Genomic DNA, 72089 nt, shown 5'->3' on the forward strand with positions numbered 1-72089 from the left:
AAAATATATATACCTAAGAAAAAAAATATAAATACTTACTCAATACTTTTTATCTATAGAAAATATAAATAATAAATATAAATAAACATACATCTGTATCTAGTTTTTATTTATTTTATATATACTCGTTTTGTTTTGGGATTATGAGGTTCATGTATCTTTCCTTATCATTATTATTGAATGCATTGAACGTAAGAACTTGAAACACTATAATAATTAAGAAATATATATTCAAGATAGTTTACTATTATTTTTATTTATAAAAATTTATGATTTACTAATTATTGAAGAGATTTATTTTATTTAAAAAATATACAAAGTGATTATTATAATATGAGTTTCTTGAAAAATATATAAAGTAGTTATTATAATATATGCAAGTTATGTTTTTTAAGAATTATTAAAAAAATATAAGATTTATTACGTGGATGATTTTCGTTCTATATAATTTTTTTTTAAGAAAAAAAATAAAAAGATAAGAAAAGATAATATGATATTTTTATGGTTATCATAAGGATCACCAAAATCTCTTAAGAGTATGAAGGGAGTTTAAAGTGAGGTTGAGACCCATAAATATATACTAAACTGAGTGAGTGAGTGTTACATTTGTGTGAAAAATAATGCAATTGAGTAGTTTTGAAGGAAAAGTAAGAGTAAGATTCAAACATAGAAAGAAAAAAAAAAGTTTTAAAGGTTGAGTTTCGAAGAGGGTGAAGGAAGAATTGAACACAAAGAGGTAAGGGAACTTACATTCTTATATGTTTTTTTCTTGCCTTCTTGTTTGTATGTGATATATTATTTTATAAAAGTCTAAATTGTGAAGTAGATGTTATTTAGAATGATTGTGATGAAATGTAATTGTATGTTTGTGTGTGGTGACTAGATGAAAGGTAGTGAGGGATAACTTCGCGTAGTTGTAAAGAAGGTGTACTTTGTCGGGCTTCTAAGGAGAGTAATGGGAGGTGACACTTGTATTGGTAAGCTACGTGCGAGAGATACATCTCAGTTTTGTAGCACATAGATCACTAATGGTTGTACTATAGTGTGAAAAAATAGGTGTAATTGTATTGTCTTGAGACACATGACTATGTAAAGCTTGGTGAATTGTTATATTATGATTGATGTGTATTCATGTTTTGATATTTGTTTAGGTTAACTCATTCTTTCTATTTGGTAGTTTTCGTTTGTGATGATATTTTTAATAGAAACAAATGATGATGTAATTATTAAAAAAGATACATAGCTTTAGAGAGAATGATCAATATTAGAAAGGTTTGAGATCGCCTTTTAATTTAGGCTTTTTTCTTTTTAATAAAATATATTTGTAAGTAAGATTTCAATAAAGTAGAAATAAACTTTTATTTTAATTATATAATTTGTTGCTAATTATATATTTTAAAAAACGAAAAAATGTTACCTTTATAATAAACTTTTCTTGAGTGATTCTTGTCCTTGTAAAATGTCCCAAAGTAATTGGAATCCACGGTGTCAGAAAATTAACCTAAGATATTTTGACCTAAAGAGGGTTCAATATAAACATTTTTGATGATGCAATTGCAGATCACCCTTTATAAAGTTTTACAACATTATGGATTACATTAATTGTTTTTAATTTTTCAAATATTTTGACATGAAGAGATTCACTGTTGAAAATTACATAGAATTTGTAGTCTTATTATACTAAGTGGAGACTGACTGAGTTTAAACTTGTTATATATAAACCTCAATTGACTCAGATCCAGGCATGTAACATTTCCCAACTTTGGTGCTGTGAAATTGTCTTTTTAATGTACCTACCCAACACTTTTTGGCCAAATACCACTGTTCATGGAGGAACATGTCCTAAAGAGGTTTAGAACCAAAAACAATATATGTGGTGTTATTGGATCAATCATTCTGAAAAAGTGGAATTTGTACAATAGGTCTCTGACACTACTTAGAAAATCTATGCACCTTTCATGTCCCTAAATTTCTTAACAAAAGATCTAGGTGTCGTTTATTGGCTTTGTTTTAAGTGCAGTGTAGAGTCATATCCAATACTAAGTTCATATTTATTTAAAAATCAATAAAGTGGTGGATGAGATTGGAAAGAAAAACAGCGTGTGGTCATTTTAAAATTAGATTTTGAGGAAGCAAATATTTGAGTAAACAGAAAATTTGTATATTATGAAAATATTAGACTTTAATTCCCAATGAATTAGGTGGATAAAGGACTGATGGAATTTGGTTCAATCTTTGTGCTAGTTAACGGAAGTTTGTTAGAAAAATTTACACTAACTACAAGTTAAGACAAAGAGATCCATTAACTACTTCTATTTTTATATTTGACAAAAGGTTTAATTATATTAGTCATGCAAGTCGTGAAAAAAAATGAAAGAGTTAAAGGTTGGAAAGAATGAAATAAAGGTAAAATATATTACAATTCATTGATGATAATTTTTTTGTGTTTAGGTTTCGTATATTGACTTTTAAGAGTATCCTTTGTTTCTTTGAAATAACATTAGGACTAAAGGTTAACTTTTACAAAACTAAACGGGGGAGTTGGGATATATCTAGGCATATTAGTAGGGTAAATTTAGGAAAAGTTATTTTGTTTTGTCAATTTCTTTTCTTTTATTTCCTTTTTTTCTTAACTTTCTCTTTTTCATTTTTTTTTAATCCTTTATCTTTCATTTCTTTTTCTCTCTATTCATTCTCTTTTACTATGCCAGAAAAATTCATAAATCCAAAAAGTTCTCTAATGAAAAGGTTCACGGAATCAAAATATCCACAAAAATTCTATGGCTAAGACAAACTCCTGGGCCATGCAAGAAATAAATACAAATTAACTCTTAATCTGTCTCTAATATAAGTGCTTTTAATTTGCCAAAGGATTACATACAAACATTTTAATCAAACTATAACATAGACTTTGTAAGAGGTTTTAATAAACTTACTTATAGAAAAATTACATAATAACATAGGACGTTGAAATTTTTGACTGGCTAAACATATTTACTTTTCTTTCATTGACTAAACATATTTTTAAAGTATATAAACTAATTATTTAATTTTTATGTACGAAAAATTCATCTAGATTTGAATCAAAACTAAATAAGACATATCAATTTGAAAGTTTACAACAAGGAACTTATGAATAACAACTTTATGAATTTATGAATAATAAGGTTTAATGTTTCAGTAGGTCCCTTTTTTGGTCCAAAATCTCAAATAGGTTCCCTACTTATTCACTGTCTCAATTGGATATTTATTTTTGAAAAATTGAAATAAATAGAGGTTTGCCGTCAAATTCAACAAACGTCATTTAAGAGGCCCTTACGTGACATATTGACAGTATTTTCGCCTAAGCTAAACCTTCTCGCCTGGGCGATATATGCACGGTAACATTTTCATTTAAGCTAAAACTAAGTTGCTTGGTGAAATTTAGACTAAAACTTGGGGTGCCCATTGGAACATTTTCGCTTACGCGAAACTTTGCTCGCCTGGATGACAATGTCCTACAACTAAGGTTGAGCCACTAGAACTTTTTCGCTTAGGCGAAACTTGGGTCGCCTGGACGAATCCTTCTAAAATTGTTGGCTCGTCAACCTGGCTTAAGCAAATATTTTTAGCTTAAGCGAGACCACGCGACCCTGTGTTAAAACTCAAAAAAGAAAGGACTTATTCATAACCACTTTCTTTCCAACACAGTGCTTTCTTTTCTCAAATTATAGGGCGCGAGGTATGAAGAGATAAAACACTGGTACTTTATCATAGAAAGAAAAGTGGTTTTGCTTCTATAGGAATATGATCCCTCTTCTTGATTAGGATTCATACTTTTTGATATACCATTAACATCATTGCTGGTATCACTAGTACAAAAACAATGTATAACGTCATGCGTTTAACGTCTAACCACTGAATAGCCAACGTTAAAAATGACCGGTGACATTTTTGTAAATAAATACAATTATTAAACGTTGTTTAGAAATGTAATTCGACGTAAAAAGGATATAAAACGTGGAATGCCCTAGAGTCAGACGTCAAAAGGTTAGTGAATTCAATAAAAATTTGAGCGGGAGATTGAAATTTCATTCACTTTATCTTAGCACTCAATACCCTCTTCTCTTCTCAAACTTTTCTCAAACGAAGTTTGACGACCATCACATGTAATCTTTCTTTCATTTGATACAAATGCATTTTTTTATGATTTTCGTTTGTTTTGACCGATTATTTTCATGTTTTTGTTCTTCATAGGCACATTCTACTTTCACGGTCACCGGTGACGACACTTTATTCCGACACACCCACCTTTTGAAGGTTAGTTTTCATTTTGAAGAACTTGTTTGTTGAACTTGTTTGTTGTTGGTTATTGTTGTTTGTTGTTGATACTATGTTCATAGTTCTTGCTTTATAAAATATCAAAAACTGAAATTTGTTATTTTTCTGTTTTTCAGGTCTCGTAGAGTTGTAAAAAAGGATCACAATTAATTAAAAAAACAAAAAAAAAATTATTAACGTCGTATATTAATAAAATTCGACGTTAAGTAAATGTCGTATATTTACAAAATTCGATGTTAATTTAACGTCGAATTTAAAAAATTTGACGTCAATTTAACGTCTCTTAATATAACGTTGTTCGCAAATTAGCTGTTAAAAGCCCAAAATATTTGACGTTGTATTCGATTTTTGCACTAGTGTATTGAGGTAAGGTAGTTCATTTTCATGGATTACACAACAGAGTATACTTTGATGACCCTGAAACACCTACCAAGAGAGCCAAATAGTAGACTGAATATAACACAACTTTATTCATTCAAGATAGTCAAATACATTGCTATTTGAGTTTTCATTCACAAACTCACTTTAAGATCATCTATTGCATCCTAACAAAACGAATATATCAGAAAAACTTGTGTTTTAGTTTTCTCCATATCTCGCTCAGACGAAAAGGTTTAGCTTAAGCGAAAATACTGTCAGCATGCCACGTAAGGGTCTTTTAAACGACATTTGTCCAATTTGACGGCAAGCCTCTATTTGTTTCAATTTTTCAAAAATAAAGACCCAATTGAGACACCGAATAACTAGGGGGCCTATTTGAGATTCTAGACGAAAAAAAAGACCTATACCGAAAGATTAAACCAATTTCTTTGTACAAAAAATTCATCTAGATTTGAATCAAAACTAAATAAGAGATATCAATTTGAAAGTTTACAACAATGAAATTATGAATAATAAGTTTATGATTGTTTTTTATTATATGTTGTTTATATTTAAATTCTACTAATTATTTAGTTCTCTTTAATAATCGCTACATAATAAATATATATTTAGTAATTATAAAAAATTAGTGTGAATTTTATTAAAATTAATCCAATATTCTCATATTTTTACTAAACTCCATGTTTCTTCTTGGACTTTATCACAATGTACTACGTGCTTTATTAAATAAGTTTTCTTCTAATAAATTGATAAAATTAATAAATAAATTATAATCAACAACTATATTAAACTATATATTATATATATTTTATTTAATAATATAATAATAATTATGATATAAAAATATTGATTTAAATAATTATAAAACTACAGCATATTAGACTATCTAATAAATTATATAATTTTATACCTGTACATAAATTATATTGTTTCTAAGAATAAATTAAAGTCTTGTAGTAAGATCAAACACACATTAACCCTTAGTCTAACTACTTGAGAATGGATTTTCGAAATTGAGACTTTTTTTTTTCTTCACTTGAGGTGTTTTCTAAAAGAAAGTTTTTTCAAGAGTGTGTTAGAGTTGACCCAAGAGCCATTGATCAAGTTGACAACTCTAGTTACACATGTCAATGACAAATATTATTATCTTGTATTCAATTATGTCATTATATATATATATATATATATATATATATATATATATATATATTTTATTCAATTCAATCTAATTTTTTTAAATAAAAGAATTTTGATTTTTTTTTGTTCCCACTTGAGGGGTCTCCTAAAAGAAAGTTTTTTCAATTATGGGTTAGAGTTGACCCATGAACTATTGATCAAGTTGACAACTCTAGTTACAAATGTCAATGACAAATATTATTATCTTGTATTCAATTTTTTCATTATATATATATTTTTATTCAATTTAATCTGATTTGTTTAAATAAAAGAATATTGATCCTTTTGAACTGGGTACATGTAAATAACAAAATATTTTCTAACTTAAAATAAAATATAGAATAAATATTTGTTTGACTTAAAAATATTAAAATTTAAAATAAATTATAATTTAAAAATATTTTTTATTATATAATTAAGAAAATAAAAATAAAAAATAATTTAAACCATTAATATCCATAAATTAAATTTTAATTTTAGTTATTAGTTTTATAGCAATAAAGTAATTTAATACGTAAGTACTTTAATTATTTAAATTTAATATGTTAAAAGTTAATTTTAATAAAATTATGAGTATAACATTTATATAAATATTCAATTTGGTTATAATTGAAGGACAACATTGCTCCATTTAACAAAAATTAGGATAAATTAAACTAAAAGAACATATATAGAGACTGAATTAAAAAAAAAAACAATAACACTTAACATTAAAACATGATATTGTCATGCCCGTAACATTAACCGTGTCACGTGTCACATGACAGAACCTGATACATGCTCAACAAAATTTTTGAAAAAAAAAATATAATATTTGTTTTAAAATATTAAAAAAACTATAAATTGAAATGTGGTAAGTGGATAACATTGCTTGTAAGGTAAAAAAACTAATTGAGTGGATTTTTAAAATATTGAACCTTGATTGAATAAAAATAAAAAGAAAACCTATTTACAACTTTTTTTAATCAAAATTGGGACGAAAAAGAATAATTAGACATAAAATAAAAGAGAAACTTACAATTATGTCATTTTAGAGAATGAATTAAACTATACCCTTTAGAGAATGAATTAAGCAATATCCTTTACATTTTACATTATTTTTTACTAAATAATATTTAATATACACTAGTAATTATCTAGTTTTGCCTTTAATTTCCAACATGGATAATTATTTTCTACCACGAGAATATCATCTATTGGCCTTCTTGTAGTTTTCTTTTATCTTTACATCAAATAACTACTTAATTAAAAATATAACAAAAATTATAAAAAAAATAAAAAATTATTTACCCTTTAAAATTTATATGCTTTCAATCTTAACCATTTAAATAAAATTCAATAATATAATTTTTTAACTTTTAATTTTTAATCTCATGATAACAATAATAAGTATAATGATACATTATGTTTATGTTTATTCATATATAATTGTAAAAACATATCTAATTAATCATTAGACTAATCTCGTTTTGAAGAAAACAGTCGTATATGTTATATCTTCTAAATACTTTCTTCATGTGTGCAAGAATTGGAATTCAAATCATTAACCATTTAATTAAAAATCTGGAGTCCAATACAACTGAGCCAATCACGGATTTCACTTATAATGAACAATACCTTAAAACAACCAAAAATATTGAAAAGTACATTAAAAATTTGCACACAAGAAATCATTAGTAACTAATTACACATTCAAAACCCTCTACATAGCTATATTGGTATGCTGGCAACATCCTTATTACAAACTAAACATGCTTTAAGTATGAAACACACTAATTATCTTTCATTATGTCTTGCTTGCATTATGAAAAACACCATTCAGTACTGCGGGAATGGAGCAACTGCGGGTTCATTTGTGAGTTCCACAGCATCAAACGGTTGTGGAGAAGTTGCAGTGAATTGCAGAGAGTTCAGTGGTCCTGATGCCACCACACCAGAGCTTCTGATCTCAGCCGTTTGTCGACGAGCATCTGCACCTTCTGATGCACACAGTTTGGGAAGAAACACACCTGCATATACACGAAGGATAAAACTTTTACATATTTTAACATCATCGAAATTAATAGGGCGGGTGACACAGGGAGTGATATTCTTACCTTCACCCGCAGCAAGGTTGAAATAGAGGTCAACAATGTTGGGACAGTTTTGGTAGCAGTGAGGGGAGCATAGGTTTTTGGTGAACCCAACTTCAAGAAGAGAATCCGAAGAGATTCCAAAGGATTTTCTGTCCAAACCACAACCCTTTATGCAGTCCTCCGTTTCAATGAGTCCGTTTTGTGTTTCCGTTTGAATCTCCGAGGTCCGGCACGTGTAAGCCTCTTCCCCGCTCCTCTTCACACGCTTCTCCAGCACGCACCGTTTTCCCTCCCACGACACCGCAAATGCACACGTGTCCTCGCTCAAACGCTCGCATTCTACCTCCCCTGAATTTTCACCGTTCGCACGAGTGTGTTAGAGATGCTAAAACTCTCTTTTTTCAAGTTCATTCGAGAAAGAAACGTGTAAAAGAATATAAGAATGGGAAAATTCGTCAAACGATTTAAACTAAGAGAAATGTTGTCTTTTTCGGAAAACATTCCAAGGAGAATTTATGCTACATCGTCCTTCTTTAATTTCGTACAATTAAAATCACAATTTACTTTTTTTTTAATCTTTTTTAAACAATTTTTCTCCTCCCTTTTAGTCAATCTTTTACGTTCCTATTTTTTTAGCTTATAAATCTTTTTTCTAATAGATTAAAATGATCAAATGGGGATGAAAATCAAATTCGTTTTTGATAATGAAAATTTAGTCACTCGCCATTAAAGAAAAACAAAATACCCACATAAATTAAATTCGGAAAATAATTATTTAGTTAAGAAATTTTCATGTTTTAGAGACTTACCAAGAGTTCCTTGCACTGTGAAGAAAAATGCAATGGCAACCATTGCCAAACATCTCAAGCTAATGTTAAGGGCCATGGCTGAAGCACAAGATGATTTTGGGAATGGCCAAAACTATAACTTGAGAGTTTGGAAAGTTTGGTTTTGGAATTGTTGTGATGTTTTTGTGGTTATTTGATGAATGTATTTATAGTGGTTCCTTGTAGGAGAACGTTATTTCTTTCTTTAGGTTAAAAAATGATATTTTATATAGAAAGTGGACCTTTCGATACGAATCAATATGGGAGAAGAAAGAATAGTAATTTAGTTGTTTACAGAAGTTTGATTACCTTACGCATGATAGGAAGTTGCTTTCAAATTTTATTATTACAAAACACGTTTCAATAAGTCCAAAAAATGGAAGAAATATGAGAAATTTAGAAAGAAGAATCAAAATATATCTGATCAACAATTCTTAAATAATTAAAATTAATTACTTTTTATAATATTTACTTATTTCATTAGAATTTATTTCAAATGTAAAAATGTAAATACTTTTATAGAATCGTCCTATTAGACTGTGATGCATAAAAAAACATTAGCTTTATAAGATACTTTCTGGTGAATTAATAATAAGATTACATACGTTAAAAAAAAATCAAGCTCTTATTTTAGAGACACATATAATATTTTATTTATCACAAGTTTGTTTTATAAATAGTATTTTTTTAAATATTTAACACAACTTCATGTTTAACTCAAGCTTAATTAAGATTAACATGTTTGATGATAAAAATCATATCTCTAACGTTTTATTTAAATATTCAAAAGCTTTGATAAATTTCGAGAGATTATTAAGAATAAGACAGACTTCAAAACTCAATGTATACTAACATACATATAAACATCACATAAAACGATTTTTTATTAATATTAGAATAGGATTTAATATTCAAAGAATATGTATATTCATCAACAAAATTCACACGTCCAGAATGACTCATTAACTCAATTTTCTTAAATATGAGTGTGTTTCTTATTCATTAATTAGATCCATATCTTCATTTATGTATTTTGAAACTGTTGCCAATGGAAAACTTTATAATAAATGATAGGAAGCCATATAAGAATATAATTGCTAAAAATTGTTAATTTTAATTTATTTTCTTAATTTTATCATGCAATATAATTTTGAAAATGTTCTTCAAAACAACCTGTGACTACTAGTCAAGTAGTGCCCGCTATCAGCGGAGAACATGTTGGTCCAACCTACGCACGAAACCCACGTGTCACTTTAGATTTGGAACCATACAAAAGATTGTTCATGATGGGCCACCATATACATTCTCTTGCTGAAAAATACGTTTGACGATGTTGCGTAGTAGAATTATCCTTACAATAACAATAATGCTTACTGAAGCTACGTTTTTCTAGTAGTATATAATAGTTTATGTTTTAAAAATATTTAATTATAACACATTTAATGATGTTACAAGTAATATATATGTGTGTGATGTGTTACTTAAAAATAAAATATTGGTTTAAGTATGTAGTCTAAAAAGAGTTATTTGCATCACTGTTTAGTGTTGGATTTTTATTAAAAATCAACAATATTTACTTCTAACGTATTAGGGTCTCATAAATATCCAAATTTATGTCAGACTATATATTGGTCTACTGTAAATTTTAAAATTATCTGTTATTGCCAAGATGAAAAGATGAGAATCGTTCTTTGTGATTTTAAACAAAATTACTTTTTTTTAGAATTTGTAATATAGAACGCAAACTTAGTTCATATTAGGAGAAATATATTTAATTTTATTTAATAATTAGTATTATTCTTTACAAATTAATTTGGAAATTTAGATTTTTAAAAACAGTAAATAAAAATTAAAAAAAGCAATGTGGAATGAAATTGAAATTTAGATATCAAAACAAAAGACTGAAATTGCTGGAAAATGGAAAGAATGTAAATTATAGAAAATTAAGTGCAAAAAACTAAAGAGCATAGAATTAAATTAAAAAAAAAAACTAAAGAACAACAAGAATAGGAAAAAAAATTGTAAACAAATAAACCACAATTTCGAGAATAAAACCAATATGAAAATCTTCTAATCTTGAATTGAATTGATCTTCGGTTTGTGAATCGATCTTCACACTTTAAGAACATAAAATGTGGCAGGTAATAGAAAATAGAAAACACAACACAACACTAAAGGAAGATAAAAAGATATAAAAAACAAGAAAGGAGAGAAAAGAATAAACTAAATTTATGAAAATCTTACCAATGATTTATCTCTTATTTTTAGTACATGAAAAGTCTTATATAGTCTAAAAGTGGAAAGCTAATCTAGACCTAATTTGAGCTTTAATCCCAATTACAAAAGTAAGCTAATACAAGAAAAGAAACAAATTTGTAGGATCTTCTTTGCAATTTTTAAACAAATCTATTTCAATATCTAAAAATTATAAAAAATAGCATACGACTCCAAATCCAATAAATCATGTAACCTAAATGAATAGTGCAACTAGAATCAATCCAAAATTAAATATGAAAGGAAAGTTGTGACTTAAAAACTAAATGAAGGTCAAACAAGTTAAAAATGTAAAATTAAAATAAAATTGTCAAAAGAACCCAATTTATTACTTAAATATGAGAATGAGTCAAAATACAAAATAATATGGCATTTGTAAGGTGTAATGAATATACCATAAAGCTATAAAAGTGTGTACAAATAATGTGTTATCAAGGGACTTTAAGGCTTTCTTAACACGAAAATGTGTTCATAAAGAATAAAAATGATATTTCTTATGTCAAGTACTGTATCAATGAGAAGCACTGAATGCAGTTTTGTGACAATCGGTTGGATAATTATTGATAGATTAAGTTTAACAATTCTTATAATGACAAAAATTTGTATTTACAATATTTTTTTTTTCTCGTTTTCTTATGTGTTGTAGGAAAATGATTAGTTGTTAAGGAATGACAAAATTCAAATGATGCATCCCACCTATTGTCTCTAGAAGGTATGTATTGTTGGAGCAACACCTCATGAAGGCTTGAGAAGAGGCGTTGTGCTAGAGTCTGTTGACCTTGTATATCTAACTCCCCACTATGAGATGTGGAAGGTTATTTGCACCAAATTAGAAGGAAGATAACTTCATAGTCTACACATATTATAGTTGAGGAAAAAATTGTAAGTATGAATATACATATTACCATTGTTATTTTTCTAATTTTCCTATGAATCATAGGTAGGTTTAAGCTTAATTATTAATCATATGTTGACCATAAGAAGATATTTTGATGATGACAATAAGAAGACTAGAGTACCTTAGATGTGTGCATGGTACTAGTGAGGCATGAGGACTTAAAGATTACTTTAGTTCACCACCACCGAAAAAAGTCTACTCTTGCAGTCATAATGCCTTGCATAATATGGAGGTGTAGTTTGAGGAAAAATTGAATCAAATTCACTAGTCCTTGCAACAAGAGTTTGATAAGGAGTTAGAGTCCCTTGCTTATTCTTAGTAGTAAACTCAAGGAACAACTTTATATGATTCTTAAGGTTGCTAGAGTGAGCACTAAATAGAAGGACAATTGACCATCCATGGTGTCTCTCTATAGTTTGATTGGACATAGGTAATGATTGATGAAGCTCAAGATGTTATTACTCAAGTGTCTTTGCCCAACACAAAGGTTCATTCACTTAGGGAGGCTTTAAACACATTTTTGGCTTAGTGTCAGTCTTAGCACTAGCACAAGTATTACATTATTTTTTGTTTTTATTGTCATAATTTAATGTTTTTGCTTTGTTTAGAATTTTTTCTATCGCGATAAGCAAGTTTTGGACATGTTAGTGATGATAATTGGCCAAAGCACATGATGATTCCATATCAAAGCTTATAATTGTAATGCCTAAGTTAAGGAAGAAACTCGGGCAACTACGATGAGACTTCTCAGTATTTAGAGTCAATAACATTGATGTCCCATTATACATTTCATTACATGATGCTTTGTAGGTTGTTGAAGAAACATCCTAGTAAAACATTTCAATCATTCAACCTTGGAACATCAAATGTACTATATGTTGTATATTTACAATAAATAGATGATTTCGTTTAACTTATAGTTCATTATTTTAAGTACACGGACAGACAAATTGACTTTTGATTAAGACAAATATGAAATATATAGATTTGTTGAGCCTAATTCATACAAAAATATGAAAAATACAAAAGTCCAGATAAAACAATATTTACAAAGATAGATAGATGAATGACTCCTATAGAAATATTTACTTGACCTTATACATTAAAAGTTAATTTTAATAATTAAGTATATTTTTAAATAATAATAATTATTCAACTAATTATTTATCATTTATTGTACGTTACATTAATGGTTGATTCTAATTATACCTAGAGATTATATTACAATGTGGCTTTGTTCTTCTATAAAAAAATCAACTAAGAAATGAAAAAATTATCATAAAGGTAATATTTTTACTAGGGCAAGTATAAAACAATATGACCAACATATGTCTTCACTTTAATTAAAGTTATGACTCACACAAACGTTTTTCACAAATTAATTTGTTTTAATTCTTTCTCGTTTTAGTGCAATAAATAAGTTGATTCATTTAATTGTGACTATTATATCATGATGAGAATCATTATTTCCGTTAAACAGAAATTACACCTTCTAACATATACTTGAGTGTATTTCATTTTTATAATTTCTACATACTAACATAAGTTAAGTGTTTTTAGATTTTTAGTGATCAATCTCCTGTGTCACTGCAGGACATCTTCCAAATAAAAGAATAATGGATGCTCTTTCTCGTCTAGCATGATGACATGTTTATAGACTAGATTAAACTTTTTTGTTTATTGAAATAATTGAAAATTAATTACGTTATATTGATAATTTTTGGTATTCAGGTTTTGGTTTGAAAATAAAATAAATTTAAAATTATCCAAATTTTACGTTGCACCATAAATTTGCGTCAAATTTACTTAGGTTCAATGTAAACTTTAGACTTTTTTTCACCTATTGGTGCTTATAAGTCTAACATAAATGTGAAGTTTTTACAAATTTTTGTTCGACATAAACTTCCGTCACCTACATAAATTTTATTTAACATAAAAAACAAAAAATATCCAACTTAAAAATCATGTGATAGTGTATATATACTTTTACATGAATAAGGAATAAATTAGGAAGAACATTAAAGAATATTTAAAAGATACCTTATTTTTAATAAGAGTTAAAAAGAAGCAATTTTAAATAAAGTTAAGGAACAAATTAAATTTGAAATATTAAAAGAAATTCAATTAAGAGTATAAATAGTCAGATTTAATGTGAAAAGAAACTTAAACACAGTATAAAAAATAGAGTAGTTTTTTAAAATGGTAAAAGTTTAAAATAATTCAAAGTACATACTAGTATAAGGTTTAAAAAAGAATTCTAAAAAGCATTGCCCCCATGCAGGATCGAACTACAGACCTTCAGTTTACAAGACTGACGCTCTACCACTGAGCTATACGGGCACAGGACGTTAACTGTAACCAAATTAGTTTATTTATTATAAACTTTGTTCATTTTATATTTTTTCAATTCCCATATTATTTATATGTTATTTAGGTAGAAGGTATCTTCAAATAATGTTATTTGTAAGACTCATGAAAAATATTTATAATAGTAAATTTTAACATTTTATTAGTAATAATAATTTTAACAGATAGAAAATAAATTAAATAGAAAATTATGGTAGAAAAATTTAAATTTTTGATATAAAATTATAGTAATTATAGAAGAAAAGGTTCAAATTTTTTATAACTTATTTAGGATTTTTTTTAAGAAAATTGAATAGTAAAATAAAAATTTTAAGGATAAGAATTCCTACGTAGTATGGAAAGAGTTAGGATCAGATTTGATCAAGTGGATGATTAAAATATTATTTTTTAAAATAATATTAAAATAATAAATAATATTAAAAAATTATTAAATAGTAAAATTTTTTTACCTATAAATAGCCATGGAAGGGAAGGGTATTCTACACAAAGAGAGGAAGAATCAAGAGAGAAATCTTGAAATTTAGAGAAGAAAGAGTTAGGAAGAAATTTTAGTTGTAAGAAGAGTAGAGATTCTGAAGAGTTTTCGGGGAATAACTTCTAGTAGGAAAATAATTCTGGAGAAGAGGTAGGGGAGCTAACCTTTCTAAGCTTTTATATTACGGTTTAGTACTGTTTTATTACTATTCATGTCTTGAAATTCTGTGTGAATATTGTTAATGCTTACTGTATATCTATCTATATTGAATTTCTGTATTAATATTATATGTTGTTCTTTTGAATCTGTAAATAAGAAATTTGTTAAAACTAGTTGAGGAACACTTTGGCTAAGGAAAAACTTGGTACTTAAGTTGTCCATTGTGACGCACCTCTCTTTCCTGAAAGTCTACTCGACAAGTTTTTAACTTAAATCTTGTTGAACAGATTATGTACTGTTAAACAATTGTGCAATATATCTCGTTGGAATGAATTCATGTTATTGTGGTAGATACAAAATTATGAATTATAATTGTGATGGTAGGATAGAGGAATCTTAAAAACCGGAGTTGGTACATCCCTGATTATAGAGCAGTCCTGGTCTAATCCAGTAAGTTGTGACTAGTCATATGTACTGGCGTTTATGGTGAGTTTGATTCGTCAAACATTTGATTCTTCTCCGGTGACCATTTCTGGTGATATTTTAGTATTATTAATTTATTTTGTGATATATTCATTTTGTATAATTTCTGTGATGATTGTAATTTATTATATTGGATTTGAATTTATGCATCTGAACATGATATGAGTATTATGGGGAGATTTCGTAATGGTATAATATGAGTTGAGGAATGTAAGCATGGTATAAGTCTCGTGGAGAGATTCTGTAATGATATGGTATTTGTGTATATGTTGATGTTGAGGGTCATGTAGTTGGAGGTTATCCTGATACTCTAATAATCATCCAGTCTCAAGTAGAGAAGGATGAATTATGTGGTGAGAGGGGCAGGAGGTCCTGGTCTATGTGTCGGTTTTGGACATAGTGTTGAGGACTAACCTTGTGGATGGTATGGAGGGTAGGAGGTCCTGATCTATGTGCCGATTTTGGACATAGTGTTGAGGACTAACCTTGTGGATGGTATGAAGTATTTTGGAAGTGTATTTGTAAGAGGAAGTAGAAGGCATCACAAGTGCATAACCTCCCGTGACCGCTCATCAACATATCATCGGAATGAGTGTCCATTGAGTATTGTGAAATGAGTGTCTATTGAGTATTGTGGAACGGGTGTTATTAAGTATCGTGAGATGAGTGTCGATTAGTAATTATGAATATTAGAGTATAAGGATTGAGTTGAATATAAATAATATATATCCATTACTTGTTTAGTCTAAAAAATGTGTTCTTTTATCCATCCTATTATCTATCAAGCATCCGTAAAAATAAACGCAACTAAGTTTTTTTCATTCATTGATATTTATGAATATTTATATATTTTACTTTTAATTCAATTAATAATGATTATATATTTAGGTTTTCCATTGCGCGTCTCAAATTTTGAATGAAATATTATGTATTTACTTCTGCATTCTCTTTAACATTGAGATTCGCTGGAACATAAAATAATATTTGTTTTATCATCTAAGCGATGCCAAATGAACTTTACATGCTTTTGCAGTGTCAACGTATCATTCTCCTAATTAATATAAGAAAAATTGCAATTGCATGAACCTTAATTTCCTCTTTTGTGTGCGGAGCAAATCATACATAGTCTACCTGGTTATTATCAAAACAGGGACTAAGCACAGTGGAGTTAGTTAGTTTTGAAACTGTTCCTGTTTTTTTGGTTTTTGTTCTTTTCCTTTAGGGTCAGAAAGTGGGTTCTTGCACATGTCTTTGAATAAGTAACTATACTGTTCTAACAAAATATAAGACTAAATTTTCATAAATCCTTTCTTCTCATAAAACGACTTTAATTTTTATGATTTTTAAATTCTAAATTCTTCAATAAGAAAATTAGAGAGAAATAAAGAAAAAAATAATTAATTTTGTGTATTTTTATTCTTCAAAATTGTTTACAGTTTTGAAACTGTAATCCGTTCTTGCATTTAACGTTCTTTTAAGTAATTCACTTATTTTTGTCTAAGAAAAGATTAATCTAGTAACTAATGCTAATTTTGTTGATATTTTTTAAAACTATCCTTTATTGGTTCACCGTCTCGATTTTTAAATAAATATATTTTTTTAAAATATTTTAAGAATGACAGATTAAACATTCGTCTAAACTAATGTATTTTCCTTCATCTAAATTAAATTAATGTATTTTCATTCATCTAAATTGAAGATTTTAAGATTGTTATTTAAAAAAAAAATATACATCTTTGTGTGAATATACTTAAAACAATTCTAATAATGCTTTCCACACCGATAATATATGTAATGAAAATAAGAAAAAAAAATCGGTTCCATTTTGACAATCTTAGTTTTCTACTTTAATATCATTGATTTAGATCATATATTTTAGATAAAATGAATGCTATAACTAATAATAAATGTTGATACCATAATTTAACTCAATATCTTAATTACAAAAAGAATATCTTATTAAAACAATAACATTAAAATAATAAAGAATTTAAGTACATAATTAAGAAAATAAGAGAGAAACAAGATACGATAGATCTAATTACAATTTCGAAAAGAAAAACATCACTATAAATAAAGAAGACTTGAGCTTAATTAGAAAGACGATATACTAAAACAAATGTTCTAATTTAAGGAGTCTTATAAGCTGTTAATCTTTGAATATTTACACTTATATTTATCTTATAATTGAAGTAAAATATCTTAGTATTGATGATGAAATATTGTAGATGATATAAAATTGATGGCATGATCAGCTTGGAGAGTGAAGTCAACACTTAATCTGAAAATCAACCATTTACCTCCATGATTAGCGACTCAAACTTGGGAATTTTTTCATTAACTAATCACGTTTTCTTGAAGCATTACTTCCCATTTTTTGGAAACAAGAATGTGATATACACCTAACTTTTTCTATCTTACTTTAAGTCTTTGCAAGTAATCTCCATTCTTTCACTTCAATTTGACTAATCCTTCATGCTCTTGGCTCCACCCTCCTACTCTTCCCCATCATTCACACTTTGGAGAAAGAAAGAAAAAATAATTAATTGTTTTCTTTAAATGGTTAGGCCTCACTAATTGTTATAATAATTAATGTTTTGTTTCCATCATTTTTGTAAATTGGAAAGGAGTGCCTGGAAAATGATTTTAGCATTAATAGTTAGTATTAATTAATGATTTGTTTCCATCATTTTGAGAGATTGGAAAGGCGTGCATGGAAATTAATTTTACCATTAATCGTTAGAAGTAATCAGTTATTTGTTTCTATCATTTTAATAAAGTGGAAATGCTTGGATAGAAAATAATTTTAGATTTGAGTATTTATGCAAATGGCCTTTCATATAAAAAGTAAGTGGATTTGAGGTGAAATTTGTAAAAATTTATAAATTATTTGAGTGATCTAGCCTTTTTTACATGTTACTTAACTTTTTTCTTATCCAATGTGAGACTTAAATTCAAATTTGGATTTCCAACAATCTCCTCTTAAGGTGAGTCTCTTCCACATTGATACACTCCTTTCAAGTGAAGGTATTCTCAACCACAAGTATTCATTTTATATCGTCATTCATCTTAACAAGACATGTTTGCCTGAAATCCTTGTTAGAAAGACTTTCAATACAAGGATCATACTATACTCGTTTGAGTCTGTTACAAAGATATGATCAAGCCTTTAGTATGATAAACATGGCTCCATATGCATGTCATTCATAGTATCTCTAGCAACCAAAACTTTAGTTCACTACAATTTAGAATTATTCTCTTCTTTGACCATAATAAAGTTATCTAGTGAGTTTCATTTTACCATAACCAAAGTGACTATCATAACCATTGTAATCAAATGAAAATATATCATGTTAAAATGAACATCTAAAGTGTGTTTGATTCCTCTGAATAATAATTGCACTCTTATGTTGGAGATTAAGGAGTTCTCTAACTAGATAATGAAACTCAAAGATGGAACATTATGTGAAAGAAATAATGGAATACTAGAAATTCAAATCCCATAAGAGTTTTCTTGTATCGTATCATATTCCCTTTTGTTCGGCCTTTTTTTGTTGTTGCATTTTTATTCAAAACAACGTTCTCATATTGTTCTGCATATTTTCCATTTCTAAATGTATCAAACCACTATCATTTAATTTCAAGCATTTTAAAGGCTTCACACATAAATCCAGCCTGTAATGTTTGATATACAAAAGAGAAAACACCACCACTCTAGAACTATTTGGCTTTTTTATTCTTATGACATATACCAAGTAAATTTCACTTTTTTAAGTAACCCACCCATTAGGCCTTATCCATTATAATTAAAATTTTATTAATCTTGACTATTTATTAAGCCAATTTACCATGATGTATTGGTGTGGTGGCTCAGATATTCTTAGTGCATGTTTGTGTGTGACTTAGAGTTAGCTCAAAAAATTTCGTTCATAAACTTAGTCCAGAGGAGAGCAAAGCAATAAAAACTAATTTTGAATACGAAGTTTTTTATTCAATAATTAATTAAAGCTGAACAACAGCAAAATAGAATTAATTTCATTCCAAAAAATGTTGGAGATTAAGGAGTTCTCTGGCTAGATAATGAAACTCGAAGATGGAAAATTATGTGAACCAAATAATGGAATAGTAGAAATCAAAATCCCATAAGAGTTTTTTTTATCTTAGACTTTTTAATTATCCTATAGAAACTATTGTCAGAAGCACATACTCAAATATGGTGAAACCTACTCTGATTAAACTCTTTGTAGTTTAGAGCAATTGAGGCCAACAAATAAAAAATAGTCAATGAGATTAATAATTATGTTTTGTCATTAATACCAGGTATACCCTTTCGACCTTAGCAACCAATTATGTGTTATAGAACTCTAAACATGTCAATACCACAATGTCTTATGCATAATATATGAAAAATAACAATATCACAAATAGAATATCTTAATGGTACTGACAATACTGAAGAACTGAAATAGAGCTCAATGCATCTAGATTTCCAAACCATAACATTTTACAACTCTTAATCAGATATTAAAATCCGAAGATAAATCAATCGGATATATCAAAATCCGATTTTTCCTTTTGGATATTAAAATCCGATGTTTAGTTTTTCGGATATCAATATCCTATGTAATAGCAGAAGAATGATGCAGAGAAACTGGGAGCAGAGATGAGATAAGCAGAGAGATGTAACAAAGATTGTGAAAAGAAAATGTAACTGAAAACTGTATTAACAGAGAGTTACAGAGTGTTTATATATATATATATATATATATATGTGACAGTACAACAATAACAGAAAAACGGTATTTAACTAACAAAACTGACAAACATTAAAGACTTGAATTACACAACTAATACTCCTCCTTAATTCAAGCCCTTTAGTGTCACAACTCCAACCTCCTTTCTGAGATACTCAAACCTGGCAGTATCTAGAGCTTTTGTAAACAAATCTGCCAGCTGAATATCAGTTTTGTAATGCACTAGTTCGATCTTGCCTTTGTTAACCATATCACGTAAGAAATGGTATTTAACTTCAATATGTTTACTTCTTCCATGACTAACCGGATTCTTTGCCAAACTGATAGCTGAAGTGTTGTCCATCTTCAATTCTACAGATCTTCCTTTCTGGATTTGCAATTCCATCAGCAATTCATTCAACCACACCCCTTGACAAGCAGCAGCATAACCGGCTATGTATTCTGCTTCACAACTGGATAGGGCGATGACAGTTTGCTTCTTAGAACTCCATGATATGGGTGCCTTGTTCACAAAAAATATATTCCCAGATGTACTTTTTCTTTCAACCTGATCTCCACCAAAATCAGAATCAGTGTATCCAACTAAGCTCAATTCTTCCTGCTTCATACCATAAGGAAATAGTATGCCATAATCTGAGGTCTTTTTGATATATCTGAGTATTCGCTTGGCTGCTGTCATGTGACTTTTCTTTGGTTTGCACATGAACCTACTAATCAAACCAACTCCAAACATTAAATCTGGCCTACTGTTGCATAAAAATCGAAGAGATCCAACAAGTTGTCTATAATCAGTTTCACTCACACCTTCTTCATTGTCATCTATGTTCAGTCTCACATTTACCTCGAGTGGACTCCTGGCTTCATTACAGCAGTTCATGTTGAATTTCTCCAACAAGTCATTGACATATTTCTTTTGATGCATTATTAATCCAGTGGATGTATACAAAAACTCCATCCCTAAAAAGTAGCCAAGCCTTCCGAAATCTATCATCTCAAACTCAGCTTTCATCATCTGCTTGAACTCATCAATTTCCTTCAAACTTGACCCAGTCACCAACAGATTATCTACATAGAGACAAACTATCATTTTTCCTCCACTGTCACTGTTTTTCACATACAAACTATGTTCAACAGCACACTTAGTGAACCCTTGACTGACAAAGAATGCATCAATTTGTTTGTTCCATGCTCTGGGAGCTTGCCTCAACCCATATAGAGCCTTATGCAGTTTATACACTAAATGCTTCTTGTCTTCTTTGCTGAATCCTGGAGGTTGCTGAACATATACCTCCTCTTCCAGAAAACCATGTAAAAAAGCAGATTTGACATCAAGTGAGAATAATGTCCATTTTCTAGCACAAGCAATACTAATAACCAATCGAATTGTTTCTAACCTTGCCACAGGTGCATATACTTCTGTAAAATCTACTCCTCGTCTCTGTAGGAATCCTCTAGCCACGAGTCTGGCTTTATGCTTTGAAACTGTGCCATCTAGATTTAATTTTTTCTTGAAGACCCATTTCACTCCAATGCACTGTTTTCCGAGTGGAAACTTGACTAACTTCCATGTATTATTCTTCTCAATTGATTTAATTTCTTCAATCATGGCTTCCCTCCAAATAGGTTGCGCAAGAGCCTCATCTACATCCAGTGGTTCACTTCCAGCCATCAACGCCAAGTGAATGATATCACCCTCTTCATCTACTCCTGCATCTGAGTACATTTCGTAGTCAAAAAATCTGGAAGGTCTTGCCGTTTGCCTTCTTGGTCTTCCTGAGACTTCTGCAGAATCTTCATCTTCAATTCTGCCTTCAGAAATCCCTGTTGTATCAGTATCTATTTTATCCTGCTTTGGTAAATGCATCAGAGTTGTTATTTTCTTTAGGCTCGAATGATTGGAGTTCCAGTCCCAGCTTTCATCTTCAAGAAAGATCACATCTATGCTAATTGACATCTTTCTCTTTACAGGATCAAAGAACTTGTATGCACCGGTTGAATGATACCCAACAAACACCATAGCCTCTCCTTTGTCTCCAAGCTTTGATCTCTTCTGATCTGCAATGTGACAAAATGCCAAAGATCCAAAAATTTTGAAGTGTTTTACAGAGGGTTTCATACCTGTCCAAATTGCATGTGGAACCTTGCCTGGCAACCTTTTCGTTGGACACCTGTTGAGCACATAGACAGCCGTTGACACAGCTTCTCCCCACAATTCGCGTGGTACAGCCTTCTCTCTCAACATACACCTGGCCATATTCATTATGGTCCTGTTTCTTCTCTCTGCCAAACCATTGTGTTGAGGCGTATAAGGTGCGGTTACCTCGTGTTCTATTCCGTAACTCTGACAAAAATTCTCAAACTCAGATGAAGTGTATTCACCCCCACCGTCTGTTCTCAGAATTTTAATCTATCTTCCTGTCTCTCTTTCTACGCTGACCTTGAATCTTCTAAACATCTCAAGAGCTTCACTTTTCAATTTGATGAGATAAACCCATATCATTTTACTATATTCATCAATGAAAGTGATAAAATATCTATTTCCAGCCAGCGTTGGCACTTCTAAAGGTCCACATATATCTGAGTGTAAAACTTCAAGTCGTTCTTTGGATCTCATTTCCACTTATGCTTTAAACGGTCTTCTCGTTTGCTTCCCAACAATGCATGATTCACACGATTTCTTTGGTAGAATAATACCTGGCAGTCCAGCAACCATATTTTTCTTACTTAGCTTCTGTAAGTCTTGAAAGTTGAGATGCCCGAACCTCAAATGCCATTTTCAGTTCTCATCTTCCTTTACCATAGACAAACACTATAAGTTTTCAACCATATCCATACAGACTTGAAACGTGCGGTTCTTCGAGATTTTACTTCTCAAAATCAACTTTTTGTTTTTATCAAACACTTCCACTTGATTGTTGTTTCCCATTATCACTGTAAAGCCCTTTTCTATCAATTGACCTAAACTCAGTAAGTTGCACTTCATTTCTGGCACAAACAGAACATTCTCTATAGTTCCGTGCAATCCATCTTTTTTCTTTATAGTAACATTTCCAATTCCTTCTACTCTTAACGTGCTGTCATCTGCAAATCTTACCTTGCTTTTCTTAGATTCATCCAGATTAATCAACCACTCTCTGTTACACGTCATGTGATTTGAACATCCTGAATCTAGATACCAAGATTTATTCAACGATGGTGAATCTTCTGGAAACGTTGTAACCATCAGAATTAACGGTTCTGAGTCAGATTCTTCCTTGACAAGACGAACCTCTTTATTATACTCTTTCTTGTGCTGTTTATCCTTATTCGAGTAACACTCAGAAGCAAAATGTCCCATTTTATGATAGGAGAAACATTCTATATTTCTCTTGTCTTTCTTCTTATAGTTCTTCTTTGAACCACTTTTTCTCTCAGATGACTCACTTTTCTCTTCATGATCATCTGAATTATCATTATTCTTCCATTTCTTTTCTGTATCAGACTTGCCTTTCCAATTCTTATACTTCTTCTTTCCTTCTCCTCTGATGTGTTGGACCTTCAACGCTTGCTCATCAGCTTTGATAGGATCTTTGTCCAAAAGTCTCATCTCATGAGCCTCTAAAGAACTCTGAAGTTCTTCGATCTTTAATTCTGCAAGATCTTTGGATTCTTCGATTGCAACAACAATGAAATCAAACCGTCTAGGTAATGATCTCATTATTTTCTCCATTATCATTAAATCACTGAGCTTTTCACCACAACTTTTCATTTGATTGGTAAGACACAAAATTCTATTGAAATACTCACTGACCTTGTCATTGTCCTCCATTTGTAGCAATTCATATTGTCTTCTCAGTGTTTGCAATCTTACTTTCTTAATCTTCTCCCCTCCAGCATGACAACGGACCAAGATATTCCACGCTTCCCTTGCTATATTCGCATTTTGAATTTTTTCAAAATGTGTGTCGTCCACACATTGGTGAATTATCAGTAAAGCTTTATCATCTTTCTTTCGATGCATCTCCTTCTGATCCTCTGAACCGTGGAAATCAGCTGCTGAATCCTGTCCTTCAACCACACTGATGACGTCTTGAACTCGAAACAAAACCCGCATTTGTGTACTCCATCTGCTCCAATTTTTATCTGTGAGAATGAGAAGATTTGTCATAGAAAAATCAGCCATGATCCTTCTTCTTTCTTGCCCAAATAACTTCTTTCTTTGATCTTTCAAACCCACGTGGTACAACCGCACTGTACCCGGATTAACCCACAATTCACCTTAGGCCCTTCCTCGACCAAGGCTCTGGATACCACTAATAGCAGAAGAATGATGCAGAGAAACTGTGAGCAGAGATGAGATAAACAGAGAGATGTAACAAAGATTGTGAAAAAAAATGTAATTGAAAACTGTATTAACAGAGAGTTACAGAGTGTTTATATATATATATATATATATATATATATATATATATATATATATATGTATGACAGTACAACAATAACAGAAAAACGATATTTAACTAACAAAACTGACAAACATTAAAGACTTGAATTACACAACGTATAATTTTTTCCAATTCGAATCTCTAATATCCGATACTGATTTGCTATGCATATTTAATATAGATTCAGTTGAAATCATTTTCTGCACTTTAATTTTATATACAGAAACATTTATTATAATAATAAAAATAGAATTAATGAGAAGATTTTTTTAAATGCATTATGGATCACTAAATCTGTAATTCAATATTTATTAAATTTTAATGATTTATTAAGTCCTTGAATTTATAATTTTTTTTAATTAAGTCTTTGAATTTATAATTGTTTTAATTGAATTGATATTATTAGTTTTTGAATCTTTTTATACAAAAATGATTGACATGGTTTTCCAAATTTTTAATTCAATATTTATTAAATTTTAAAGGCAATCAATTATAAAGGCTGGCTTTTGAAATTTTTAATTTAATATTTAAGAAATTTTATGATTTATTAAGCCTTTCAAATTATAAATTTTTGTAATTGATTTTTTAAATGATTTATTAAGTTTTATGTTTTTACATTCATAATTCATTAATATATTATTACAAATAAAAAACTCTAAATTCTATAAAATTAAAAAATTTAAAATAAATATTAAATATTTAAAAACTAAATTATTTATTTCAAAATAAATATAATTAATTCAAATATTTATATAAATAATTAATTAACTAAAATAAAAAAATTAATTAAAATAAAAATAAAAAATTATAAAATAATAAAACATAAAATAATTCAAAACAGTAATATTTATCAAAATATAAATAATAATTAATTAAACCAAATAACAAAGTATATTTCTTTGTTATTGTCATTGTGAAATGAGGTTTTGTTTGAATTGTTAATGAATAAAATGGCCACTTTGATTAGTATTGATGTATTTGATGGAGGAATGCAACAATGCTTGTACTGGAGGAGTCAGTTGTGGTAACCTAGGTGACCATAGTCAAAATTTTTAATTTTTTGGCATAAATCCACAAGTTTTCACTTGATTTTAGTGTTTAACTGTGAGTAGAGGCTGAAAACTCATGTTTGGGCACCCCATGATTAAGGAAAGAGACAATGTTTGTGAGATGAACAACTTAGATGAAGTCTTGAGACTTCTGCACTAAAAAATACACTTGTAATCGTTTACAGATGCTTGGTAAATGATTACACAAACAAAATCCAATATTTGTACAGAAACTTGTACTGGAGGAGTTAGTTGTGGTAACCTAGGTGACCATAATAAAAAATTTTAATTTTTTGGCATAAATCCACTGGTTTTCACTTGATTTTAGTGTTTAAGTGTGAGTAGAGGCTGGAAAGTCATGTTTGGGCACCCATCATTGAGGAAATGAACAATGTTTGTGAGATGAACAACTTAGATGAAGTCTTGAAACTTCTGCACCAAAAAATACACTTGTAATCGTTTACAGATTCTTGGTAAACGATTACACGAACAAAATCCAAGATTTGTACAAAAACGTGTACTGGAGGAGTCAATTGTGGTAACCTAGGTGACCATAGTAAAAATTCTTAATTTTTTGGCATAAATCAACTGGTTTTCACTTGATTTTAGTGTTTAAGTCTGAGTATAGGCTGGAAAGTCATGTTTGGGTACCCCATGATTGAGGAAATGAACAATGTTTGTGAGATGAACAACTTAGATGAAGTCTTGAAACTTCTGCACCAAAAAAATACACTTGTAATCGTTTACAGATACTTGGTAAATGATTACACGAACAAAATACAAGATTTGTACAAAAACATGTACTGGAGGAGTCAATTGTGGTAACCTAGGTGACCATAGTCAAAATTTTTTATTTTTTGGCATAAATCAACTGATTTTCACTTAATTTTAGTGTTTAAGTCTGAGTTTAGACTGAAAAGTCATGTTTGGGCACCCCATGATTGAGGAAATGAACAATGTTTATGAGATGAACAACTTAGATGAAGTCTTGAAAGTTCTGCACCAAAAAATACACTTGTAATCGTTTATAGATGCTCGATAAACGATTACACGAACAAAATCCAAGATTTGTACAGAAACGTGAGGAGCAGTTGTGGTAACCTAGGTGACCATAGTCAAAATTTTTAATTTTTTGGCATAAATCAACTGGTTTTCACTTAGTTTTAGTGTTTAAGTCTGAGTTTAGGCTGGAAAGTCATGTTTGGGCACCCCATGATTGAGGAAATGAACAATGTTTATGAGATGAACAACTTAGATGAAGTCTTGAAACTTCTGTACCAAAAAATACACTTGTAATCGTGTACAGATGCTTGGTAAACGATTACACGAACAAAATCCAAGATTTGTACAGAAACTTGTACTGGAGGAGTCAATTGTGGTAACCTAGGTGACCATAGTCAAAATTTTTAATTTTTTGGCATAAATCCACTAGTTTTCACTTGATTTTAGTGTTTAAGTGTGAGTAGAGGCTGAAAAGTAATGTTTGGGCACTCCAGTATTCACAAAAGTAGTGATGTTTTATAGTCGATTTTTTTGTTCAAAAGTCTATTACAGAAGTTGGTTTATTCAAGTACGTATTTATCAACAATAATCCGCAAAAGGTTGATGTATACATTCATGATGAGAACTTAAAATTTCCATAAAGCACTTGAGTATTAAAAACATTACAATAGTAAAGTACAACATAGTAATCCATGTCTCGCTAGTGTGTGCGGAAAACAAACTTCCACCTTGCTGGTGTGTACGAAATACCAAAACGTCGCCACCGACGAAACTTTAAATAGGGGAAATGATAGAACTCAGACAATGCGAAAACACAATACAGATGTTTTTGAATAATCTTTGAAAGTCGAAAAAGACTAGCGAAGATTCTCAAGAGAGCGGAGAGCGAAGAGCGACTTCGCAAAAGTGCTTAACTTTGAAAGAAGAAGACTCAAACAGGAGATTTGAAAGAGTGGCAGAGAAAGAAGACCGACTTCGCAAAAGTGCAAAACTTTGAAAGAGGAAGACTCACACTGGAGAATCGAAAGAGTGACAAAGAACGGAGACCGAGTTCGCAAATGTGTTAAACTTTGAAATAATAAGACTCAATCTACCAAAAAGGATTTCTGAATATTGTTTCTTTCCAAAAACGCCCTTCTAGAGAAACCGATTCCATTTAAAAATTAAACCAATCATTTTGTGACATGTAATATTGTCAAATTGTTGTCAAAAATTGATTGTCAACGTATCATTTTCCATAGTTAATAGGATGGTATTTATGAGATCATATATAAACTTTTAAGTCTCTAGAAATAAAGGTGAAGCTACTCTATTATAATTCCCCTGTCAGCTAATTAATTTCTTCTTTTATTCACTAGAACATAGTTTTGTATCATATTCTTTTTAATGTATATTTTTAGTTGTTAATATTCAGTAAAAGTTATAAAACTACGAGAGATTCATAAAACGAAAAATGAAATGCACAAAAATTTTGTCACTTATAATAAATTTTAATTAATAAAAAAATCATATTGAATATGTGGAAAAGTTGGTTTAGCTTAAAACAAGTATGTTTAAAATAAATAACTTTAAAATAACTATTTATTTAAGAAATAGATACAATTTTTTTACTTAAATAAGTAGAAAATTAATCATTTTTAAAACAGGCAGACTAGATAAACACCAAAAAATAGGAAAACAAAAGTACTTTTTTAAAAAGTAAACATAAACCAACTCACCCGTTACTGAAAAAACTCAATGCTATTATTAGTTATGTTGGATCATTTGCTTTAGTTGGGGTAGTTGGTTTATCTGGGCCATCTATGGTTTTAGGATAATTTCGTTTTGTACCCCGTACCTTTTCTTCTGCACTCCTATACATTAATAAAATCCCCACTTTTGCCTTTCGGTTTAAAGTTGCCTGCATATTGTATAATCTCAAAACCTCCTTAATTATACAATTTACAACTAAAAAAGGTATATCAGATTAATCAATTCAGAACAGTAATTTAAAAATAAATTTTAACTTTTGAAGTATGTACTAACTAAATTAACATTATATTTTAAGTTATTTTTTATGAAAAAATAACTTTTAAATTTTACAAACTAAAAACTATTTACAAAAACCTTTTTAAAAATATTTGTGACTTTTGACACTCCCATAACGACGAGTTCATAGTAATGCTTATTAAAAATACACAATATACAAGTTTATTCGGTATAATTTTATTTCGAAAAAAATGAAATTAATTACATAAATAGAATAATTTTGTAACTTTTCTAAAACAAGAGTAATTTTTATATCTAATTATTTCAATAAATTTCTATTTTGTTGTTGTTTAAAAAAGTGTTTTTCAATAAATTAAAATTGACATAATTAGTTAGAATTATTTTTAGAAAAGCTAATGGTAGTGTTTTCACAAACATGTATATGTGTTTCAAAACTAATTATAGATAAATTTATATTAGTACTAGTACCGAGTTTTGTGTAGACACATGAGAAAAAACAATAACAAAAATTTATTTATAGATTTAGGTTTTTTTTTAGTGTACAATAAATTAATTTTCTAAACTTTTGGCCTAATATCTCATGAAAAAAATACAATTAGCACATCTCTATTTTATTTTATCACAATAAGTAATATGTTCCTTTAGATGATATATACTATTAGTACATAATAACTAAATGTATATTAATGTTTAGCACTTTAAATTATATGATACAAGTTTCAACTTACACGTAAATAGTAGAATTAGGGCAGATAAACAAAAGGAACCTAAACAAAAATGTTAATTTATTAAGTACTTAATTTTTAAAAATATATATATTGGACACTTAACACTTATGACTTAAAAGATTAGAATTTTATTTTCATATGTTTGAATTTTTAATAAGGTTATAGGTAAATAAAAGAAAAAAAACAACGTAGTATCACACTATATATCCAAATATTATCTCCTGTTAAATCAATGAGGTTTTACAGAATTAAAAAGGAATCACTTTGTTATTCATTTTACTCCACGGAATAATTAAACACTACTACTATTTTTCTACCTTTTTTTTCTCATCTTAATTTTTTATGTTCATTTTGTCTACTTCTCAATTCAAAATCATACATAATGTGTTCATATTTAGCTATTAATAAAAAAACGGTGGAGTAATTTACTTAGTATTACAAGTGATTTCATGAACAAGTGGTAGAGTTGAAATATTTAAGGCAATATTTGTATACATGTCCTCTAAGGTGATACATGTAATTTGATATATAAAAGTATCATTATATTTTAAATAAATATAATTAGACAATAATTGGAGGTTGGTTTTATTAGACTTGATAATGTGAGAGGTAGGGTCAAAACGTGTTTTGTTTTCTAATTTGATGGTTGATTTTCCAAATTTTTAGAGTGTAAATAAATGTAGATACTGTGGCTTGCAATCATGGAAACTAGAAAGAAAATGACAAGACAATATCTCTTTAATGCTATCAGTCGAATTGTTTGCTTGTTCGTGGGCGTTATTTACAAGTATATCCTCATGCTACCTATAATTATTGTTAAAAATTGTAAGTTTCATTTATTTCAAAAAAATTAAATTTTCAGAGTTTTTTTCAAAAATTCTATTTCAAAATCAACAGAAAATGATCGTGAAAAAAATATGAGATTTAAGAATAAACAACTTTCTTACAAATCTTATTACGGTGATAGTGTAGGGTAGGTTTGTGAAATTGGATACGAGATATAAAGGGATGTAACCCTAATAAAAGATTGGGTGTTTCATCCATTCATCTTATTTCCATATTTAAAGGTTTACGGATAATCCTAGTATTCTTTGTTTTTTTTTTTTTTTATAATAGAACTACATTGTTTTCCATTTTGTTTGTTCTCTTTATCTTTCCAATTAATTTGTCTTGTATAGCATATAACGTACAATTATAAAGTGTTAAAGTGAGTAACTGGATCAATATGTTAAAACAAATAATTCATATTATTTCCATCACTAAATTTTTTTTATAATTCAAATTTTTTAATATAATTAATGTCAATCCATTTTCATATTTTATTATATAAGTTGGATTATATATGTTCAAATACTTCTTAGACAATGACAATATATGATTTTATTATAATCAAGTACATGTTAAACTATTGAGTCAACATGTACTTGACTTGCACTTACTCGACTAAGGTAAAGATCGTGTGTTACTTTTAGTCACAATAATCTACAACTTAATTTAGGAGATCCACAATTAATTACGACAACCCAAGACTAGTAAGTAATTAGGCTACGTGACCCAGATTCATCAAGTTAAGGGTCTATGAATATTAGTATAAATAACATATTTTGTTAGGTACATTAATTATGTTCCATCATTATCGCATTAATTACCTTCTTATTCACTTGATTAACTTAGCGTTGAAATTTCTTCTACAAGCATAATCCCTGCTTGAACTGAAGAGGACATGTACTACTTTGAGAGGATGTGTACCCCTTAAAGAGGACGACTTCCTAGTGCGTAAAGTTGAAAGTGCTTGGAGGTAGGATTCTTTGTAGGATATAGTTGGCTTTGTAAGAACAATTGGCATCGACCGTGGAGCCCGCTTATATTCTGTAAGAGAAGAGTTTTTGGTGTTAATGACAGGCAAGATGGCTACAGTAAAATAAGTAAGACCCTCCTTGACCAACATATTACCCATCATAGAGCCCAAGTGAAAATTCAGCAGAAGTTCGCCGAGTCTAAAAAGAGGCTTTTGCACCATAGTAGGCAAAAATGAGCAATTTATTACGGAACTAGGCAAAAATTGACCAAATGTGAAGTCGTGGGGGGTAAAAACGACTTCAAAAGAAGAAGTCGTGCCCCCCCTGCACGACTTCACACTGTTCATAGCTACAGTGTTGAAGTCGTGCACCCTAAAAACGACTTCTGTGGCTTGTAATCGATTACAATAAAATTGTAATCGATTACACAGTGTTGAAATGGAGACCTTATAGCATTTGAAATGTGTAGACAGAAACGTACTGGTAATCGATTAAGGCATGTGAGTAATTGATTACCAGGTTGGTTTTGTAGGAAGAAGCACTTTGGTAATCGATTACAGGCTTTGTGTAATCGATTACCAGTGGGTTTTTGTTTGGTTTATGAAAATGATTTTGTATTTGACATATGTTATGTATTGGTTATGTTATAGGAAAAGAGAAAATAAATATATGTAGGAAATATTTATAGTAATATATGAGTAATGGATTTGATTACAATTTGGTAAGATTAAGAAAAAACTATTGGCGAAAAGGACAATTTCCCCTATGATGACCTTCGTTGCGGCAGTAAGAGCATTTTTTTGGCTGATCTGGATTGGATTAATCCATTTCATTATGAAGCCTATTTGTAGATGGTCTTCCGGATGCCTTGCGTCGCATTTTAGGATCTGGTATGAAGTTTGGACCTGTATACAGAGACCAATAGTCTTCATTTTGGATTGGGTGAAATTGTACTTCGTATGCCTTGAAAATGTTGTGAAGACTGTATACTGGATCGATTACTTGGGTTAGGGGGATATGCGAAAATGCACAAACAGCAATGACATGATGACATGGGAGACGAGTAGCTTGGAAGTGTCCACAATCACACCACCATGCATTTAGACTGACCTTGTACGAAAGTGGAACTGGGCGGTAGTGGTGAGGTGTTGAAATTTCTTGAACATCAAATTCAGAATTTTCACGATTGTAGCGATGAACATGACAATATGCGGATTGTTGTTGATTTTTCTTAATGATGTCGGCAATCTGTTCAGGATATTGGTGTCCTGCTTGTATCATAGAGTTGGCCTTTAATCCGCGTTCAACAAACCATGATTGTGTCCTCTCAAATGTTGTTCTGATGAGAGCACATATTGGTAATGAACGTGCTCCCTTTAAAATGGAGTTGGTGCACTCAGCAAGATTAGTCGTCATATGTCCATATCTTCTCCCTCCATCAAAAGCCTGAGACCACTTTTGTAATGGAATTTTATCTATCCATTGAACTTGTTGTGGGTATTGGTTTCTCAAAGCAGCAAGTTTTGCTGTGACAGTTGGTTGCTTCACCTCGTAAGCTGTAATAAGGTAATAAAAAAAAATAAATTAAAGAATAATAATGTTAACAAAATTATAAAAGTATATAAGTGTTAGAAGAATTTTTGTATGAGTACCTAAATTGATGAATTGTTTTTTTAGGTCGTGATTTTTGAATTTGGTGTTGAAGTTGGATGCTAGATGACGTATGCAATAAACAGAGTTCAAACCATCAAATGGCGGAATCTTCGAAAAGGCAAAGAGTAAGGGGATCATCTTCTACACGTGGGGGACGTCGCCGCCGTCAACCTTCACCCCCACAAAACTCTCCGCCACCCTCACCACCGCCGTCACCCACCGCTGAACACTACAATGTTCAGTTTTCAACTCCTACACAAGCCCAAAGGTATTTCTCATTATACAAAGACCGCCCAATCATTGAGCCAAAATATCTAGATGAGCAGTATTTTGAGACCCATGATTTTGAATTTTTTGGGATGCTTCAAAATTTGGGATTGGATGAATTTTGCTGCGATTTTAGTGCATATAATCCTCATTTGGTGCGTCTATTTTATAGTAACCTAAAATTTGCTGAAAATGGCACAATGAAAAGTGAGGTCAACAATGTCCAAATTATTATCAAACCCAGCATTTTCGCTGCTATAGCCAATCTTCCCTCTGTTGGGTTGCCCTTTGAAGGGAAATTATGTGAGGATTGGGCCAATGATTTCAATATAGACGCAGCCAGACAATTATTTTGTTTGCCACACAATCACCCCACCACTAGATTCCTAGCCGGGAATATGACAGCTGAGGCTAGAGTCTTACATTATACTATATGTCGTGTTTTGTTTCCTCGTGTTTCTAACTTTGCACAGGCAACCGAGGAAGATATTCTGATTATGTGGGTTATAATGACGGCAAAGCAGATCAACTGGACCCATCTAATCCGACATAGGATGAAGAAGGGTTTGAGGGACGGTGCTCCACTTCCATATCCAACATTGGTCACCCGCATCTTGGAACATTTTCAAGTTCCACTGGAGGATGAAATATCGGTGCCACCATCTAGGCATTGGATGATATCAGGAGCAGTCATACAATCATTTGGACTCATCAAGAATGCTGACAATAGATGGGTGCACAGAAATTCTCCTCCTCCACCTCAACGTCAGCGTGACCCACCTCCTGAACTATACATACCACCACCACCACCTCCTCCTAGTCGATTTGATGAAGTCATGACGGGGATAAACGATCTCCGAACATTTGTTGGCGACAGCTTCAATACACTTAATGAAACGATGAATGCAAGATTTGAACAATTGGAGTTGAATATGGGTGACCGGTTCGATACTATTGATGCTAGAGTTGAAAATGTGGAGCACGACATCCAGTATCTGCGTCGTCATTTTGGTCCACACGGTGGATCATCTTCCTAGATGCCTTTCAATTTCTACTGTCATTTTCTTTACATTTTAGGTTGTTCTTCTTTATGTAATGCACTTTTCATTCAATAAAATACTTTGTGTTTTCATATTATGATATTTTCTTATTTTTATTAAATCACATCATACACTCTTCCTATACAAAACAATACATCACAATGTAATCAACAACGATGCGTGCTTACACAACTTCATATCAACACACTTAATAAACTTCAAAATATCCACCACAATTACAATACAAAATTTCATAAATCAACCAAAAACACACTGGTAATCGATTACCACGACCCTGTAATCGCTTACCAGTGCCAATCTTCCACAAAAAACAACCTGGTAATCGATTACACACCTGCCGTAATCGATTACCAGTGCATTTTTCCCATTCAACTTGAAGTCGTGCTGGGTGACCACGATTTCAACACGTTGTAATCGATTACCAGCACACTGTAATCGATTACAGTCCTCTGAAGTCGTTTTTGGGGTGCACGACTTCAGCACTGTAGTAATCTGCAGTGCGAAGTCGTGCAGGGGGGGCACGACTTCTTCGTTTGAAGTCGTTTGGGCCCCCCACAACTTCCCCATTTACGTAAATTTGTTTGACTTTGCCTATTTTGGTAATATAATAGGCAAATTTGCCCATTCTCGTGCAAAAGCCCTAAAAAGAAGAGCGCGAATGAGATGGATGATCTAAGATAAAAGAATGATCGACTAAAGAAAAGGGTTGAAGCTTGGATAAGGTAAAGGAGAAAGGGGTTAACAAGAATGTTGTCTCGATTCATAAGATTTCACTATACATGCGAACAACCAATGAAAACAAAGGGAGAAGAGGCTATAATACCAAGACTGGAGGAGTAACTAATGCGTCTTTGGTGGTAGGAGAAGCTCGTCAGCACCCTATAGATGGCATTATGGATACCCTGCTCCTTAAGAAGTTGAAAGCCCTTACCTTGGACTACTACAACCAACACTGACCCCAATGAGCATGTTGTCATATATGTCACCTAAGTTAGTCTCTACTTGACTGATGATATTGTCATGTGCAAGGCCTTTCCTACGACCTTGAAGAGACCCACTTTGTAATGATTCACCCTCCTATCCCCCTACTCCATTGACTACTTTGGTACCCTGACATTATAATTCATGACACAACTCGCCACCAATCAACACCATCATCTCTCCTCCTTAGCACTCCTCAATGTTAGGCAAGAGAAACGGGAATCTCTGTGAACCTTCACTAACAAGTTCAGTTAGGTTGCCTTGAAGATTAGGAACCTAAAACCTAAAGTAGTGTTGCACTACATGATAACAACACTAAGGTCAAAACCCTTTGTTGACAGTTTGTGCATGACATTGTCTGTGAGTATAAAAGAGTGGAGGCAACAAGCTGCCAAGTTTATCCAGTTGGAAGAGATGAGAGAATATAGAAAACAAGATTCAAGTCGAGACCATGTCGGTAGAAAAGAAAGGAATTGATAAGGATGTCTCTTAGAGAAGTAGATTTCACCAAAGAGAACCCAACCCTATCCGATTCTTACGTTACACACCCCTAAATACTCTCAAGTCTCGTATGCTGGAAGAAGCACTACAGGCAGATCCCATGTTGCCACCCAAAAAATCTTAAACTCCATCAAACGTCAATATGAAGAAATACTACAAGTACCATTACAACTATGACCATATAACAGACGATTGCACTACGCTCAAAGACAAGGTTGAAGAGTTTATCCAAGCTGGTTACCTTAAAATGTTTATGAAACTTGACGATAAGAAGGTCACGAGCCAATTATCGAAGATACGATGACAAAAGATAAGGTCAGAGGGATAGAGAAAAGGAAAGAAAAAAAGAAGAACAAGCTCAACATGAGAAAAAATATTTTGATGTTATACTTCTTTAAGTATTTGAAGGATTCACTAGAAGTTGATCTTCATCTTTGACCAGAAAAAGGTTGTGCAGTCAGTTAACACGATATCTTAGACTTTTAGAAAAAAGAGGATACCTCCTGTTTCCTTAATAAATGCTTACTGAATCCAGATCAAGATAAATCTCACACAAATTGCAACATTTTTTTTATCTTTATAAAGTTAAAATTTTAGATTAAAAATAATTTATAGTTCACTTTCTACTTCACAAATACTTATATATATATATATATATATATATATATATATATATATATATATATATATATATATATATATATATATATTCTATAACCATAACTTAAATAAATAATAAATATATATTATATTAATATTAATCTAATAAATCCTAACTTAAATAAATTTAAATTTGTTTTTATATTATTAAATTAAATTTATTAAATATACAAAATTTGGGAACTCTACACAAAAATTTACTTATCGTGGTATGATTGATGTTCCTACATAATAAATAGGTTTATTATTGTAATTAAATTGGAGATGAATTTGTAGATTTTTTAATTAGTTTTATTTTGTAAACAATTTCTCATTCCTAGCCTCACAATTTTAAAAGGTGAAATTAAGCGTAATTTGTGTTGCTTGTGGAAACAACTTTATTTTCTTTATGTTTTTACTATTTTTATTGTTTTAAAAAAAGTGGCAAAGAATACAGATGTCACTTCGTCAGAGAGAAGGAAAAACAAAAGTAAAACACGCAAAAGGTATTACATACGTGGCGTGCTGAAATTACGAGAGACTAATATATAAAGCTAACTGCATAAGAGTTTCAGATTTGACTTTTACTTATATGGGATTTTATTAGATTAAGTAAATGTAAATGGTCGCCTTTTAAAACTAAAACTTTTAATTATTGATGAGAAATTATACATATATAATAAACCACTAAATAATGAGTTTTATAATTAACGTAAAATAAACCAGCCAAATATATGAATCATTATTTATAAAAGTATCAACATGAAAAACAATTAAAGTAATAATAATAATTCAAAGATATAATAACTTGTATTTCCTTAGAGTTTTAATAAATTATAAATAGTTTTAGCTTTCTAAGTCCATTATTAATTGTAAAGAAACTAGATCTTGTTTGTTCAATTTTAGTGTTCTAATTCGATATTTCCAAAAAGATAAAGAATAGTTGCACCTAAAAAATAATATAAAAGTTAAATGCATTTAGTATCCAAAGAGAAACCCCATAATGTATTTGATACTAACAAATCTCTTCCACATTGTTATCATCTTTAAAACAATTGATTGTTGCTCCAATATTGTGTTGCAATTTGCAAATAATAATTGAAACAAGTAATTTGATATTTTAAAACTATTTTTAGTTAATATAAATATATAAATAAATTATGGTTTTAATCACTCAACTTTCAAATTTTTATTTTCTTTCTTAAATAAATATTTTTCCTAGTTTCTAAATTTTTTATAATGAATTTAGTCTTTAGGTGATGAAGTGTCAGTTATATTTAAGATTACTTGGCTTGTAATGTGGATTTTGAATTAAAAGTGAGACTCATCTGTATATATTAGTAAATTTCACTTTCAGTTTTATTATTTTTTAACATAATTCATTTTTAATCTCTTCATGATTTATTAACTAATTTTAGTTTATTTTACTGGTTTTAGGTTTTCAATCATATTTCTTTTTATACAAATTTTACATCATTAAATATTTATTTAATATGGTTTTCGGGTAGAATGGTTAAAATGAATTCAAATTATATTGTATTAAAACTTAAATTACTTTTACTCAGTCGTCAAACAAAACTTCATCTATTTAATACATATTGACACAAACTTTTGTATTCTCGCAGGTATTTATAAATATTTAAGAATACAGTTGAATAATTTTTATTTTATAAATTTCAATAAGATTTCTTTTAAACAATTATTTAAATAACCTTACATCATTGTATCATGAATTTTACATTATTATATAATGTGTCATTCAATAATCTATTATTATTTTCTGTATGGATTTGAAGCCCATAATTATAATAAAGTTGAAGAATATTTTCATACCTTGTATAAAACTGTTTATATAGTTCCTTTTATCACATATTTAAGGGTGTTGCTCCCTTCACCACCACCAATCGCTCCCTGTACCTCTCCATACCTTATTTGCCCTTCTATAAAATGGATGTCAACATCCGTTTCACCTTCAACGGATGTTGACATCCGTAACATCCATTTACATATTTCATATTTTAGTTTATTATTTTTATTTAAAAAAAAAAAACTTCAACAGATGTGGCCACATCCGTCTAATATATTTTTAAAAAGTTTTTTATTTATTATTTAAATAATAATATATAAATTAAAATAATAATAATTATTTTATTAAATAAAATAAAATTAATTTATAAATAATTAAAGAATAATTTTTAAAAAATTAAATAATATTTATATATTAATTTAAAATATAAAAAATTAAAAAACTAAAAACAAAAAAACAAAAAAAGGCAACGGATGTCGCCACATCCGTTTTAATATATTTATAATAAATTTTTAATTATTATTTAAATAATAATACATAAATTAAAATTAATTTATAAATAATTAAGTAATAATTTTAAAATAATTAAATTATATTTATATATTAATTTAAAACAGAAAAAATAAAAAAACTAAACTAGAAAACAAAAAACACAACGGATGTCGCCACATCCGTTAACGGACGTGGCACATCCGTTTTAATATATTTATAATAAATTTTTTAATTATTATTTAAATAATAATACATAAATTAAAATTAATAATAATTATTTTATTAAATAAAATAAAATTAATTTATAAATAATTAAGTAATAATTTTAAAATAATTAAATAATATTTATATATTAATTTAAAACAAAAAATAAAAAAACTAAAAACTAAAAAAGAAAAGGCAACGGATGTCGCCACATCCGTTAACGGATGTAGCACGTCCGTGGAAGAATTTTTTCTTCAACGGTGGAATTTAAAATAAATGTAGAATATTTTAAAATATAAAGGATAGTTTTGGAATTTAAAAAAAATGTGATGGTACAGGAAGCAAAGTGGGGTGGTGTAGGGAGCAACTCTCCGTATTTAAACATGGGACAACTTTGTATTCCACTATAAAAACAAGTATATTGTTGTCAACTCTCTATGAGAATGTATGGTCCTTTATGCAGGTAAGGCAAATACTATATAAGAAAATAATACAGTACATACATTTTTTATATTTATTTAATTTAATTTTATTTTATTTTTTTCATTTTTTTAAAAACAAATATATAAAAATTTATTCTTTTATAATATTTTACTTTTATATTATCTATTAAATGAATATAAAAATATTTCACGTATCATTATCTTATATAATTTTTCTTTCCACTCAAAAAAACCGTATATGGACAACTACTGAAACAATTTTTTTTTCTTTTTAATAGATTTTAAAATTCCTTTTCAAATTTTCCATTGATATTGTTTGGGTGAATTGGCAAGCCTTATGAAGAAGGGGATTGGCTGCTGTTACTACTACTGGAAGTGTTGTTGGTTAGTTTGATATTGGAAGATTAGAAGGTATGTATTACCTTACAAGTGATTGGACTTCACTATAATGTTCTCATTTATGCTTTATTTTGATGTGATTTAACGGTTAATCAGGCCTTCTGGTTAATTTGTTTGTGATGTGTTTTAACAGATAATAACAATTTCTACTTAATTTGTCTGCAGCTTGAATCGGTGAAGGGTTTTCTATAGCCAATATTGAGAGGAAATATGGTTAATGCTAGTTGTGCAAGTGGATTGTTCTCAAGATTATTTCCTGTTGTTGTTCAAGACTACTAAAAAAACTTGTTTATAAAATTACAAATTCATAAAATTACATAATTACAAATATATAAAAATATAAAAATTAATAAACTACAAAATGATAAAATTATAAAATCATCAAATGATAAAATAATAAAAGTATAATCATAAAATTATAAAACTAAAAAACTAAAAAGAATTATCAAATTATAAAGTTATACAATTAAATCACAAAATTATAAAAGTGTAAAATTTTACTTACATATTAACGTAGAACAATATTACTTATGAATCCATATAAGATTATCTGCTCGAAGATAAACTTAAGAACTTATAAAATTATCTTTTTTGAATTGGTAGTGTAGTCTAAGTAATGAGATCTCAATATTTTAATGTTAAAATTTCAAATTATAAATAGAAATTTTATAATGAGTTTCATTATTTTATGTCACACCATTTTTCTTAAAATCGTTTCCTCTAAAGCTCTTTTTTCTCTTTAGGTGTTCTACCTCTTGTGTCATATGTTTGAAGATCATAAGGGTGTCAAAGTGATTACTACCTAACTAAACAGTTCTTATAAAAAAGTAAGTTAGTTTCTACTCTTTTTCTCTATTTTTCACGTTTTTCAATGCATGTGAGTATATTTCCACTACATGTGTCATCTAAGCTTTCCCTTAGGTTCTCTACTGATCAATGGTTCTAACCGCGTACCCTGATCATGATTTCGTGGTTTATACGTACAGATAGAGCTTTTGAAGCTGAGGAAGCAATTTTATGTTCTTTTTAGGATAGTTCGTTTGTTTAACCAGTAAGGAAAGTTATATACCTCTTTTCTATTATGTTAATGCTTTGATAATCTGAATTAGTATGCTAGAGTTTGATTTAAAGAGATTTAGCTTATGGAGATTTTATTATGTTAGGGTGTAATTGCTTGGACTATACCTATATGCGTGGTATTTGGTATTGGAAGATGATTGCGATGAATGTTTGTTATTACTTGTTTTGATCACTTGAGCTGTTGTAATTGAAGTTGTAATTGGTTAAGAACTGTTGTTTAACCTTGAAGTAGTGGAAGGTTAAAGTTTTGGCTAGTCTTGGGTCTAATTTGGGGTTTTAATAGGCGATTTTCTTGAGGAGTGGTTTTGGAGTGAAACCTAATGTTTGGGGTTGGTTTTTAGGCTATTTAAGACTTGTGTATCTTTTTAGTTCAACAAAATATAATGTGAATTGTATTTTATCTTGTATATGAGCTTTTAGAGTTTTGGTTTGGCAATAGGACAATGTAGGGATCAATTTTAGCCAAGAAAGAGGGGCTTTAAAAAGAGAAATTTTGGAGGAAGGGTCTTATGAGAAAAGTTGTTGTTTAGTGTTTACTTTGAGGCCATTTAGGACTTAGTTGGCTAGTTAGTGCATTGGAAAATCTGGTTTAAAGCATTAGAATTATGATTCATGAGTTGTGGGTTGTAGGTTGTTTGGTTGAACCTTTATTCCTAACCAAGTCACCAAATTGGTATTTAATTTAAGTTATAAATCTATTTTTGAATCATTTCCAGTGTCTAGGATGTCATTTTGATAATTTGGATGGGTGTAAGGTTTATCTGGATTAGAACAAACAAATTGTTGTTTTCTAATATCGCATTGAGCAGTCTTGTGTGACGCTCAACACCATCAAACCTAAGAGCTCACGGGTTCCAGAACATTGAGCTCCACTTTTGATGCTAAGCGGTGCTAAACCCGAGAGTAATTGCTCTTACTGGCACTGAGCGCCACTTTTCTAGTAGCATTGGAGTTAAGTGCCAAGGTAGTTGTGTTGAGCCCCCTGTTAATGGGTTAGGCTTTTTTGATTCTTTTCTTTTAATCTTATGGAGGAGAGGTATGTTTGATGTTGTAATGTTTATTTAGTGTTAAATATTGCATGTTATGATGGTTTATGCATGAGGTTTGTATGGATTTTAGTATGTGTTATATGTATGATGGTATTCAAATGAAATGGAAAGTGTGGATTAAGTATGAAAAGGATTTCATGGGTAAATCCTTATGGTTGATATGTTATGTAATGTATTGAAGTAAGGGCTCTGGGATTGGGGATGATCATGACACTCTTAAGAACACTCAATCTCAAATAGAGATGGATAGCAAGAGATCTTTAGTCTGATGGTCATTCATTGACTATAGATGTTTGATGGATTAACCTTGGTGTGTGGAAGTTTAATGGTATGGTATTATGGTTTGGACAAGTTGTTTCACTACACACGGAGCAGGTCTCCCATGAGTCTAACATCAATACATTATCCGGACGGTTGGAGTTTAAGGTTGATAGAATTATTTTTGTATTGCTTGATTTATATTATGAATGCGATGTTAATGTTTTAAAATGTATGTATATTCTTTTGGTACTTTAGCTTACCCTTTTGTATGTGTTTGTTCGCGTGTGTGTTTGTTTTCTCTTTTGCAATGATCACCTTAATGATGTGAACTTAGGGGATGTCTTTGGTAGGTGTTGACTGCAAAACAAACGGCAAGTGCACCGATCGCAGTGTAGCAAGTGATAAATATCGTTCTCTCCCAAGGAACTTGTGCAACACATGATAATTATTCCATTCATAAATCACTTAGACATCAAAGTGCATAAAATAACACAAGAAACTCTTTTTGGTATTTTTATCAAACAGTTGGTGTGCAAGGAATTTAACATAGAGTATTTACAATTTGTTAAGACTAGAATTCATCCATTTCATTCTCATGCATTCACAAACATCTCATTTCCATCCAATAGGTGTTCAATTTCAGTTCTAGGTTTAATTCATATTTCTCAATACATCAAGAACCAAAATTCATGCATGGGTGATCAATCCAAAGCAAGCATTAAGCATATAAATTGAATACAAACATGAATTGGAACAACAAATATCATTAACATTACAAAATACATAAGAACTCCATGTTTTACAACTAATCTCAACAAATAGGAAAAGCCCTCCATGGTGGAGAACTTAGGGTTCTACAAAATTGAAGAGATAAGGAAGAAACTGAAACCATAGAAGAGTGCATAGCCTTTCCCAAGGTTCTTTGCAGCTGCTCCATGCTCCAATTGTGCTCCCTGATAATGACCAATTTTACTTCATTATCCAACATCAAATTGATGGAAATTGTCAACTCTTCCTTTACTTTTAGTCTTGTTTAACTCAATTTCTGTTGTTTGTAAGTGATTACTTTATAAGTTGTAATTAGCCCATTTGTTGGCTAATCCCCATTCAAAGAAGCTGGGATAAGCTACTCACCAATGAACATTACCAAAACCCAAGAAAAGAGAGAAGAGTAGCTGAAAAGATGAAGAACCAGGGCTGCTGCAGAGAGTCACGCCGGGCGCCTACTGGCCTAGGCGGCGCCGGGCGTGACAGTGCTGACCGAGGGCGCGCCTGGCGCCTGTCTGTCGGGCCGCCGGGCGCGACTTTTGCTGATGTGGCAGAAACGGCTTATTTAGTTCTGGAACGCGAAGGGGTTGGCATCTTTGGCAGCCCAGACGCGATTTCTACACCTTGGAGCAGCTGGAAGCGATCTTGGAGCTGTGGAAACACTTCTCCTTCCACCTTGGGTCTTCTCCCTTCTTCCATTTCATCAATTAGTAAGATCAAGCTCTCCATGACAATGGAGAGCTAGTTTCATTATTGTTGGGGGTTGATGTAATCACGGATCTTTTGTGCTAATTACAGTTGAATTGATTGATTATATGTCTATTCCATTGATTTCTAGTGTTTAATTCCTTCTCTTAAAGCTTGTGATGTTGTGTTCCACCATTGCATGATTCTAGGGTTTGCTTGATATTGGGAAATGTTGTGTAAATCTGAAATTGGATTAAATACCTAAGGGAAATTGTATCTAGGGATAGAACTTGGACATTTGGTTGTCTTAAATCTCAACTCTTAAAGCGGATGAACTTGTTAAAGTTTCTAAGGAATTAGAGTTTAAGAAGTAAGTCTAGGCTCTTTCTACCAAGGGATTGGGTTGGAGTAATTTAGTTGATTGACATTGGATAATTAATGGAAAGAAAGTGAATTGTATGCGCAAAAGTGAAGTAGATGAGATCATACCCCCAATAATACCATTTCATACCATTTCTAATCACTCGCATTTCTAGCGTTTAAGTTATCAAAGATCAACTTTTATCATTCCTGCATTATCTTTACTTTAATCGTATTAAAACCACAAAAATATGGAATCATTCTTTAGTCTAAATTAGTTAGATATTATACGACTGTCTAAGACACGAGTCTCTTGGGAAACGATATCCGGTCTTACCGGTTTTATTACTTGAACGATTTGGTACACTTGCCAAAGTTACAACAACAAGTTTTTGGCGCCGTTGCCGGGGACCCGTGTTAAACTAGACTTTTGTGTGATTTTTAACCGATTTAGGCTTTATCTTTTTGTGTATAAGTTTCTATTTTATTGTAATTATTATCTTTATTTTTGGGCTGACTCGTGGCTCGAGTTTGGTTGTTTTCTAGTGTATGCAGGGAAACATCCGTACAAGGAGAACTGTGTCATCTGAACCACTCCTTGTGGATCCTGAGATTGAGAAAGCAGCTAGAAGGAACAATAGTGACACTAGGAAACGAAAAGCTCTAGCAGCACAAGCCGCTCTTGAATCCTCAACTTCTTTCAACAATCACATCATAGAATCTTTTGATTCTTCTTCTGTGAACGGGATGGCTGGCGCAGGACCACCTCCAAGGAGAACCATAGGGGACTCAATCACTTACACAAGCCCGAGAAATTTCTCTAGCATTGTGAGGCCCACTATGAGTGACAAGTTGGCAGAAATGAAGCCTGCTCTACTCCAGCTCATCAGTTCAAACCAATTCTCTGGCCTGGACAATGAAGACCCCCATGCTCATTTGGTCACTTTCTATGAGCTATGTGGCACTATGGGTGTACAAGGGGAGGATGAAGAAGCATTGTACATGAGACTCTTCCCATTTTCTCTGAATGGCAAAGCAAAGGCTTGGCTCCAGTCACAGCCTAATCAAAGTCTTACGAGCTGGGAGGATGTGGAATACAAATTTCTAGCACGCTTCTTTCCACCATTAAAGAGCACAGAGGTGAAAGCTGCCATTGCTACATTTGTCCAAGGAGTAGATGAACCACTTTGTGAAACATGGGAAAGATTTAAATCTTTATTGAGAAAGTGTCCCAGCCATGGATTCAGTCTAGAAATGCAAGTGCAAACTTTCTGTAATGGTTTGCAACCTCATACAAAGATGATATTAGACGCATCCTTTGGTGGTTCAGTACTTTTTAAGACTGCTGATGAAGCCATTGCTGTGATAGAAAATATGGCTTCCACTGATTTGAGGAGCCAACATGGGAGAATTCCAGCACAGAAGAGAGGAGTGTATGAACTGAGTGCCCAGGATGCACTACTTGCTCAAAACAAGCTTCTTTCTCAACAAATGGAGCTGTTAACTCAAAGCATGGCTAAGTTACCTCAGCAGTTACAAGCACTGCAAGCTCATTCACAACCACATCAGCAAGTCATGAGATGTGATTTCTGTGGAGATGATCATCCTAACGGTCATTGTCAAGTTCCTGGTAGTTCCCAATCTGAAGAAGTCAACTATATGGGGAACCAAGGACGTCAAAATTTCTTCAACAATCCTTTTCCTAATCCTGCAAATCAAGGATGGAGACAAGCACAGGGAGCTTCAGGTAGTAGAAATCCTTATCAACCTGGGCAACAGTATGCATCTCAAAATGACCGAACAGCAAAATTAGAAGATGCTTTGCAGATGCTTATACAGCAATCCATCCAAAATCAGAAAAACACTGACGCTTCAATCAAAAATTTAGAAGTGCAAGTAGGTCAGTTGGCCAAGCAATTGGCAAATCAACAGGGTGGTCAATTCTCTGCTAATACTCAAACAAATCCAAAGGAAGAATGCAAAGCTATAACCACCAGAAGTGGGAAGGAAATAAGAATATTTGAGGAAGAAAGTACAAGAAGAGAAGAGAAGAAAAAGATAGAAGAAGAAAATCAAAATGAAAGAGAAAATGAAGAAGAGGATGTTAGAAAAGAAGAAGAGACTAATAAAAGACAAGAAAAAGAAATACCTCAAAAAGAAAAAGAAATAGTGAAACACCTTCCATATCCAAAGGTGTATACAAGAAAGGAGAAGGAGAAGCAATTTGAGCGATTCTTAGATATATTCAAGAAGCTGGAAATAAAAATTCCCTTCTCTGAAGCTCTTCAACAGATTCCAACCTATTCTCGCTTCATGAAGGATTTACTCACGAAGAAGAAAAAGTACATTGAAGCAGAGACCATTGAAGTACAAGGCAACTGTAGTGCTATCATCCAAAAGCTTCTCCCACCTAAATTCAAAGATCCGGGTAGTTTTACTATTCCTTGCACTATAGGGAATCTAGCTATTGGGAAAGCTCTGATTGATTTGGGAGCAAGCATCAATCTAATGCCCCTCTCTATGTTCAAAAAGATTGGAGAGTTAGATCTGAAACCTACAAGGATGACTTTACAATTAGCAGACAGATCTATTAAATACCCTCATGGGGTGGTGGAAGATGTGCTTGTTAAAGTTGACAAATTTGTCTTTCCAGTGGACTTTGTAATAATGGAGATGGAGGAGGATACTGAGGTTCCTCTCATTCTGGGTAGACCATTCATGAAGACTGCAAGAGTTCTAATTGATGTAGATAATGGCAAACTCAAGGTGAGAGTACAGGATGAAGAAGTGAATTTCAATGTTTTTGAAGCTATGTCTCACCCCAATGATGATGAAGCATGTTTTCAAGTTGATGTTCTGGATGAGGTATGCTCAAATAATGAGAAAATAGCGTATGTTTCATCCCCTCTGGAGAAGACACTTATTGATGCTTGTGAAGCTCTTAATGGAGAAGAAGAAAAATTGATTGATGAATGCCTGACTAACTTGGATGCTCTGAAGGAAATTCCCCCTCATGAAGCAAAGATTGAAGATATAAATTCCAAGGAAAAAGTCAAAGATGGCAAACTTGAGTTGAAAATGTTACCCCCTCATTTGAAGTATGTGTTTCTAGAAGAAGTTGGTAGCAAACCAGTCATCATCAGCAATTCTTTATCTCCTGCAGAAGAGGAGAAATTAATTGAAGTTCTCAAAGCCAATAAGGGAGCCATCGGGTGGTCAATATCTGATCTAAAAGGAATAAGTCCTTCTTACTGCATGCACAGGATATTCATGGAGGAGGATTTCAAACCAGTAGCTCAACCGCAGAGGAGATTGAACCCTGTAATGAAAGAAGAAGTTAGAAAAGAGGTTCTGAAATTGCTAGAAGCTGGAATCATATATCCTATTTCTGATAGCACATGGGTGAGTCCAGTACAGGTAGTGCCAAAGAAAGGTGGTATGACCGTAGTGTGTAATGATAAAAATGAGCTCATACCTACGAGAACAGTAACTGGGTGGAGGATGTGCATTGACTATAGAAAGCTGAACAAGGCTACAAGGAAGGATCATTTTCCCCTTCCTTTCATGGATCAGATGTTAGAAAGGTTAGCTGGTCAAGCTTTCTATTGCTTCTTGGATGGTTATTCTGGTTATAACCAAATTGTGGTGGATCCTAAAGACCAAGAAAAGACTGCTTTTACTTGTCCTTTTGGTGTTTTCGCTTACAGGAAGATGCCTTTTGGATTATGCAATGCACCAGCAACGTTTCAGAGATGTATGCAAGCCATTTTTGCTGACCTAGTGGAAAAATGCATTGAAGTATTTATGGATGACTTTTCAGTGTTTGGTAGCTCATTTAACTTGTGCCTATCAAACCTAGAGATTGTGCTTGAAAGATGCATTCAAACAAACCTTATTCTCAATTGGGAAAAATGCCATTTCATGGTTACTGAAGGTATTGTTCTAGGTCATAAGATTTCTTCTAGAGGAATTGAAGTTGACAAAGCTAAAGTGGAAGTTATTGAAAAACTGCCACCACCAACAAATGTGAAAGGAATCAGAAGCTTTCTTGGTCATGCCGGTTTCTATAGAAGATTCATCAAAGATTTCTCCAAGATTGCCAAGTCACTCTGCAGCCTCTTAGTAAAAGACACTCCTTTTGTGTTGGATAAAGAGTGTCTAACTGCATTTAAGGTTCTCAAGGACAAGTTAATTTCTGCACCAGTGATAATTGGTCCAAATTGGGAACAAGAATTTGAGTTGATGTGTGACGCCAGTGATTATGCCATAGGTGCTGTCCTAGGCCAAAGAAGAGGAAAGGTGTTTCACAGCATTTATTATGCCAGCAAGGTGTTGAATGGAGCTCAATTGAACTATGCCACAACTGAGAAAGAATTCTTGGCAATAGTGTATGCATTAGAGAAGTTCAGACCTTATCTCATAGGATCAAAGGTGATTATTTACACTGATCATGCTGCTATCAAGTACTTGCTTACCAAGCCTGATTCCAAACCAAGATTGATAAGATGGGTTCTTATGTTGCAAGAATTTGATTTGGAGATCAGGGATAAGAAAGGAAGCGAAAATGTCATTGCGGATCATCTCTCAAGACTTGTCAATGATGAAGTTACAACTAAAGAAAGAGAAATCCGTGAAGAGTTTTATGATGAGAACTTGATGATGGTCCAACAAAGGCCTTGGTTTGCTGACATAGCTAATTTCAAAGCTGCGGGCATCCTTCCAGATGATCTTTCATGGCAACAAAAGAAGAAATTCCTAAATGATGCTAAGCAGTTTATTTGGGATGACCCCTATTTATTCAAACTAGGAGCTGACAATCTCTTGAGGCGGTGTGTTACTGAAGAAGAATCAGCAGGAATCTTGTGGCATTGCCATAACTCACCCTATGGAGGACACTTCAATGGTGAAAGAACAGCTGCCAAAGTCCTCCAATCTGGATTTTACTGGCCTACTATATTCAAGGATGCTTATGCCCACGCCAAGCGTTGTGATAAATGTCAAAGAATGGGCACTATCTCAAGAAGGCATGAAATGCCACTACAAAACATCCTGGAAGTAGAGGTTTTTGATTGCTGGGGTATTGATTTTGTTGGTCCCCTACCTTCATCTTATACTAATGAGTATATTCTGGTTGCAGTGGACTATGTCAGCAAATGGGTGGAAGCAGTAGCATGTCAGAAGAATGATGCAACCACTGTGATTAAATTCTTGAGGAAGAATATATTCTCAAGATTTGGGGTGCCAAGAATTCTTATCAGCGATGGAGGATCACATTTCTGCAACTATCAGCTGGATAAGATACTAAAACACTATGAGGTGAAACATAAAGTTGCTTCCCCATATCACCCTCAAACCAATGGGCAAGCGGAAGTATCAAATAGAGAAATCAAGAGGATTCTTGAGAAAACTGTTTCTTCTTCAAGAAAGGATTGGTCATTAAAGCTGGATGATGCTCTGTGGGCTTATAGGACTGCAATGAAAACACCTGTTGGGATGACTCCCTTCCAACTAGTCTATGGCAAATCTTGTCATTTACCGGTGGAGATGGAACATAAAGCTTATTGGGCCCTGAAGTTCTTGAACTTTGATTCTACCTTGTCTGCAGAAAAGAGGAAGCTGCAATTACAGGAGTTGGAAGAAATGAGATTGACAGCTTATGATAACTCCAAGAATTACAAAGAGAAGGTCAAATTGTATCATGACAAAAAGCTCTTAAAGAGAGAATTTCAACCTGGCCAACAAGTTCTCCTTTTCAATTCTAGATTCAAGATCTTTCAAGGAAAGTTGAAGTCAAAGTGGTCTGGACCCTTCACCATCAAGGAGGTAAAACCTCATGGAGCAGTCGAATTGGTTGACCCTACTTCAGATGATCCAGCAAGAAGTTGGGTGGTTAATGGGCAGAGATTGAAACATTACCTAGGTGGTGAGATCCAACGTCTCACTACAATCATCCACCTCTCTGACCCTTGAGCTAAATGGTGTCAAGCTAATGACGTTAAACAAGCGCTTACTGGGAGGCAACCCAGTTTTCTAACCTTTTCTCTTGTGTGATTTTAATTCTTGAGTGTTGTTTGATTAGTTGATTGTTTGCTGTAATGTGTGGTGTAATTTAATTGTTTTTGAAGCATGTTTGTGTGAGGAACAACCAAGGTGATTTGTAGAGTTGATTGTTAAAATTGTGAAGGCTATAGTGAATTGATGTGAATAGGAGATATGAAACTGTTTTGGCTATTTTCTGGGCTGTTTTTACATGATTTCAAATTACCTTACTCAAGCCAAAAGCCAAAAATGTTGCCTAACTTGTGGAATTTTAAAGTTTTGAAAGAATGACTTCAATTTGCAACTTGAATATCAAATTCAATTCCTTAGGTTTTGAACAAGTTTGTTTAATGATAATATGAGATTCTGGAGCATCTCAAGTGATTTGAAGTTCAAATTCTCAAAAACCCGAATTAGGTAGCTTAAAAACCAGTTTCTGCATAATTCTGCAGAAACTCACGCCCGGCGCCTCCTGCACTGGGCGGCGCCTGGCGCCAGCTTGCACACTCTGACCATCATTTCTCAGATTCAGCATCTGGCTGGGTCACAATCCCACGCCCGGCGCCGCATGACCTAACAGGCGCCCGGCGCGACTTCTGCAGCAGATTTTTTCACTTAAGTCTGAGTGCACAGTGGGCTTGGCCTATCAAATTCTTTTCACCCCACACTCACCCTAACACTCCCCTCAGTTCAGAAACTTCTCACACACACTATCACTCCTTCTAATTCTTCTCCACTTCACGGCCTCATCTATTTCTTCACTCTCCACCACCACACTCACTCCATTATCATAAATCTTCAACCTCCACACCTAATTGCTGCTGCCTCCATTGCTCATCATTCCTAACCACTCTCGGGCCATCTCAATCCAAGCACTCTCCAAATTCAAAAGTCTCAAAATCTAGCTAATCATCTTCTCTGCATATCAAGTAGGTTGTTCACTCTTTACTATGGCCATAATTTTCACAATGCCTGATCTTGGTTGTTTAGCTTTTAGAAGCTTTGATTTTGACCTAGGGTAGTTTAATTTCAGTTCAATTAGAGTGTTATTTGTGATAGCTGCTGCTTAGGACTCAAATTCTTGCTTTCATAGGCAGATTCGAACACACACACACAATCACAGTGGCTGGAATGCAGAATCTGGGTTTGCCCCAATTCTGCATGTCGCGCCAGGCGCCTGCTGGCTGATGCGGCGCCGGGCGCGACTTCCTCTGCCCAAGTTTGGCACTTTGTTGTGGTGTGTCCTGCAGCTTTTGTATGTTGTTTAAATGTTGTTTTTGATGAATTTTTGACTGAGCTGTGATTATATCTGAGTTTGACCTTTATTAAAGTAGCAAAAGTGTGTTGATTCATGGAGTTTTGCTTGTGCCTTGGCTATTGATGATTTGTTTTCACTGAGTTATGCATCATTACATCATCTAAAATTAATCTCATACACTCAAACTGAGCCAGCAGCTGAGAGGCCAAAAAGCTAGAATCTGCATAAAATGCTGTCACGCCCGGCGCCTACTGACTTGTGCGGCGCCCGGCGTGACCACCCCTGACAACAACCAGAATTTTTGTTGTTTTGCTGCTTTGGCTTCATTTCTTCACTGATCACGGCTTTTCTTTGATATGTTTTGACTGTGTGGTTTGTGTGCATACCATTGAAAGCATTTGGTACATCATGATGTAAGCTAATGATGAATTTACTCATGAATCTAAACACATTTATCCTCTTGAACTCTACCTTATTTTGCAGCTATGGCTTCTTCATCTGGGTTTAAGCGAACCAAGACTACTGCTGGTCTTAGGGAAAACAAAAGGAAGGAGAAGATATATTCTGCTATCTTCTTAACTCCAGAACATAAGAAGCACTTCTCCAATGTTCAGAGCAGAAAACTCTTAATGGAGAGAAAAGTAACCCTCCTCCCTCAAGATGTGCCAGAATTCTCCAATGAGATTTTGGAGAGGCAATGAAGCTCCTTATGCACGTACCCAGAGCCCGCCAATATTGCAGTTGTCCAGGAGTTTTATGCCAATGCTAAATCCTTCTCTCCGGACTCAGAACCTTTCTGGAGCTATGTGCGTGGTCAGCGGATATCATTTAGTGCTGACGCTATTACTGAGTTCCTAAACACAGAGTGGGAAGATGATGATGAGCTATGCGGGTACGCCGAGCTGATGGCGACTGAGTTAGATCATGAAGAGATTGAACAGACCCTATGTATTGCAAGAGGATCATTTCAACGAAATAGGCAACAGCAACCTCTTCATATCAAGAGAGTGCACCTGCATTCTCTCAGCCGCCTATGGATGCCTCTGGTGCATTCCAACATTTCACCGTGCACGCATGTCTCTGACGTCACGGTTAACAGAGCGGTCCTCCTTTATGCCATTCTCACTGGACGCTCTGTGAACTTGGGGAAGCTAATCGCAAATGAGATACGCAACTGTGCGAATTCCACAAAAGCTCCCCTTGGACATCCCTCTCTTATCACCCATCTCTGCAAACAAGAAGGAGTGGACATCACTATTCCACCATTCGAGCATCCTAGGAGACCTATTGATATGGGGTATTATACCCAATTTTGTTTGGATGCAGATGATGGAGTTGCCAGTCCACCACCCAGATCACCAAGGAGGCATGCCAGACAACGCCCTATCCCCAGACGTCCTCAGCCACCACCACCAGCACCTACGTCCGATCCTTACCAGATGATGGACATGAGACTTGCACTGATTGAATCAAAGTTGGAGGCGGTGAACCGGATCGGTCAGGCCCATGCAGAGATGATGAGGCATGTTTATGCAGCATCCCATCCGGGTTTTATGACATCCGACCAGTACAGCACCTTCGTTGCTTGGCCTGGGGACCAGTCCTTTCCTTCTGGGGGGGGTAGACCTCAGGATGGCACTGCTGCTATGGATGAGGATGATGATGACGAGGAGGAGGAGAACAATGATGAGGTAGATGAGGAGGACTCAGACTGATTGATGGGCCATCACAGCAGTAGTCGACCTTCTTTATTCTTCTTTTCATTTTTTCAGTCTTTATTTTACTTTTAGGAACCCTTTCATAAACATCTTCTATGCATTTGGTTTGACAGTATGAGTTGATGATATGTGACAATCTGGTTGTTATGCTTTCTTTATGTGATTGAATGTGTGGAAATAGTTGAGTTAATTGAGCATTTATTGTGGATGTTTTCACTGAGTTATGCTAATGCTTAGGGAATCAATTGCAGTCAATATTCATGACATTGTGTTTGGCAAAGTATGGAATCTTGATTAACAGGGTGAGATTTAGTGCCTCATAATTTTTTGCTGTGTGATTGCTATCATGCTAGATCACAATTGACTTTGCCTGAGTTTCTAAGATTTGAACTATCTACTTGCTTGTTGAATTTGATCAAGGCATTCTTTTCTCACCTTACATATACATTAGCCATTCAACCACAAATGTAAAAAGATCTTTCCTCTTTGTACCTTAAGCTTATTGAAAATTCCCTGAACTTTTTTACCTTGAGCTGAATAGAACATGCATCTGCATTACAGGAGAATAGTCCAAGTTTGGGGGGAAAATATGGTGTATTGAGAAAAAGACAAAGATGGAAAAGTAAGAAAAAGAGAATAAGAAAAGAGCTTAATGAAAAACAGTTGGGTATAAGTTTGAAATTGGTAATAGTACATGAGGAGCAAAAAGAGAAGTTTATATGCATGAAGTGAATTACTTAATCTCTCAGCTCAAGATCCTTTGAATTCCAGAAAAACCATGATTCTTTCTTAGCCCAATCACAATACAAGCCAAACAAAGTCCTTGTGTTATCAACTTGCTTGTGATGTGTTTGATTTGATTGAAACGAAAGGCAAAGTTAAATTGTGTGATATTATGACTGCAGAATGAGCTTTATACACCCTTATACGCTAGTGCATTAGAGTGAAACACTTTCCAGGTGAGAATTGATTCCATACATCAAGTGAAACACTCTGTCATGTTTGTTGATTTCTTTTGCACCCTTTGCATTGTGACCATAATTGTTGATAGGTGAACACCTCTGTTGTGCTTGATTGATGACAACTTATATATCCATTATGTTCTTTCTATTAGATGCTAACGCAGGATTTTCACTTCTTGAACTTAAAGGATATCTCAAATTTGAAACCAATGCATTTGAATGATTGTATTTTAGGATAGTTACCTTTTGCTTGAGGACAAGCAAGGTTCTAAGTTTGGGGGAGTTGATAATGACCAATTTTACTTCATTATCCAACATCAAATTGATGGAAATTGTCAACTCTTCCTTTACTTTTAGTCTTGTTTAACTCAATTTCTGTTGTTTGTAAGTGATTACTTTATAAGTTGTAATTAGCCCATTTGTTGGCTAATCCCCATTCAAAGAAGCTGGGATAAGCTACTCACCAATGAACATTACCAAAACCCAAGAAAAGAGAGAAGAGTAGCTGAAAAGATGAAGAACCAGGGCTGCTGCAGAGAGTCACGCCGGGCGCCTACTGGCCTAGGCGGCGCCGGGCGTGACAGTGCTGACCGAGGGCGCGCCTGGCGCCTGTCTGTCGGGCCGCCGGGCGCGACTTTTGCTGATGTGGCAGAAACGGCTTATTTAGTTCTGGAACGCGAAGGGGTTGGCATCTTTGGCAGCCCAGACGCGATTTCTACACCTTGAAGCAGCTGGAAGCGATCTTGGAGCTGTGGAAACACTTCTCCTTCCACCTTGGGTCTTCTCCCTTCTTCCATTTCATCAATTAGTAAGATCAAGCTCTCCATGACAATGGAGAGCTAGTTTCATTATTGTTGGGGGTTGATGTAATCACGGATCTTTTGTGCTAATTACAGTTGAATTGATTGATTATATGTCTATTCCATTGATTTCTAGTGTTTAATTCCTTCTCTTAAAGCTTGTGATGTTGTGTTCCACCATTGCATGATTCTAGGGTTTGCTTGATATTGGGAAATGTTGTGTAAATCTGAAATTGGATTAAATACCTAAGGGAAATTGTATCTAGGGATAGAACTTGGACCTTTGGTTGTCTTAAATCTCAACTCTTAAAGCGGATGAACTTGTTAAAGTTTCTAAGGAATTAGAGTTTAAGAAGTAAGTCTAGGCTCTTTCTACCAAGGGATTGGGTTGGAGTAATTTAGTTGATTGACATTGGATAATTAATGGAAAGAAAGTGAATTGTATGCGCAAAAGTGAAGTAGATGAGATCATACCCCCAATAATACCATTTCATACCATTTCTAATCACTCGCATTTCTAGCGTTTAAGTTATCAAAGATCAACTTTTATCATTCCTGCATTATCTTTACTTTAATCGTATTAAAACCACAAAAATATGGAATCATTCTTTAGTCTAAATTAGTTAGATATTATACGACTGTCTAAGACACGAGTCTCTTGGGAAACGATATCCGGTCTTACCGGTTTTATTACTTGAACGATTTGGTACACTTGCCAAAGTTACAACAACACTCCCCCTTCGCATCTCCATCTCCAATTCGTGACCCATCTTCTTCCTCAACCCAAAAGGGACAAAATTACCATTGATGAAGCTTAAAGACCCAAGGAGGAAGATGGGTTGTTCCTACAGCTCCTAGCTCACCTCCAAGTGCTCCAGGTGAAGGAAAATGCGTCCAGCTCCAGGAAGATCCAAAGCCCTTCGAGTTTCAATCCTAAATAGACCAAATTTGCCACATCAGCATTGCCACCGCTCAGCTGCACCCCAGCTGCACCCAGTGGCAGCATTCTAGAGAGTTGGCGCTCAACTGCACGCCAGCTACACCCCAGCGACAACATTCCAAATAGCTGGCGCTCAGTTGCACCAAACATGTGCTGCTCAGCTACGGCAAGTCTGGTCGGGTGGCGCTCAGCTGCACGCCAGTTGCACCCCAGCGACAGTAAGTCGTGATTAGGTGGCGCTCAACTGCATGTCAGCGGTAGCACTTATGTTCATTGTTATTCTTTTCACACTTCTTCTTGCTTCTATGATTCTTTGGATTGGCGAATTGATCTTTCATTGTCCAAAAACATGTTCCTTTGATTTATTGCTTGTTTTCCTCCACTAGAATTGCTTCATATTAATTTATTTCACACACTCAAACAAAGATATTAGAGGTAAAAACAAACATATACTAAATAAAACACAAGAAAACTAGAAAACACACTAAATTTGAGGATAAAACACGGTAAAAGCTATGCAGGAGTTGATTTATTCACAAAATATATAGACAAAAACACGTAAAATCAACCGTTATCAGTAGGCATGAGCTAGCTGGTAACGGAGTTGAAGCTTAGAGTAAGACGTTTCGTATTTCCTTTTGTTTTGCAAATTCTATATTACGCTTTTGGTTTAGTGTAGTATATATTTTTGTAGTATAGAATGGTGTACATATTATAGCTTACTATTTTAAGTTATTTATGAATAATTGTAATAACAATTTATATGTTTTCCTCGAGTTAACTATTGTGTAATATTAAAAATGTGATATATTCTACAATAATTGAACACTATGAAAATTGAGATATTATAATAACCACCTACTATCTGATCCATAGATAATTACCTGTTGATCTTATTTGTACATAAGATATATAGGTAATATGTCGTAGGTAAAATTTGTAGGTAACTGTTACCTGTGAGAGATTTATCTAGGAGGAACCTTTTTTACTCGAATTGATGTCTTAACCCAACAATTTGCTTAACATCTAAAATAGGATAAAGATATAGTTGGAAAACATATAACAAATGATAAACATTGGGTAAAGAATGGATGTAGTGTAATGGGAGTAATGCTACCTATACAAATTTCATGGGTTGTGAAAAAGAACGAGGACATTGTTTAGAATAAAATGCTTACACTAAATCATGATTATGTATTATTTAGCTAATTTTGTAATAGTAATTGTTTCGATAAGTGGGGTCGGTCAAACTCTTTCTAAGGGTCAGTTGTCCATTGCTCCTTGTTCTAAGTTATTTCTTATTCATGAATACCGATTGAGGGTACTTGTCAAAAATTCTCCAATAAAATCAGGTTGGTTTGAATGTAGGGATAATAAATGTATAATTAATGTCTAACATGTCACCTTATCTTGGACTTTTATTTATAGTTTTTGTAATTACGGTCCAAATTCCAAATTCCAAATTCCACTAATCTTGTTTAAGAGTTTAATCAAAATGGTTCTGTTTCACCTTGATTGTTCAATCATTTTGGTAAAAATATCATCTTGACTCCTTAGTTATTATGGTAAAAATATCACTTAACTAACTACCAAATTAACTGTCCAACCAATTCGTTGACCGAACAGAATATAGTGTACAGATAATTGCAAAATTGGTTGCTTTGACTTGTGATATAGGAAAAAAGAGCAATGTCCTTTAAACACCTCATGCGAAAAAAGAACAATGTCCTTTAAACACCTCATTCGAAGGGGTGGTGAGCTAAACATGAACATGACTTTAGTACTATACGGAGGTGGTTGACCTCAACTTGAATAGTACTATACTTGTAACTTATTTGCACATTTTGTTGAAGATACAAATGAATATGTTTGAAAAAAAATCTCTAGACAGATGTTCGCGTAATAAAAAGTATGAGGTTATTTTTGTAGTCACTCCTTAAATATAGTTTTGTTGGATAAAATTTGGACAACTAATATAAGGATCAATCCTAAGATGATATAAAAGTTTATTTTATAGAATAGAAATACAATCTTGCAATGGACTACTAAGGACTTTTTGAATTATCATTATATCTATAATGTTGTACACATATAATGTAAATGGGATGGAGTATTATGTTATAATATCTATTGATGATAAAAATAAGATATTATTCAATAATTATCATTATATTTAAAGGAAAAGACTAAAAGAGGTATATACAAAAGTTAAAGAGAAACTAAATTATTAAAAAAAAAAGTAAAATCAGTTAAAAAAATATAAAAAAAATTGAAAGTGAATTTCGTAAAAAGATGGAAAGTTAAAACATATTGTATCTAAAAAAGGTAAATATAAATTGATGATCCTAATGGGACAAAATTATAAATAGTAAAAATCATGTTAAAATATATGCCATGATATTAATAAAAGATCATAGGAGTTACTTAAAAAAATACGATAACCGAAACTAGTACTATGTGATATATTAAAAACTAAATTTGGTTACTGTGTAAGATCCATGAAAATATATATATATATATATATATATATATATATATATATATATATATATATATTTATAGTAGTAAATTTTAGTATTTTATTAGTAATAATAATTTTAGTGGATAGAAAAATGTAAATTTTGGATATAAAATTATAATAATTTTAGAAGGAGAGGTTTAAATTTTTGGTAACTTATTTAGTATTTTTTTAAAATTGAATAGTAAACAGTGAATAGTAAAAAAAAAATTCTTAGCATGAAAGAAAATAGGATTCCTTAACATGGAAGAAATTAGGATTTCTTAGTATGGAAGAAATTAGGATCAGATTTAATAAGTAAATTATTAAAATATTATTTTTTAAATAATATTAAAATAATAAATAATATTAAAATATTAATGAATAGTAAATTTTTTTAACTATAAATAGCCATGAGAGGGAAGGGTATTCTGCACCAAGAAGTGGAATCAAGTGAGAGCTTGAGAAACAAAGAAGAAATAGTTAGGGAGAAATTTTTAGTTGCAAGAAGAGTAGAGGTTCTGAAGAGTTTTCGGGGAAACAAATTCGGAGCAGGAGATTAAGTCTGGAATAGAGTTAGGGGAGCTAACCTTTCTATGCTCTTATATTATGATTTAGTATTTCTATGCTTTTATATTATGACTTAGTATTGTTTTATTACTATTCATATCTTGAAATTCTGTGTGAATACTATTAATGCTTACTGTATATCTATCTATGTTGAAATTCGGTGTAAATATTATATGCTGTTGTTTTGAATCTGTAAATAAGAAATTTGTTAAAAACTAGTTGAGGAACAATTTGGCTAAGGAAAGACTTGGTACTTAATTTGTCCATTGTGACGCACCTCTCTTTCCTGGAAGTCTACTCGACAAGTTTTTAACTTAAATCCTATTTAACAGATTATGTACTATTAAATTATTGTACAATATATCTTGTTGGAATGGAAATGTCTGATGAATTCATGTTATTGTGGTAGATATATGAATTATAATTGTGATGATTGTATTTTATTATATTACATTTGAATTATGCATCTGAACATGGTTGTGAACTATAATGATGTGATTTATATGGGAAGTATGTGAATGCATGAGATATGTTGGATTTACTGTGATAATATGATAGTATCTGGTTATTCATGTCTTGGGTTAAGTTTCAAAGTGACAGTATGGTTCATATACGTAATTCCATGATCCTCAAGGAGAGGATACATGGTGGTGATTTGGGGGTGTATAGAATGATTGCATGGTAACTCAGTTTTGGGGGTCATCCTGAAACTCCAATGGTCTTTCTTCTCACGTAGAGAGGACTGAACCATGTGGTGAGGAGTAGCAGGAGGTCCTAGTCTTGGGTGCTTCCATATGATCCAAGGTGAGTGATAACGGATTAACCTCGTGACTGTGTTCGGGCGGTAGTGCCCAAGTTTCATAAGGCGGTAGTGCCGGGCGGTAGTGCCCAAGTTTCATAAAGCCACCACGAGTGCAAGACTCGCCATAGCTCGGTAATCATTCTAGTCCGGACGAGTCGGGTTATAAAGTAATAAGTCTTGTGATGTCATTTTACCATGTGTATCAAAGTAATAGATGAGTATGTATGATGTGATTGTTGTATGATGGTATGAGTATGTCTGACATGATTATTATATGAGGTTTGCATGCATGTTTCATAAATGATTGGTTGCATGTTAGCTCACCCTACTTGTTTGTGCTTTTGTGTTTGGGTATGTGCGATGATCGTATAATTCGTTATACGGGAGCAGATGAAGGAATGTCGTCTGAAACAATACCAATGAAGAAAGAGATCGAAGAATAAGTTAGAAGAATTCGAGTTATATTTAGGAGTTATAGTTGAAATATGAGTTTAAAATATGTATATCAACTGTGAATTTTTAAGTGTGAGATTACGGGATGTTACCGAAAATGTAATATTACAATATATATAAACTATAAATTATCCAGTGTGAGATATTGAGATGTTACATACTGTAAAGTATATTAAAATAATAAAAGCAAATAGATTAGATAGAAAACATAGAAAAAATTGCATCCCTCGTGCTTATCTTCTCCTCATGCCTCTCTTTCACCAAGTCATCCTTCCTCATCCAATTTCTATCAAATTTTTCTTCTGTCGTCATCTATTTTAGATTCTGATTATACCATAGAGTAAAAGAGAGCTAAAATGTGTTTTAGTCCAATTAGATTTCAAAACAGTATAAGTTCTATTTATTTTAAGTTTCTATTTACTTATATAATATTTCATCTTTTTTTTTTAAGTTGTTTTAGTCATCAGTCCTGCATTGAGAAAAGCAAATGGAAGTGATTCTTTCAGCTTATTCTACTATATATTGAATTTTTATCTTATCTGGATACTTTACTTTAAGTCTCTATTATTTACTATATATTGAATTTTTATCTTATTTGATACTTTACTTTAAGTCTCTATTATGTGTAACAATGTTTTTTTAGCTGTGAAATGTTAGTGTTGTGGAAAGTTACTTTTAGTAAGAAAAGTTAGTAAAAATTTACAATTTATTACTAATTTAAATTTGTAATGATGAGAGGAGGGTGTAATAAACAAGTTATATATGTTTAATTGAGTGAAAACATTTTAGCTTGAATGAAATATTTTAGCTTAAGTAAAAGTATATTCGATTGAACAAAAATTTGAAAGAAATTTGGTTAAGTTGTATTGTTATTTTTGTTTGAGAAAAAAATTCTCCATTTGGACAAAAATTAGACAAAAATAAAATAAGATTCTTTTTAATATTATTTTTAGTTGAACGAAAATTCTTTTATTTGAGTGAAAATAGAACAAAAAATTAAATCTAAGTCTGTGTTCTATTTTTGTTTTAAAAAAACTCATTCGCTTGAACAAAAGTATAAGAGATTAATTTCAAATATTCAATATAGTTCAACAATATTATTTCCACACACCTTAATTCATTAACTCAAATTCTCTCTTATATATTGACAAATTTTATACATCATATTTATATTAAAATATTTACAAAAAGAAAATATTTACGAAGTCTTATTTCTATCAAATATTTCAACTAAACATATAAACTTATTTATCACATTCTCCTCTTCATTATCACCAATTTTTCCTTAACAGTAAGATTTCACAACTTAAAGACATTGTTTCTTTCAACTAAATACCTCGAAAAACAAAATAGAAATTTAGTGTATGATAGATTTAAAAACATCCATTCTCTTTGGTATCTTTAGAATTAATGACTAAAACAACCAAAAAAATTGAGAGTAAATAAAAATTTATACAGTTTAAAATCTAATCGATTTAAAACATTTCCTTCGCCGTGGTATGATCAATATTTAAAATAGATAAAGATAAAGAAAAAACTTTAAAAGAAATTAGATGAGAAAAAAATGACTTGATGAAAAAGAGGCGTTAGAAGAAGATAAAGACGAGGGGTGCAGTTTTCTATGTTTCCTATATTTGCTTTATCGTTGCAGGTAGTAACATTAAAATTCGCCTTTAAAAATGTGGCGTAAAATTAACCGCGTCATATTTGTTTGTAAGTTTTTATTTTCTTAAAATGAAATAAAAATATAGATAAACATTTAAAGACATTAGCTATTATATCTTTGCTGTTCTTTCTAAAAAAAATCAACTAAAAGTAAAAATAATAATATTAATGAAAAAACAATTATTTAAAAAAAAATTAAATATGTTTTTAGTCCCTAAATTATAGGTTGTTTCTGATTTTCATCCTTTTTCAAAATAAGGTACAATTTAATCCTTATTATTTTCGAAACTTTAATTTTAGTTCTCGAAAACTAACACCGTTAAAAATGTATTGATGTATCTAACGTTTGACTTTTTACGTTTTTAATTATCCAGTACTTACTCTTAGCTAGTACGCGTACGACTATTTCTCTCAGGTTTTAGTAATATTTTATTTTTTTCTGTTTTGTTTTTTACCATTTACTTACCTCCCTTAAAAAATATTTAAATGATAAATTTTGCATCGACGCTCAATAAAAAATTTCTCTCAGGTTTTAGTAATATTTTTTTATCATTTCTCTCAGGTTGGGTATCTTTTTGTTGACCCGTAAAAGATTATTGAAAGTGAAAAGGTGTATAAGTTCATATTCGTCGTTCCCTTTCCCTGTTCACCTTTTTCATTTCATCTTCTTTCATGCGTTTCCAAACACACTTTCTTTCTTCTTCTTCTTCTTTCTTCATTTGCTCAAATTTCGTTGCTTGCACCAGAGGTAGCGGCTTCTTCTTCTTTCGCTCAGTTCACCCATAGAAAAAAGTCGACGTCTTTTGGACTTCTCATTCTCATGACACTTCAACCCAAAATTGAACCTGGGTCTTTGCAGAGCTCCATTTCTACTACTTCTCAAAAGCATTACAGCGAAATGAGTATCTCGAAGCTTGTGTCACTTCTGCGTGTGGTGTATCAAGTTGAAGACTTTGATAAAATAGAAGAAGAATTGAAGAACAGAGAAGACAAAGTGAAGGTAGAGATTGGGTCACTGCGAGAAAAGCTTGACTTGGATAGGAGTTGTTTCGAAAATCACTTTCATCCCAATATCACTTAACACATGTCAGCAAAAAAGCAATTACACGTGGACAGAGACGTTAAACACATTAGCACATTTTTAACGACGTTAGTTTCGATTACTAAAACCAAAGTTTCGAAAAAAATTGTTACCAATAACATATATTTGATTGATATTGAGAGTGAATGCAGTCATAGTATAACATGCTTAGTTGCTAAAGAAGAAAATCCGTGGCTATGGCATAAAAGAGCAGCATATATTCACATGCAACACTTAAATAAATTAATCTCTAAGAATCTTGTGATTGGTTTGCCTAAACTAAAATTTGAGAAAGATAAACTTTGTTCTGCATGTCAGAAGGGTAAACAAACAAAATCTTCATTTTCATCTAAAAGCATGATTTCTACATCAAAACCTTTAGAACTTTTGCATATGGACTTATTTGGTCCATCTAGAATTAAAAGTTTTGGTGGAAACTACTATGCTCTTGTAATTGTTGACGATTACTCTAGATTTACTTGGACTTTCTTTTTAACTCTGAAAAGTGAAGCTTTCAAAGCATTTAAAATTTTTGCTAAACGTATTCAAAATGAAAAAGATTTGAAAATCAAAACTTTGAGAAGTGATCATGGTGGTGAATTTGAAAATGAATCATTTGAAAAATTTTGTGAAGAATTTGGCATTGCACACAATTTTTCTGCACCTAGAACTCCCCAACAGAATGGTGTTATTGAAAGGAAAAATAGATCATTAGAAGAATTAGCTAGAACACTTATGAATGAATCTAATGTGCCAAAATACTTTTGGGCTGATGCAGTAAGTACTGCTTGTTATGTGTTAAATAGGATGCTTATTAGGCCAATTCTAAAATTAACTCCATATGAACTGTTGAATGGTAGAAAACCAAATATATCCCATTTGAAAATTTTTGGATGCAAATGCTTTGTATTAAATAATGGAAAAGATAATCTTGGAAAATTTGATGCAAAATCTGATGAAGCAATTTTTCTAGGATATTCTTTGACTAGCAAAGCTTATAGAGTATTCAATAGAAGAACACTAAAAATTGAAGAATCAGTACATGTTGTCTTTGATGAGATTGTAGACCTTGAGGTAAATCCTCTTGAGTCAAATAGACCCATTGCAGGTGATGAGGATTACTTAAAAGAAGCCCTTGAGGAGATGTATCTAAATGAAAATTATCCTCCGGAACTTCAAGAAACACCACAAGTCGTTGATTCCAAAAGCTATCAACAACCAAGAGGACTATCTTTGGACAACATCATAGGAGATATATCAAAAGGGATAACTACTAGAAATAATTTAAATAATTTTTGTCTAACTGCTGCTTTTGTGTCTCAGGTAGAACCTAAAAATATAAAGGAAGCTCTTCAAGATGACAAGTGGTGCATTGCTATGCAAGAAGAGCTAAATCAATTTGAAAGGAATGAAGTTTGGGAACTTATTCCAAAACAAGAAGAATTCCAAGTCATAGGAACAAAATGGGTATTCAGGAACAAGTTGGATGAGGATGGAAACATTACAAAGAATAAAGCAAGGCTAGTTGCTAAGGGATACTGTCAAGAGGAAGGTATAGATTATGATGAAACGTATGCACCGGTAGCCAGGTTAGAAGCAATTAGATTATTACTTGCATATGCATCTTTGATGAAATTTAAACTGTATCAAATGGATGTAAAAAGTGCTTTCTTGAATGGTTTTATAAAAGAAGAAGTGTATGTTAGTCAACCTCCTGGCTTTGAAGATTTTAAATTTCCTGATCATGTTTACAAGTTGAAAAAGGCCCTTTATGGTCTTAAACAAGCACCTAGGTCTTGGTATGAAAGACTTAGTACATTTTTAATTGAAAATGAATTTTCTAGAGGAAAGGTTGATTCAACCTTATTCATTAAGAAAGTAGGAAAACACTTTTTAATCATGCAAGTTTATGTAGATGATATCATTTTTGGGTCAACTGATGATTCTTTGTGTGAAGAGTTTGCACAAATAATGCAAGGTGAATTTGAGATGTCTATGATGGGAGAATTAAACTTTTTCTTAGGACTACAGATAAAACAAATGAATGGTGGAACATTGATACAGCTGTCGCGGCCGATCAAATTTGATGTGCAATTAAAATGCAGTATAGTTACTAGGAGATGACTCCTAGGTCGTCTCTCAAGGACCAATTTGTGTCGGTTCAGTCTCAGATTTTTTTTACACAAAGGGGGGGTTGTTTGTGATTTTTGGTTTTGAGCGGAAAATAAAATTTACAACTGGAATTTAAATAAAACGAAATTTAAAAACACCGAAATAAATTTTAACGACTGTAAAACCAAACGGTAAAAAACGGAACTATAAATATGCAGAAACGGTTAAAACTAAACACAGAAATAAAAACATCAGTGAAAATGAACTGTAAAAATGACGTTTGAAAATTAACGATAAAACACATCGACAATATTTAACGATGCAGAAAACAATAAACAGTAAAATAAAAGAGATGAAAATGAATTAAAAGTACTGAAAAGGAAATTCATCAAAAGCTTTAACATTGAAAATAAAGTTCTTGAATACTACACGTAAAAATGAAAATGAAATGAGCAATATACTGTAACACACTCTTACTGCTTCAGAAATCAAATTACATTTTGCACTGTTTTACATGGAACTGGAAAGGAAAAAGGAAGAGGAAGAGGCTAGAGCCTCCTCTAGGCTGTGACTGTCCTAAAACTACTCCTAATTCTCCCCTCATCTTCTCTGCCTGCTGCCATTTTTATAGCCACAATTCTGAACCCGTGACTTCTCCATTTCAGCCTTGGTTCTCTGTCTGTTTGTGTAAACGGAAGACTTTCTTCCATTCCTTGGACGTATGAAAAAAAATAGGTGGGGCCCTTCATTAAGCCAACTACTTTGTCATCTTCTTCAATTATGTTTCTTCTTCTTTGCTTGGACAAGCTGCTGGATGTGCTTCCATTCTAAGATCATTGCTTCTCCTTCAATCACGTTGCAGCTGCTCCAACACGTTTCAGCTCTCTCCATTTTGCTGGGCTAGTTGTTGCACTTCTTCTTGCTTCCAACAAACCGTGATCTCCACCTCTTCTCCCAGCTGGATTGTCCTCTTTAATGGATGCTTCCCCTTCTTCCAAGACCGTGTGTTGGCTCTCTTTGCTGCACCTTGAGCTGCTGCCAAAATACCGTGAGAGTCTCCCAAGCTGGACGGAAGTTGTACTCTTCAAAATGAGAAATATATGTGTGTAATACGTAGGTGGCAGCTGTTGGATGCTTTCTTCAAAACAACACCAGTATTCTCCTAAATTAAAAGAACCATGAGACTTCAAGAAGTGTGCACCTCTTTCATTCCAATTGTGTTTTGCTATTTTGAAAATGAATTTGTCTTGTGTATACAAAACCGTGGGCTGCACTTGCAAGGTGGTCCCTCTTCTAATTCAAGTGCTGAATGCTTTGCCAATTTATCTTGTCCATATGGGTCCTAGGCCGTGTTGTTGTTTGCTTACATAGAAAAAGAATGAGAATTTGATTCCTTAACGTGTTGCTTCTTTCTCCAAGGTAAAAAGGCTTTCTTTTCTTTTCCAAGCGGGGCCATGTCTTCTTATTATCTTCCAAAACCGTGAGCTCCACTTTATGATATGTGAAACATGCCTTCCTCCTTAGGTGGCAGCTGCATGGGTTTCTTTCTCCTAAGCCAAAGAAAAGAAATCATTCAATAGGTGGCGGCTCCCACTTTAATTCCAATTCGCCGTGTGTTGTGTATGTGAGTTCCAAGCAAATTTTGCTTCTAAAAATTCAATAATAATTGAAGGACTTTCTTAAGAGTGTTGGGAGGTCTTGGCACCGTTGAATTATCAATTCCTAGCCACCACAAGTATCAAACAACAAGCAAACAATGCAAACAAATTAGAAGCCACTTAAACAGTATGAACTTGACTGACACAGGGGAGTAAAACAATTACTGGGAACAACACATAACGAATTTGAACAAAGTAAAAACTATACATGAAAATAGACATCCAGACGAAACTATGAAAAATAATTGCATGGAAAACGGATACGAATTGAACTTGAACGAGGACAAACAAGTTGACACAAAATTCACACAGCAACCAGCGAAAATTGAAGTGGCTGAAATACATTGGGCTCAATTGTCATTTCTCATTTAGCCTTCAAATGTCCCAAAAACATATCCAAAATTTTCCCATAATTAATAATGCAAAATAATAAGCTCAGATAATTAAAATTAGTTAAAATAATAATTTCTGATCGAATTAAGCACAATTAGGAAAAATAGGAAAATAACGGACGATTAAGCACAATTTCCTGATTAATTCTAGTACAATAAACTAAGTGAAATGAAGAAAATATTGACTCATCAAAATAGACCACACTTAGTCTTTTGTTCTCCTGGGCAAAATTAAGACGCAAATCAGGGAATGGTTCAAAGGACTTTTTAGGACGGTGACACAAAACTCAGCAGACAAGAAAAATAAAAACTCGCAAGAAAATATAAACAGAATTTACACAGTTCTCAAGAAGTCTGGACAGAGAAAAGAAATAGAAATTATCCAACACAAATCAAATAAAGCAGATACTTACAGAAATCATCCAAGGAATTCAAAACATAGCAAAATGATTAATCAGCTCAAGAGGTGATTCAAAAATAACATAACCTCACAGATGCACTACAGTGTTTCTCTCAAGTGTCTAGGGTAAACATTTCAACTCTATGCACTCAAGAAAGCAAACACAAGCAGACTTGGCAAGTTTCTAATTATCAATACTTAAAACATATGCATATTCAGATCAAAAGGTCTTTACTTGGTTGTAGTGGGGCCAAGGAGAGGGGAGGATAAATATGGATAAGTAGCTATAGCTCAGAAGAAATAGAGGAGCAACGGGGAATAAATCGAAATATAGTCAAATCTCACCCAAACCTCTAATTCAATCCTCTTCTCGACTCCATTATTCACAGGATTATTTTTCAATTTCTCCTTTTCTCATCAAAATTTTTTTTCCATCCTGTCTCTTTTCTTTCTCTCTTTATCACACAATAGGATATAAATCATACTTTCAAAGCATGATGAGGAACCAACTAGCCAATTTATCAGAATTCCCAAGGAGACCACACTTTTTCACAAAACACTTCTATAGCTCCAGACTTTCCTAAGGTTAAGGTAATCATTGTTTTTCACTTAGGGTCAGTGTATGAGCTTTAAAACAAACAAATGGGGCAAGTATAGGCTCAAAGGGGTTATCAAAGGATAATAACAGGGTAGGCTTATTTGGCTAAAGAGGCTCAAGAATAAAATTGCCTTTATCACTTCCAAAAATGCATATAAATCAAGTATATCAAAAAGAATCAAGCCAAGGCATATGTGCAAGTAATCAAGATACATATCACACACAAGAAAGAAGATTAAGTGGCTCAAATCTCACACAGGGTATTCGTCACAATCAAATCAACCTCTTAAACATTATAATCATCTTCCAAGCAGAGAAAAGCAAGGATTTCAAACCATAAGTATTACTGAAGTGAAGGAAAAATCTACAACTTAGACAAAATCCAGAAATCAAGAGAAAAATGTAAAATTTATTGCACACAAAACACGCTAAAAACAACTTAAAACAGAAAAAATTTAACACTCAAAAACAAATTTAACACACAAAACAAAGAAAAATCAGAATCTCTCCCAATAGACCACACTTAAACTACACATTGTCCTCAATGTGTTCTAAGCATACATCATCAATCAAAACAGGAAACATATTATGGACAAGTGCAATAAAAGGTAAGAAAAAAGAAGAAGAAATTTTCAGTAACATCCATCAGTAGATGTTGTCAATGACATCCATCAGCAGATGTCTAATTACCTAGCACCCATCTGTAGATGCTAATATATTATTCTTATTAATAATTTTTTTTTTTGAAAAGGATGACCGGTACTGTGACAACAATCTCGGTAGCAACGACCGGAACTGTTGCTATAGTGGAAGCAATTTGGCTATAAATTGACCGCTCCTCCGCGTCGAGCAACATTTCTAATCCCTCACTCTCTCTCTACTCCTCTCTTTTCTCTCTTCGCTCTCCTCTCTCTCTCAACCTGAGCGCCTGGAATCTCTGGGGAGCCTCTGCCCCGGTGCCTTCTGAAGAGCTGAGATCTGCTAGGAGCTTTTGCAAGCCCTACTTCTCCGGGTAAGTCCTCTGCACCTACCTTTTTTTCCTTCATGTAATTTCTTTCCATACTCCCCTTTAAGCTTTCCGTTCCTTCATTTTGTGCTTTCTCTGCTTTCCAGTCTTTTCATTTCCGTTTATCCTTTTCCTACTTTCATTATTTTTTCTTTGCCGAATATTTTCTTTTACGCTTTCCAGTTCTTTCCCTCTCCCTTGTCCTTCTTTCCAGTTTTTTTTTTTTAAATGCTTTCCGTTATTTCAATTATGCTTTTATAAAAATTTTTTTTTCTTTTCTGCTCTTCTTTTTTTATACACTAAAAAAAACTAATAAATAATCTGAAAACAAAATATGGACAAAAACGGTATGGACATAGATCAGTTAGGACCCTTTGCGAGGACCTAGACCTAAAACTGGACAATGGACAAACATGACATAGATCCGTTTAGGACCCTTTTGCAAGGACCGTGAAACAGATCTGAGACCAGACACAGAAATATCAAAGACTTACTGGACAAAATAAATCTAAAAGGAAACAAAAACAAATAAATAAAACACTAAACTAGGCATCCAATTTTTTATGCTTTTTGTTGTTTTTGTTCGTTCTATTATTATTATTTTTCTTCTTTTTTTTTTATATTTTAGAATACTAGTAGAGGAAGGATGACTGATATGGACAATGAGAGATACACCAGTCAACGGTGGCGTCCTACCGACGATCAAATCAAGATGATGACCAATATATTCAACTATGGGGTCACACACCCAAGCAGAGCCCAAGTTGTCGAAATCGCATCTCGACTAAGGGCTTTCGGAGATGCAAGTGAATACAACGTGCACTGCTGGTTCAACAACCATGGCAACCGGGTCAGGCGTCTGCAAGCGGAGATAGACCCCACTGGCACCATCTTTTCATGTCTGCCGCTATATATGTATGGTAAGAACTCTGATCATATCTCCATTTTTATTGAATTTTTATTTTTTCCTTTCCTCTTCTATTATTAACACAATTTTTTTTTGTTGAAAGAATATGACTGGGTAGTAATGAAGGCACTGAGGCTGCTGGATTTGTTCCCAGTTCCGATCATCATCGACGACGACAGAGATGAACGACAAATCCCGCCACCTACGCCCCCTGCATTTCGAACCAGAGCTCCCTCAACGGAGCTCTCCCTTAGACCACCACAACCAGCTCGAGAATTCTTTCATTTTTAATGTTTTATGTTTTTTATGTTTTTGTTTTTATTCAGGTCTGTAATATTAACGATCAGAAATGATCGAACACCGAACAACTTTATTTTGCTTTTTATGTATTTTATTTTTATTATTATTATTTTTTGTTGGATTGTAATCCTTAACGATCATTACTGATCGATCACTGCCCATGTTTTATTATGTTTTTTTGTTTTTTTTTATTATTTATAATTAACAGAGTAAGACACTATGTTTTTGGTGAATTTGGTTTTCAATAAAAGTACTCAGATAGTTTCAGCTCAAATTACACCTCTCTGTCCTTACATGTTAATTATGCTCTTATGATTTTATTTTATTTATTTATTTATTTTTTATTATTTTTTTTTAAACAAAAACTAAATAAATAAATAAAAAACAGAACACAAATTAACAAAACAAAAGACCTAATACCGAACACAAAATATCAAAGCACACAAAACACAAATGTCAAAAATAGTAGACAAAACATATATTTACAAAACATACATTAACAAAATAACAGACCTGAAATAGAACACACATTTTTTTTAAAATATATGAAAAATAAATATATGTACATCTCATTAAATTTTAATTGAGAGGAAATATTTTTGCACGCTTAATAAAATATTTTATCAAAAAGATTTTATTATTATTATTTTTTTTTAAAAAAGGATAACAATCTGAAAACTAACAAAGAAAATTAAGAATTCTCCCCTAATTTGCAAACTAAGAAAATTAAGGGAAGAAGGAACAGGAAAACTCCCCTGGTTATGGTGGCAGTTGCCAAACTTGGATTATCAGGGAGATGTCTTTTGCCTCAGGATCCAGCGATGAAATTTTGAGGAGGAACTGCTTCATCAATATTGCCCTATCATTCCCAACAAGATTTTTCTTCTTTCTTTTCATAGCAATCTGTTTTGACAGTATCTCTCCTTTTACTGGTAGTTGTTGAGTGTGTGACACCAGAATAGATATCTCTGGCTCGCTCAAAGAAGTAACAGTGTACTCTCCTTCATTAATCATGCATTCCTTAATGTCAGCACCTGCATTTTCTTTTAACTCAAACTCCAAGTTATCAGTTGCGTCCTTAAGGCTATTAGTATCAGAATCCAGAACAGGCTGCTCAAGTTCTTCCATTGCTACCTCAATTGGACTTTCACTAGTCAGCTTGCAGAGCAACTTCCTCGCTTTTGTTGGGGTTATATCCGTCCAACATCCACCAGCAGCTGCATCCACAAGTATCCTTTCATTGTCCAGGAGCCCTTCATAAAAATAAATCAAGAGCAAATGCTCTGGAATTTGGTGGTTTGGACAAGTTGTGCAGAGCCTGTTAAACCTCTCCCAATAATCTGCTAGACTTTCTTCTTGAAACTGCTCAATGGCAGTGATCTTCATCCTAATGCTGGTCACCTTTGCTGCTGGAAAGAACTTGTCGAAGAATTTTTGTTGTGTTTCCTACCAACTATTAAAAGGATACTGGTATATGAACCAGTCTCTCGCTTCATCTTGAAGGGACATGGGAAACATTTTTATCAACACTGTCTCCTTTGAAACACCAGCAGGCCTCATAGATAAACACACCAAACAAAACTCCTTGAGGTGCCTGTATGGATCTTCAAGTGCCAACCCATGGAATTTGGGAAGACTCTTGACTAGCTCATACATCCAGTCTTGACTTCCTCTTCAAACAAAGATTAAACCAAACATATAGAAACACAACATGGGGAAAACCAGTATTTACATCAATTGAAACTTCCAAAAACAACCACTAAACAAAACACAACACATTTATACATGCTACAGGCACACACAAAACAGAACATAATTATTATTATTTTTTTAATTAATAGATATAATACAAAACACAACACAATAAAAATATAAAAGACTAAACATATATTAACACAATAAAAATCTAAAACAAAAACCTGTAACTGTAGTGACAACGTCGCCAAAATTTGCTGAAGGTGTCGTTGTCGCCTATAAAAATACAAAAGACAAAACACACAAAACACACATATTAATAGAACAAATATTAACAGAACAAAAATCTAAAACCAAACCGTCTTTGGTCCCCGGCAACGGCGCCAAAATTTGATACAGCTGTC

General features: G+C 32.4%; 3 protein-coding genes and 1 non-coding gene across 4 annotated transcripts; 2 read left to right on the top strand and 2 right to left on the bottom strand.

Moving 5' to 3' along the window:
- Positions 1-7411: 7411 nt before the first annotated feature.
- Positions 7412-8901, bottom strand: LOC108345277 (uncharacterized). The gene is made up of 3 exons (XM_017583865.2): positions 8762-8901; positions 7974-8300; positions 7412-7886 (listed from the first exon to the last, which is right to left on the bottom strand). The coding sequence occupies exons 1-3, from the start codon at positions 8835-8837 to the stop codon at positions 7696-7698; spliced, it is 594 nt and encodes a 197-aa protein (XP_017439354.1). The 5' UTR covers positions 8838-8901; the 3' UTR covers positions 7412-7695.
- A 5318-nt stretch (positions 8902-14219) lies between these two features.
- TRNAT-UGU (transfer RNA threonine (anticodon UGU)) lies at positions 14220-14291 on the bottom strand. The gene has a single exon. It is a non-coding gene; the product is annotated as a tRNA-Thr (tRNA).
- Positions 14292-45131: 30840 nt separating this feature from the next.
- On the top strand, positions 45132-46797 carry LOC128193791 (uncharacterized). Its single transcript, XM_052867899.1, has 3 exons — positions 45132-45864; positions 46114-46697; positions 46786-46797. The coding sequence occupies exons 1-3, from the start codon at positions 45132-45134 to the stop codon at positions 46795-46797; spliced, it is 1329 nt and encodes a 442-aa protein (XP_052723859.1).
- Position 46798: 1 nt separating this feature from the next.
- LOC128193792 (uncharacterized) lies at positions 46799-49802 on the top strand. The gene is made up of 2 exons (XM_052867900.1): positions 46799-48543; positions 48640-49802. The coding sequence occupies exons 1-2, from the start codon at positions 46911-46913 to the stop codon at positions 49800-49802; spliced, it is 2796 nt and encodes a 931-aa protein (XP_052723860.1). The 5' UTR covers positions 46799-46910.
- Positions 49803-72089: the final 22287 nt, after the last annotated feature.

This window comes from Vigna angularis, chromosome 8, assembly GCF_016808095.1.
Source record: "Vigna angularis cultivar LongXiaoDou No.4 chromosome 8, ASM1680809v1, whole genome shotgun sequence".
Classification (NCBI taxonomy): Eukaryota; Viridiplantae; Streptophyta; class Magnoliopsida; order Fabales; family Fabaceae; genus Vigna; species Vigna angularis.

Bases quoted from the DNA above. Each gene is read 5' to 3' on its own strand.
- LOC128193792 (XM_052867900.1), top strand. From the start codon at position 46,911: ATGTTACCCCCTCATTTGAAGTATGTGTTTCTAGAAGAAGTTGGTAGC. The intron at 48,544-48,639 runs GCATCCTTCCAG...TATTCAAACTAG, and splicing joins AGCTAATTTCAAAGCTGCGG to GAGCTGACAATCTCTTGAGG.
- LOC108345277 (XM_017583865.2), bottom strand. From the start codon at position 8,837: ATGGCCCTTAACATTAGCTTGAGATGTTTGGCAATGGTTGCCATTGCA. The intron at 8,301-8,761 runs GTAAGTCTCTAA...GTGAAAATTCAG, and splicing joins CACAGTGCAAGGAACTCTTG to GGGAGGTAGAATGCGAGCGT. The intron at 7,887-7,973 runs GTAAGAATATCA...GTGTATATGCAG, and splicing joins CAACCTTGCTGCGGGTGAAG to GTGTGTTTCTTCCCAAACTG.
- LOC128193791 (XM_052867899.1), top strand. From the start codon at position 45,132: ATGATATTAGACGCATCCTTTGGTGGTTCAGTACTTTTTAAGACTGCT. The intron at 45,865-46,113 runs GTACAAGAAGAG...CCTTCTCTGAAG, and splicing joins AAGAATATTTGAGGAAGAAA to CTCTTCAACAGATTCCAACC.